General features: G+C 49.9%; 4 protein-coding genes and 1 long non-coding RNA gene across 8 annotated transcripts in view; 2 read left to right on the top strand and 3 right to left on the bottom strand.

Annotated features, from left to right (window-relative positions):
- Positions 1-23,356: 23,356 nt before the first annotated feature.
- LOC115401121 (protein HOMOLOG OF MAMMALIAN LYST-INTERACTING PROTEIN 5) lies at positions 23,357-33,035 on the bottom strand. 2 transcript variants are annotated; one of them, XM_030109301.1, is made up of 7 exons: positions 32,938-33,035; positions 30,399-30,643; positions 27,121-27,215; positions 26,865-27,021; positions 25,216-25,389; positions 25,003-25,041; positions 23,357-24,779 (listed from the first exon to the last, which is right to left on the bottom strand). In XM_030109301.1, the coding sequence occupies exons 2-7, from the start codon at positions 30,577-30,579 to the stop codon at positions 24,046-24,048; spliced, it is 1,380 nt and encodes a 459-aa protein (XP_029965161.1). In that variant the 5' UTR covers positions 30,580-30,643; positions 32,938-33,035; the 3' UTR covers positions 23,357-24,045. The 2 variants fall into 2 exon arrangements, with proteins under 2 accessions (XP_029965161.1, XP_029965160.1); XM_030109300.1 differs by having other exon boundaries at positions 30,399-30,603; positions 32,938-33,021.
- A 1,019-nt stretch (positions 33,036-34,054) lies between these two features.
- LOC115400912 (synaptosomal-associated protein 25) lies at positions 34,055-44,909 on the bottom strand. 3 transcript variants are annotated; one of them, XM_030108976.1, is made up of 8 exons: positions 44,833-44,909; positions 42,712-42,846; positions 41,263-41,304; positions 40,571-40,619; positions 40,249-40,366; positions 36,439-36,585; positions 35,438-35,582; positions 34,055-34,849 (listed from the first exon to the last, which is right to left on the bottom strand). In XM_030108976.1, exons 2-8 carry the CDS (start codon positions 42,790-42,792, stop codon positions 34,784-34,786), a joined length of 648 nt encoding a protein of 215 aa, XP_029964836.1. In that variant the 5' UTR covers positions 42,793-42,846; positions 44,833-44,909; the 3' UTR covers positions 34,055-34,783. The 3 variants fall into 3 exon arrangements, with proteins under 3 accessions (XP_029964836.1, XP_029964834.1, XP_029964835.1); XM_030108974.1 differs by lacking the exon at positions 40,249-40,366 and adding an exon at positions 37,605-37,716; XM_030108975.1 differs by lacking the exons at positions 40,249-40,366; positions 44,833-44,909 and adding an exon at positions 37,605-37,711 and having other exon boundaries at positions 42,712-42,842.
- Positions 44,910-49,075: 4,166 nt separating this feature from the next.
- On the bottom strand, positions 49,076-54,248 carry capns1b (calpain, small subunit 1 b). The gene is made up of 10 exons (XM_030108973.1): positions 54,069-54,248; positions 53,200-53,257; positions 53,071-53,107; positions 52,582-52,674; positions 50,465-50,522; positions 50,144-50,208; positions 49,934-50,002; positions 49,551-49,746; positions 49,393-49,451; positions 49,076-49,279 (listed from the first exon to the last, which is right to left on the bottom strand). Exons 2-10 carry the CDS (start codon positions 53,247-53,249, stop codon positions 49,253-49,255), a joined length of 654 nt encoding a protein of 217 aa, XP_029964833.1. The 5' UTR covers positions 53,250-53,257; positions 54,069-54,248; the 3' UTR covers positions 49,076-49,252.
- A 1,593-nt stretch (positions 54,249-55,841) lies between these two features.
- Positions 55,842-57,301, top strand: LOC115400482 (uncharacterized). The gene is made up of 3 exons (XR_003932806.1): positions 55,842-56,005; positions 56,157-56,225; positions 56,792-57,301. It is a non-coding gene; the product is annotated as an uncharacterized LOC115400482 (long non-coding RNA).
- Positions 57,302-60,299: 2,998 nt separating this feature from the next.
- LOC115400470 (transmembrane protein 87A) overlaps positions 60,300-69,268 on the top strand; it is a 13,498-nt gene continuing 4,529 nt past the window's right edge. Inside the window, exons 1-14 of the mRNA XM_030108352.1 lie at positions 60,300-60,565; positions 61,090-61,165; positions 62,494-62,591; positions 63,207-63,329; positions 63,447-63,503; positions 66,487-66,549; positions 66,983-67,036; positions 67,160-67,277; positions 67,412-67,473; positions 67,633-67,816; positions 67,905-68,004; positions 68,398-68,491; positions 68,613-68,690; positions 69,202-69,268. The exon at positions 69,202-69,268 is cut by the window's right edge and continues 42 nt beyond it. Of these exons, the coding sequence (XP_029964212.1) occupies positions 60,410-60,565; positions 61,090-61,165; positions 62,494-62,591; positions 63,207-63,329; positions 63,447-63,503; positions 66,487-66,549; positions 66,983-67,036; positions 67,160-67,277; positions 67,412-67,473; positions 67,633-67,816; positions 67,905-68,004; positions 68,398-68,491; positions 68,613-68,690; positions 69,202-69,268 (1,330 nt within the window). The 5' untranslated portion in view covers positions 60,300-60,409. The remainder of the gene's footprint in view (positions 60,566-61,089; positions 61,166-62,493; positions 62,592-63,206; positions 63,330-63,446; positions 63,504-66,486; positions 66,550-66,982; positions 67,037-67,159; positions 67,278-67,411; positions 67,474-67,632; positions 67,817-67,904; positions 68,005-68,397; positions 68,492-68,612; positions 68,691-69,201) is intronic.

Genomic DNA, 69,268 nt, shown 5'->3' with positions numbered 1-69,268 from the left:
GGTTCCACCTTGATAATGGATGTATTAGAACAAGCAGTACGGTGCTTTCAATACTCCCATCAGGCACCGGCTCCTCTGGATCCGGCAGGTTGTCTTCGGCTCTTCTGGATGTTGCTGTGCTTCGAGATACCTCCCACTGTAATGAACAGAAGATCATTTGGTGTCTAAAATGCTGACATAAGCAACACGGGAATATGCAGAAACATACGAAGTAGTGACATTTGATCAGATCTTTCTGTTTACATATCAATCTTACACACCTTAGATTACTGGTGGTCAGTCATTTACATACCCTTTGACGATGGGCAGGGAAATTAAAAATGGACGGCACAACAGCGTCTCTGAGGAGGACAGTCTGCCCCATCCGGTCAAAATCCTTATAGATTAGATTAATAGATTAACACTGACCGGGTTAGCTAGAGAGCGCCAGCAGTCAGTAGGAAAATAATGCTGTTGATATCTGACCAGTGAAAGGTGATCCCACGTGCTCGTGTCTCCACGGTCCGCAGATTGAAGCATCCATACGCAACTCAGTAGTCTGGCATCCTCACCAAGTCACATTCCTGTAGTTATCATAATAATACGGTTCTAGCAAACTAACCGGAAGGTTAAAACGTGTAAGTACAGTTATGGTGAAAATGGAGACCAATTCTGCCTGTCCCTTTGCCTACATGTGGGCTAGGCTAGGCTAGTGCCTCTTTAGCCTACATGTAAGCTAGGCTAAAATGGTGGAATTTGAAGAGAAAGGGTGCGGTTTTAACATGTTCAGCCATCCAGGATTATAGCCACATTAACCACGTTTTTGAGAAACCAACCCTTTTGTAAATACGTCAACAGTTCAGCAAAATAGGAATATAAACGTCTGCACAGAACAGCCTCACCTTGTTCCACAGAAACTCTCTGAGCGTTCCCGTACCAAGATGGCCGACCTCTGCGGGCGTGGTGGAGTCTGCCGTGCGGCCTCTACTGTTCTATTTGATATCTGTGATGCGTTCTCCAGAGAACCTGTGCTGAGCAGGTGTGAGCAGCTTCAACACAGGAACACAGGATCTGTTTCACGTTCGTCTCCACCGCTCTCCTCCGCTCCGAACCTTCAGTTCCACATTTATGCTGATGAAACCTTCAACACTCGTTTCACCTCAGTGCCGACGGTGAAGTCTGTAAGAAACACAACGCTGATCGGAGCACTGCTTCGTCCGTCCAGAGAAAATTCCTCTCTCCATCCCTCACTCTCTCATCCCTCACTCTCCCATCCCTTTTCTTGCTCTTCTTTCTCATTTTCCTCACTCCTCTCTCATCCCTCTTTCCCTGTTGTCACACTCCTCCATTCCTCTTCCCTCACTCTGCTCTCGTCTCTCCCTCCGTCTCTCTAATATCACTCTCTTTTTTCATCCTCATCCTCCGTCTCTCCTCTGCTCTGTAATAAAACCCTGCAGTGTAAAAACACTCACTTTGTCTCTCTCTCTCTCTCGCTCTCTCTCTCTCACACACACACACACATTTTTTTTTTTTTATTTCTAGTTTCTTGTTGGAAATAATCTGAAGCTCTGTCGGCCTTCAGGCTGTTTGTTATGGCTTTAATATCCAGCACAGCAACAGCTGCTCCCCCTCCCCCTCCCTCCCTCCGTGTGTGTGTGTGTGTGTGTGTGTGTGTGTGTGTGTGTGTGTGTGTGTGTGTGTGTGTGTGTGTGTGTGTGTGTGTGTGTGTGTGTCACGATCCCTTGTCTCTCTTTAAAACTTTCTGAAGTCCTCCTCGGTGGACCGTCCTGGTCCTGTCCTCCTTCCTGCTGCAGTTCCCTCACAGAGCCACACTGCACCCTGCTGGACAGACTGCTGCACTTCACCACATAGAACCACATCCAGAGTCACAACTGGAGTCACAATGGAGGAGGAAGAGGAGGGATGGAGGATGAGGAGGGATGAAGGAGGAGGAGGGGTGGAGGAGGAGGAGGAAGAGGAGGGATGGAGGATGAGGAGGGATGAAGGAGGAGGAGGGATGGAGGAGGTGGAGGGGTGAAGGAGGAGGAAGAGGAGGGATGGAGGATGAGGAGGGATGAAGGAGGAGGAGGGATGGAGGAGGTGGAGGGGTGAAGGAGGAGGAAGAGGAGGGGTGGAGGAGGAGAGAGTTCAGAGGAGGAGGAAGAGGAGGGATGGAGGAAGAGGAGGGGTGGAGGAGGAGAGAGTTCAGAGGAGGAGGACGTGACGGACACTCCTGCAGCCTCCCTGCTGAGAGCTTCAGGATGGACGGTCGGACAGTCTGGAGGTGAAATGTGAGAATGGTGGAGGCCTGTGGAACTGCTTCAGCAGGAGGGCTGAAGCTTTTCCTCTGAAACCAAACACTCGTTTAATCTCCGGGGGGGCGGGGGGCAGATGGAGAGATCCTGCTTTTATAACTGCTGGAAGACAGAGAGACGGACAGAAGGGAGGATTATGGACTTACTGTCGTTTATTTAGTCTGAGACAGAGAGAAGCTGAAGAGGAACAGATGAGTCACTGAATCCTGAAAGGATGGAGGGATGAGGAGGAGGGGGGGACATAAAGCACAGTGTTTTCTCTTAAAGAGCGTTTTTCATCTGCTGTAAGACGTCTTCAGATTCTCTGCAGTCAGATCACTGTGAACGATAATCCCACCCAAACACACCATCACAAACACCCACCCTGCCCGCTCCACCCCGCCGTTTCCCCGTTAGCTGATGACCGGATGGTGAAAGCTGTAGCTGTCCTGGTGAACGCCGGTTTTCTGCAGCTACAGTGACGTTTGGGGCCTTTTGAGTCTCATTTTCACATCTAATACTGGCCTCCCCTGAAGTCAGTCACCAGGTAACAGGGGAACCAGTTCACCTGAAACACCGGTCACTGTGGGACAGTCCACCGACCGCCGTGCTCAACTCGCTCCACCCAGAGGTGAACTGCTCACGAGCTGTGGAGCGCTGCACCCCACCTGATGGGGGAGGTTGGTCTGGAAACGGCACAGATTGAGGGATTTTAGCTAAAAACATCGTCGTCAGCATTTAAACCTTCCTGAGAAGGTTTTAGAGAAGCTGCTGAAGACGACTGGACCGATTCAAAGTCTGGACTCTGATCTGGTTTTTATCTGGATTCTGATCTGGTTTTTATCTGGACTCTGATCTGGTTTTTATCTGGATTCTGATCTGGTTCCTCTCTCTCTTTTTCTTTCTCAGATTCTCATTCAGCTTCACAACGCTGGAAGAAGAAGAGGTGAGAGAAACAGGAGGTGGAGAAAGAGGGAAACAACTGAAGGGAGGGTGGAGGGAGGAGAGAGACGGGTGGAGGGGGGAGAGAGACGGGTGGAGGGAGGGAGGAGAGACGGGTGGAGGGGGGGAGAGAGACGGGTGGAGGAGTGGAGAGAGACGGGTGGAGGGGGGAGAGAGACGGGTGGAGGGGGGAGAGAGACGGGTGGAGGGAGGAGAGAGACGGGTGGAGGGGGGAGAGAGACGGGTGGAGGGGGGAGAGAGACGGGTGGAGGAGTGGAGAGAGACAGGTGGAGGGGGGAGAGAGACGGGTGGAGGGGGGAGAGAGACGGGTGGAGGGAGGAGAGAGACGGGTGGAGGGGGGAGAGAGATGGGTGGAGGGAGGAGAGAGACGGGTGGAGGAGTGGAGAGAGACGGGTGGAGGGAGGAGAGAGATGGGTGGAGGAGTGGAGAGAGACGGGTGGAGGGGGGAGAGAGACGGGTGGAGGGAGGAGAGAGACGGGTGGAGGGGGGGAGAGAGACGGGGGGGGGAGGAGAGAGACGGGTGGAGGATGGAGAGAGACGGGTGGAGGAGTGGAGAGAGACGGGTGGAGGAAGGAGAGAGACGGGTGGAGGATGGAGAGAGACGGGTGGAGGAGTGGAGCAGTAGAATAGTCTCCTTTTCCACTAAACAGTTTATTCTTCCTTATATAATGACGAGAAGCAAACTGCTGACATTCCTCTGTATCTCCTCCTCCTCCTCCGATGTGAGTCTGACTGTGTGATGTGGTTCTGTTCTCATGCAGGTTCCGTGGGGCTCCGTGGGGTTCCATGGGGTTCCATGGGGTTCCGTGGGGTTCCGCGGGGTTCCGTGGGGTTCCTGCTGGTGTGTCCGGTCCCGTCCTGTCAGCAGCTCCGTCTCACGCCGGCGGTGATTCGGGGCTCGAGCTCGGACTCTTCCGGACGTGCGCCCGGCGCTCCTCCCTCCCAGCATACAGTCACATGCCAAAGGATCTTCAGCAGCGTTCTCCGGCTCGGAGCAGAACCTGAACAGGAACCCGTTTGGTCTCAGCTGGTCCGGCCTGAGGCCGCCGGATCGGGAACCTGCATCTGTGGAATGACGGCAAAGCCACACCTCCTCTGTTTTTTATTTGACTTTTTCAGATCATTTTGACATTAATCTCTACACAGAAGCATGGAATCGAATCTGGGCTCTTCTCACTGTGACGGAGGAGTCCAAACCACTTCACCACAGAGAACGGACATTTGCTGGATCGTTCCACAAATGCATGTGGAGAGGTGATGAAGGCGAAGCAGAACGTCGTCAGCGTCTCGTGTCAAAACAGCGAGGAACCTTTCTGGCACTTTAACAGTCCGTCCTCCCTCTCTCTCCCTCTCTCTCTCCCTCTCTCTCTCTCTCTCCCTCTCTCTCCCTCTCTCATGAACATTTAGCGGTATACTCTCAGTATTACTCTCCCGGTGCTGGACATGGTGTTGAAATGTTCCGTGTGTTTGCGTCGGTTCTCTTCGTGTTGGCGTGTTGAAGTGTCGGTGTCTCGGGGACGGAACCCTGAGGAACTCCGGAGGACAGTGACTGACACGCCGGTGCAGTGGACCGCTCGTCCTCAGACGTGTTCGGGTGGATGTAAAACGACGGCCAGCAGAACTGATGCTGCCCCCCCTCCCCCCCTTCACCCCCCCTTCACCCCCCCCTTGCCGTTTGACAGTGTCTGTGTTTGTGTGTGACATACACCTTACAGTCCTCGGTGGTTTGATAACCGTGACTTCCTTTGAGCAAACCTGAGGAACAACAAGGAGAAAAAGAAAAACCTCGACGACTGAAGGAAACGGGGATTTTATGCTTTCATAGGTTCAATTATGTGGATTTATAATGAAATAAAAAGGTATTTTTCTTGGAAAAGCTGCTGTGTTGTCATTCCGAGGTTCCATTCCCGAAGCCCCTGCAGAACCCGCAGTGTTAACCTGGAACGTTTGGACATCAGAGGACGTCCAGTCAGGACGTGTCCCAGACCCCCATCGCTCCACAGCCTTTTTAAAACCTGGAGAGACGAGGGCAGAGACAGCTGGACTCCCCGAGTTCAGAGTGTGTCAGCGTCCACGCTGCAGACTCAGGACCAGGACGGCTTCTGACTGACTGAGAACCTGGATTCAGTCCAGGTCAGCTTGATTTGTACAGCAGTCACTTCCAGACACTCCTCAGAAAAACCCAACAGTCCTACCTGGACAGACTCGGCAGACCCAGACCTGTTGTGAGGGTCTGCTGGGACCGTCTGGTGGAACCCTCTGTCAGCAGGGTTTTCAACTCCCACCACCGGGAGAGCTCCTCCCATGTCCCGAGGGAGGCTGGGGACACCGAGTCCAGTGGACCATGTCCTCCATGGTCTCCAGGTCTCTGGTGCTGCTCTGGCGGGAACCCTGAACCTGGTGGTGGAGACAGGAAGTCAGGGCTGAAGCAGGAGTCCTGTAGAGTCCTGTTAGGTCATGGGACTCCAGAACCAGCTGACAGAAACCGGCAGACCAGGAGAACCTCAGCCTGAGTGGCTGTGGAGGAGGAACTGGGTCTGGGAGTTCAGGAGGCCTTGGAGGAGGACTACCGGTCAGTCTAGAACAGGGGTGCCCAACCAGTCAATCGCCGGTCACCAGGCAGTCCGCGAGGTGCAGGGCGGAAAAAAGTTTGTGCGGTAAAAACCCCACAGGCCTGGGGTTTGGACCGGCTGTGGTTTGGGGGGGTTGCTGCCTCTGGGGGGTGCATACCTGTCTGCAGCGGTGGGGTTTGGGGGTGGGGGCGGCGGTTGTGGGTGGCGGGGGGGCCTGGATGTGTGGTTCGGTGTTCCCTTGCCTTCCGGGGGGGTCTCCCACAGGACATGACGGTTGGATGACGTGGGAATGTGAGTGTGTTTCAAGTCAAGTCAAGTCAGCTTTATTTATAGAGCGCATTTACAAACGGCTTAGCTGCATCAAAGTGCTTCACATAGTGCAAGAAGACATTAAAAGTGCATAAAATTCAAAAAAAAAAAAAAAAAAAAAAAAAAAAAAACCAAACTAAGACCTAGTTGAAGGCCAGCGAAAAGAGGTGCGTCTTCAAGTGAGATTTGAAAATCCCTACGGACTCGGCTGCTCGGATGTGGGGGGGAAGGGAGTTCCAGAGTCGAGGGGCCGCTATAGAAAAAGCTCTGTCTCCCCTAGTTTTCAACCTCGACCTGGGGATGACAAGAAGGTGTTGGTCAGCCGACTGTAGCACTCTGGTCGGGGTGAAAGGGAGGAGAAGATCGGCCAGGTACGGTGGGGCAAGGTGGTGCAGAGATTTAAAGACTGTTAAGAGAATTTTAAAATCAATGCGGTAGCGGATGGGGAGCCAGTGGAGGGAAGCAAGAACCGGAGTAATGTGATCGTGTTTTCTTGTGCAGGTGAGGAGTCGAGCGGCCGCGTTCTGAACTAACTGCAGGCGGTGAAGTTGGGCTTTTCCTATGCCGGTGTATAGACTATTGCAGTAGTCCAGGTGGGATGTGACAAAGGCGTGGAGGGCCTGCTCTAACCCTGCCTGGGGAAGGTACGCCTTAATCTTTGCCAGGGTCCTCAGGTTAAAAAAGCTTCTTTTCACAACTGCACTAATCTGGTGCTCAAACTTAAAAGAACTGTCTAAGAACACACCCAGATTCTTAACCGCTGACTTAGAGTAACTGGCGAGAGAACCCAGGGTGTTGGTGTTTGGGGTAGGGTTGACTCTGTGTGTGTGTGTGTGTGTGTGTGTGTGTGTGTGTGTGTGTGTGTGTGTGTGTGTGTGTGCGCGCGCACGCATCGCTTCATGCATGAGAAGCAGCGGTGCAGCTGTGCCCTCCCCCCCCCCCCCCCATTACAGCGCTATAATTGCGCTTGTAATTGTAATTGCGCTATTACAGCTTCATCTACTGGGGCCTAAACCCTGCTGTAGACCCGTTCTCAAAAGAGAGTGAACTACTGCCCGTGCAATCCCCCTCTCACTCCATCCCTCACCCAGTATTGTTGCAAGTGAAAATATTTTTAGTCCCAACTTTTCCAAATTTATAAGCAGTGTTTTCCTCTGAGTTCGCTGGACATTTCATTATGACATGGCTCACTGACTCTGAGGATTCACAATGTTCACATGTCCCATCACGATGTTTCCCTACTACTGACTGTGTTCCGCTGCATTGTTTACTTTTGTTGTGCTCCTTCGCGCTGATGATGTCATCAATGTGGGACACCATCAGCGCGGGAAAACGCAGCGACGCAGCTCGCCAGCAGGGGGCGAGACCCGGGTCTGCAGGCGGAGGGAAAGGAGACTTTTAGCCGATCGTTAGTGGGTCAAAACATGGGTCAACCTGCTAGCTGCAGGGGGGAAGAGGTGTAGGTTCATTGGGGTTCCTGGTTCAGGCGTCTCATCTGGGAATTTCTTCAGCTTTTGCAGATTCATTTGGTTTTTTTTAAATGAAATGAAATGATTTATTTATTTATTTGTCAACGCAACAAGTTACAGAAGTTACAAGTTACAAGGAAATGAATGAGATTTAAAGACGCCCAGGCAGCCACTTGCAGGTGCTCCGTCTTGAAAAGGAAAACAGAGTTAAAGGAACTCAGACAGAAATTGTGGGGAGGGGAGGAAGGGTGGTGGTAAAAATTTTTTTACATCAATTCAGATCGCTGTTCCAAAGGGAGTCGTGATTAGAAGTGAGAAACCAAAAAAAAAAAGCCAACCTGCACACAAACACAGCAAAAACACATGAGACAAATTGCTATCGGACTAACAGATCAGCGGTCGCAGCCATCGTCAGTGCAACACTTCATCACCAGTCGTCAGCAGAAGAGAGGGGAGGAGACGTTGAGAGGAGGGGGGGGTGTATGCGAGTGTGTGCTCTTTCAGTTCGTCAGTCCATGTATGTGTGTGTGGTTGGCCCGTCCTCTCTGCGCTCCAGCTGGTGACCTCTGTTGCCATGGGGATGTCCTCCAAGGAAGCAGTCCAGAAAGGGAGGGTAGCATTAGGGAGTCAGCAGAGGGAGATGGAGAGCGACCTCGTGTCCTTTATCTTCTTCCGGGAGATTGTTTTGAATTCTAAGGGGCGCCAGATGCAATCAGAAGGTTTCTTGGTATCTTGTTTTGGTGGGAAGGAGCCGTTGAGACCTTCTAGTTATCGCTGGTTCTCAACTGTTTCAGACAGCAGCTGAGTTCAACCCTCTCGTGATCAAATCCATCTTGTGTCTCAGATCGTCCAAAATCCCAGGGAAATTGTCCATCTTTCCAAAGAGTTCGCACATTAGGTCAGCGCCAGCTTTTGCCCGTTGATTTGAAAAGACCGTCCACCCTTGGACGTCCTTTGTGGTGGCGGTCTTCTTAATCCTCCAGAGGATCAGACCTCAGCCCAGGCCAATCAGCAGCAGACCGATCATCATGAATCCGAAAATGTAGACATCTTCTGCATCCTCGACGCTCAACGATGTGAGACATATGACGGCTGTCCACTGACCGCGGGACTCCATCACATACCCAGCATGCCGAGTTCCGTCTGGGCAGACAGGCTCCCCCACTCCTGCACTTCTTTGTGAAAAAATCGTATCAATTGCATTGAGAGACCAGCTGATCAGTTCCATGGTTGATATGTTTTGATTCTTCGAAGAAAATCAAGTCAAGTGGTTGCTCCAGTCACTTCACTTCTGAAGGCATCGTTCATTTCTGAGGGCTCTGTGATTCACTTATTCATATATTGTCAACAGGCACGTGCCGTGAGCTCCAGGGTTAGGTAGGCAGACAATCGCAAATTGTGACGGACACACCAATGACAATTTACATGTGTAGGCAGGTAAGTGCCAGCTTACTCAAACAAAATCAAGATCGTATAACACCATTAAAAAAGCTTAAACAATGACTTAAAGGAATACTCCACCCAAAAAACGATTTGGCCTCATTTTCTACTCACCCTCATGCTGAGAAACACTCTGGAGCACTTTTTTGATGTTTCAAATGCAGTTGGAGATGTTTGGGGACTTTAGTTGTCAACAAACAGGGACCGACAGAGCCCGACAGAAAAAACGGTCCATAAAGTCCACAAAAACGTGCCCATTTTCCTTCATACTGCTCGTCCGCTGTAATCAAAGTGTCCTGAGCGCGTAACGTCCATAATTAATTCTTAACGAGGTAATTTAGTATATTTTAAGAGCTCAAACAGTGCGCTTTCATACTGCTCCAGTGTATGTCTGCACGCGCACCCTGAACTACGGAAGCCGCAGCAGACCAAGCAACACGCTTGCGCGCATTCAGCGACTGCTTTTCTAAATAACAAGCGTAGAAGAAGAAGTTCCGCTGTTTATATTCTGCTGTGACTGACCGAGCTGTGGACAATCACAAAAGTGATTGGCTACTGTTTTAAAGCTTTGAATTCGGTGTCCTGCTGAAAGGGCACAAGCATGTTGCTTGGTCTGCCGCGGCTTCCGTAGTTAAGGGTGCGCGCGCAGACATGCACCTGAGCTGTACGAGAGCTCACTGTTTACGCTCTTAAAATATACTAAATTACCTCGTTAAGAATTAATTATGGACGTTACGTGCTCAGGACACTTGGATTACAGCGGACGAGCAGTATGAAGGAAAATGGGCACGTTTTTGTGGACTTTATGGACCGTTTTTTCTGTCGGGCTCTGTCGGTCCCTGTTTGTTGACAACGAAAGTCCCCAAACATCTCCAACTGCATTTGAAACATCAAAAAAGTGCTCCAGAGTGTTTCTCAGCATGAGGGTGAGTAGAAAATGAGGCCAAATCGTTTTTTGGGTGGAGTATTCCTTTAATAGCAGTCCCAAGACTCTCCCAATTAATTTTATATCTCATGACCACACAGCGCATTCCTTGTTTGTGATCGAGACGCAAAATGAGTGAGAAAATGACAATTCGGAGCTGTCTGCAGTGCTGAAACGTCTCTCTCTCTCTGGGCCCACACCCCAACACACATTTAATGAAAGAACACCTGAAAGCAACAACCAAAAACAACACGATCAAAGCTCTACTGCACATATGTGCCGCTCCTCTTGCCCCTAATTCAGGCCATTCACACAGTTATCACAGTTAACGGTATAATACACGATTTTGATTTCCGGGTGGATCACCTAAATAATTGGCGGGTCTGTTTGTCAATCATTCTGATGAGCTGCTTTCATAAGGCGGAAAAAAAAAGCTTTATTTATGAGCGAGGCGGATCGCAGAAACTGTAAACAGAGCCGTGCACGCCGGAGAAGAGGAGATTGCGCTCGCACACTTCCGCGTTTCCTGGGAGAAGCAGGAGAGCCGGGCGGATGGTCTGGCGCATGCACGTTGTTCAAAAAGTGAGTAACAGACTTGGGGCTTTGTCTTTTCGAGAAAATCGTGTATTAGACCTTTAACAGATTTAGCAAGAAGTGATTCTCCACTGCCCTCCTCTGCTGACTGGATTTCACAAGTGAAGTTGGTTCGCAGCTGGGTGAAGCTAGTTCGCAGGTGCGCTAACCATTAGCGGCTAACGTGACTTCATTCAGACAGAAACCACATTTTCAGTAACATTGCTTTAAAACAAATAAACTCGCTTACTTGCCTTTATGAAAATGTTGAGAGCAAACAACCATGTTGGCAGATATGGAGTGGAAAGTGATGCTCTTTCATGTCACTGCTGCGACCCCCGCCGTCTGACGCCTCTTCCTTATTTCCTCAGTCTGCTCCCCGTCATTTCTTTTCCAGGTGGGAAACTGGAAAAAAACGGAGCCTGTCTTCTGTCCTGCTCCCGTTCCGTCGATGCGACTTATTAAGGCAGCCTATCACGCAACATGATCGTCCCATTTCTGAGAAATAATGCCGCACTCAAAGACGTGAATCACAGAGTGAGACCGTGGCCTGCGAAATGGCGATCCAATCCCACAATGCAACAGAGAGACGTCACCTGAAAAGGACCGATTCACTAATTCTCCGTGAACGTACGTAAAATCAAATCAAATCAAATCAAATTTTATTTGTATAGCCCTTTACACACAAAAAGTGACCAAAGTGTTTACAGTGAGATAAAAGCAATAAAATCATAACAACAAAAACAAACAAAACGGATGGTACAAATTGAAATTTTGTCCATGATCAATTAAAAGGAGCTATGAAAATAAAAACAGATAAAATACAATTAAACCAAAGTGCCACTGTGCTACTGAGAGTTAAATGCCAGCCTGAATAGATGAGTTTTAAGCCTGGATTTAAAAAGGCCCAGGTCAGTGATGGTTCGCATGTCGGGGGGCAGTTTGTTCCAGAGTCTGGGCCTAGCAACAGAAAACGCCTGATCTCCCCAATGTTTATATCGGGCTCTAGGGACTTCCAACAAGAGCTGGTTTGATGACCTCAAAGTCCTGTTTGAACTGCGAACTTTGAGAAGCTCTGTAAGGTATGGGGGAGCAAGGCCATTAAGTGCTTTAAAAACAAAAAGAGTTTAAAATCGACTCTGAAAGAAACTGGAAGCCAATGCAGTGATAGAAGAACCGGGGTAATGTGCTCACGGCGTGGCGTGTTTGTTAGGAAGCGAGCTGCAGCGTTTTGCACCAGTTGGAGGCAATTCAGGTGAGACTGGGACACTCCGATGTAAAGGGCGTTACAATAGTATACATAGAGCATTGGCATAGCAGAGTAACGTAAAAAAGGCAGCGAACCCACATCATTGCGACGATATGACAGATAAAGGCAGAGCAGCACTGTGCCTTCAGGAGAGGGCGTGGCCTTCACTGTAATACAGCGCGAGGGGAAGTTACTTGTGCAGCTTCTCTGCTTGGCCAGGAGGAGTCTGTGTTGAGTCATTTTTACTGGGCTGTGAAAAGCACTAAATGCTGCCACTTTCAAACCTAAAGGTACTATATATATTACTATATCGGAAATTAAAATTTGAAAAATTATATATTGAAAAATAATAATAAAGCATTGAAAAAAATAGAAAAACTAATTATTAAAATGGAATGATTTCATTTTTTCCTATCAGCCCAGGGTAGGCAGTGCCTACCCTGCCTACCCTGACTGCACGTCACTGATTGTCAATTGAGCTTTGGAGCGTGATGTCACAAAAAAGGGGCGGAGCCATTTTTAATGTTTATCCGCCATTTTGAAGGGGTACTACAAACGCACTGCAGTGCAAACCCATTAGAAGTTGGAAAAGTAATGACAAAAATGGTTCAAAACTGCTGTGTTGCTGGTTGTAAGGCTCACTGGCCTGACCGGAAGGGCAAAAAAATAGATAATGGGCTGTCTGTTTTTGGTGTTCCTGCTTGGAAGCACCGTATCATGTTACTAAAAGGCAGCGGCTTGCCTGGACTGCTGCTGTTAGACGTGTGGACATAAAGTTCGATTTCATCCCAAGATATCTCTTGATATGTTCCACACATTTTCATTCTGGTAAGTTCTTGATATTGGTAATGAATAAATTACTCTGTCATAAATTACTCTGTCAGTTAAACAAGCTACTAAGACTAGCACATGGCTAATTAATTATTCTAAACAAAGCCCTCCTGCTGCCACTCCCCATCCTCACAGTAGGACTGACATTTTAGTGAGTTTTTCATAATCATAGCATCACCTTTCAGGTGGAGGTAAATCAGGAGGAGCTCTTTGGAAGAATAAAAACGGGAATTAATGGAGAATAGGAAAACGCTGTCTGGAGGAAGCTTGCAGCAGCGATGAACAGCATCGTCTGGACGAATGGACCCGGCTGAGGTCTGAACAGATTATAGATCCGTTAATTTAACCCTGATATAACAAATAAAGACGCTGACTCATGTTACACAGGTCAGAGTTTTATTGTTTCGTTTAATTATGTCTCAGAGCCAGACAGCAGCACCGTGGCCAGATCTGCTCCCCACAGCGGGACGGTCCCACCGAGACACACACACCCAGCACCGGAGAAAGAACAGAACCCCTTAAAGAACAGAAGTCTTAATAAAATGTTTGACTAAACGTCCTCTGTCTGTATTTTATCTCCCTTTAGCTGATACGTTATTTTCTGGGCTGCTGGCTTTGCACCACTGAGTAAATTAATAATTTGCTCCACTTTAGAGTTTATTTACATTTCATAGCGGTTCTTCAGGTCCTGTCTCCTCGGTCCAGCCTGTTCAGGCTCTGCTGGTTTCCACGTCGGCTCCTCTCGTGGCGCAGGCGCATCAAAAGTAACTCTATCAGCCAGTGCAATATTGTTTAAAACTGCCAAAATAAAGTCCCGTCTTTTCGGGGCTGAACAGCAGCGTTTCCCCCGCTGGGTCTGAAGCTGCTCCGCAGCAGCAGCGTGTGCGTCTTTGCGCACTGTTACAACAGCTGTGTCGTTTATTTGTCCGAATACCAACTGTTTATGATTTTGTTCGGACGAATTCGGCGAAATGTAAGCCAGCCGCGGTGAGCGGCTCCAGCACGGAGGTGTCAGAGAAGCAGAGAAGCAGGGAGAGAAGCAGAGCACACACAAACCCCGGACCCGCCACAGGGGCCCCCCCGCCCGGCACGGCGCTCGGCGCCGTGGCCGTGGCAGTCGGGTCCCCCGACCCGGCGGCCCAGCCTCCAGGCCCGGTCGGGCTTTGGTGGCGGGCGACCATGGATCACGCCACCGGCCGCCCCCGCCACTCCGACCGGCTCCCCGGCGACCCGCTCGGCAGCGGGACCGAGACGCGCGGTCTCACCCAGTGGTCCTATGGAGCGGGCCCGCCCCGGGCATCGCACCGAGTCGGTTCCGGAGGTCCGGTGGCGGACCCCCGGGCCCCCCGGTGCGGCGCACCACCCCAGCGGCGGGCCCGACGGCGAGCGCAGAGGGCCGGACCCAGATTGCGGGGCCAGCCCCCCGACCACACCCGCCGGCCGCCAGGTGGCGCAAGCTCTGTCTGGCGCAACCGCTGTCCGTCGCGTTGCATCTTGGGCAATTTCAGTATGAGTAGTGAACACACTATGTCTACTCAACATTTCTGGCGAATGCAGTATGCATCCGGGAACTTCTCGCATACTCAAAATCGCATACTGCCAGTGTAAACACACTGCATACTCAATAAGTTAGTATGAGTAGTAGGTAAGTATGCGGTTTCGAACACAGCCATTGTTTGTTTTGATTTCTCTACCCCTTCAAAATGGTGCCGTCATCCCATAATGCATTGCGCGGTGACGTCGGTTCCAAAGCTCAATCATATATTGTCCCGATATATTTTACTGATTCCCCATCTCGTAATCATTTCTGCTGAAAGTCTTTCCCCAGTTTGGTATCTTGTACCCCTTTCCCACTGCAGCTAGCGGGTCGACCCATGTTTTTGTGATCCCCTCACAAATGTGATTTATTTCATATTTTAAAAATAGGCAAATGCCTTAATACCTTTATTATTTGCACTTATTGTTGCCAGTGTTAATTGTTAAAAGGGTTAAAAACCAGAAGAATAACAGTGAGGGCCACTGTAGCATTTAAATTGAGGGTAGGAACCTTTGGGTGTGTTCGTTGTTTCTGGATGCTCCTCTTAAGGTGTGAGACCGCCCCTCCATCTTCAGATGGATTTTGCAGCAGAACAACACAGTTCAGTGTGCCTCATTTTCATGTACTTTTCACCTGTTTTTCAGGCATTGAATACAACAACTTAATCTTATTGCTGTGCGGTACCCAACCTAGCTTGGGGCCCATAACAAAAAGTGGGGGCTCGTCCGGGATCGGCGCCACCATCTGGTTGGAAGCTGATCCAGTGATACTAGGACCAAGGGACCAAGGTGACGAGACGTGACTGCGGACTAGAAGTCAGCAGGTGGGTGTCCAAGGGTGGGGACAAAGAAAAGGATCTCACCAGGGAGCTGCACTGCTGAATAGTGAGTCAAAGCACGTCAGTCGCTCAGTAGCCACACCACTGGTTCACCAAGACCAGCATTTTCCCCAACGAGACACCGCAGAAACACACACCATGTCACGAGCTCGGAAGGAACTTGTGTGGAGCATTAAAAGGAACCTGTTTAAGCTGTCGGGCGCTGACCTCTACCAGATTGCAAAGGACATTGGAGGTGACGGCATTGGACAGTTGAGCTCAACTGAAGAGGAGGAATGTATGGAGTACATCATTTCCTACATGCAGTCGAGCACCCTTCTAGAAAGTGAAGATGAAGGTACCGGCCCACTGCTGATGCTGAACGACCTGATTGGCAAGATTATAATGGATAGAATGCTGCCAGCTGATGTTACAGCCCATGCCATTCCCCCTGTCAGTACGGTCCCATCAGACCACGCACCAACATCACCTGAACCCCAGATCAGCAGCACCGCTGTGCGGCCTCATCCCCATTCCAGCCCCCTTGCTGACACGGCGAACCAGCCAATAGAGGAGCTGAGGAAAATGTATGAGGAGCTTGGCAAGAAACTGACACAATGTGAGTCTGCAGCTGCCTCCTCTGCCCCCACACACAACCGCCAGGGTGGATTAGTGTCATGGACCCTTGCTCAGAGCACGTCGGAGAGAATGGTGCCCCTAAAAGATCTTCCTTACCTTCCACGACGAGAGTTCAAAGTATATGGAGGCCAAGTTGGGGACCAGAACTCTGAGGTTAGTTACAATAGTATCAGTAAACAGCTTGATGAAGGAGCCAAAGAAGGTTTTCCAGATACTGAGGTGGTCCGGGGCATGCTGAGGATCATCAAACCAGGTACATTCAAGGACATGTTGTTAAGCAAAGAAGATTTGACTGTCGCGGAGCTCAAGATCTACCTCAGATCCCATCTTGGAGAGAAGGCCACGACAGAAGTGTTTCAGGAGCTCATGTGTGCTTGGCAAGCAGAACAAGAGTCGCCTCAGCAGTTCCTGTACCGCATGATTGGACTCAAGCAGCGACTCCTCTTCCAGTCCAAGCAGGCCGACACAGATATTTCCTATGGCTCGAAAACCATCCAAGAGGTCTTTCTCAATACGATCTACCAAGGCCTGGGAGCGAAGTATGCAGATCTGCGACAGCGACTGAGGCCCCTTGTCACAAACAGCCATGTCACAGATGAAGAAATCCTCGGCCAAATACAAAAATGATCAGCGATGAGAATGAGCACCAGCGCAGACTTGGTCAGCTCCCCCGCCAAAAGACAAACCACGCCCAAAGTGCCAAGGTGGAGACAGATGGACAGAAGGATGACAAATCTAGAGGATCCGCAACAGATAACAAGAACGTCCAGACCATTCAGCAACTCAGTGCGCAGGTGGAGACCCTGACACAAATGATGGCACGTTCATGGACTTTCAAGCGAACAGCAACCAGATGGCTCACCCCTTGTCCCTTCCAGGTCAGTTACCAGCCCAAATCACGTCCTATCCACCCTTCTACTCACCCCCCAGCCACACTTTCCCTCCACCATCGCCAGCCCGTCCTTCACCCCATCCCCAGTCACACTACCCCCTCCAGTCATCCCCCAATCAAGCCTTTCCCCCACCCAATCCCCAATCACACCACCAGGTCCAGCCACCATCCACCCCCCAGTCCTTCCAAGCGAGGCGTAGGACCGCTCGTTGTCCAAGGTGTACGGAAGAGAGCCTGCAGGATTGCAACCACTGCTTCGTGTGTGGAGAGACAGGACACCGGGCAGTGGGGTGCCTGAAGAGGACCAGGTTGCCGGGAAACGAGAGTCGGTCTCTGACGAGGGACAGCCAGGGATCGGTGCACCGCCTCAGTCCCAGTCAGTAGACCCCGCCCCCAAACATCCACCAAAACAGTCCAAAAACCCCAAATCACGCCCAACCCAAGCTGTTACTTGCCAGAGTGATCACAGATGCCAAGCGCCCCTGGTGGGAAAGAAAAGCCAGCTGAAATGCTTGATTAATGGACACCCTGCAACAGTCCTGTTTGACACTGGCTCCCAGGTGAGCATTATTGATAGAGAATGGGCTAAAAAGCACATCCCCAGCTACCCAGTAAGATCGCTGCAGGAACTTCTCGAAACAAACCTGGAAGTCTACGCAGCGAATGGCCAGCCCATCCCTATGATGGCTGGGTGGAGCTCACCATTAACCTCACCGGGAATGAAGACCCCAACCTCATTGTCCAGACCCCCTTCCTCGTCAGTCAGTCAACTCAATCCCAGCCACTGGTAGGAGCCAACGTACTGGAACAGGTGATCAAGAGACAAGAGTCCTCTGATGTTGCGGTTACCACGTTACTCAGCCTCCTGCGGAGTGCCTTCGGAATGGAGGAAGAACAGGTGGTGGCCATGGTCAACAACATCCAAGTCCCCCAAAAGACATTCTGTGACCCAGCCACTGTAAGAGTGGGCAGAGACAATGTTGTTATCCCAGCAGGAAGGGCAGTACATGTGTGCTGCAGGATTCCCCCCAACTTTGACACCACTGATCCCCTTGTCCTGTATGAGCCTGCAGGAGAGAACCCTGTTTTAGACCAGCTGAGTGTGGGAGAAGGCCTGCTATAAATCAACCACACACAGCGACCTCATGTTAAAGTGCCCATTTCTAACCACTCAAAGCATGATGTCACCCTACCGAAGAGAACGAATCTAGGTGTTATCCAGCATGTCAACAAGGTCCTCGAAGCAGACACCGAAGTGATCCACCAAGCTGGCGTCACCCTGGCTTCAGCAACGGTAGAGTTTAACCACACCGCCTCTCTCAGCACACCCCACACTGAGCCCTGGCTACCGCCTGTTGATATCAGCCACCTGGATCCAACACAACAGCAGGTGGTGGAGAGAGTGCTACGTGAGGAGTCTGGGGCCTTTTCGAGAGACAGCAGTGACATCGGCTGCATCCCCTCACTAAAGATGGAGATCAGACTCAAGGACGACATCCCAGTGCAGAAGGCCTACGCTTCGATTCCAAAACCACTCTAAAAAGAAGTGAAATAATACGTCCAAGAACTGCTGGTGAAGGGATGGATCGTAAAGTCCCAGTCCCCCTACGCAGCTCCTGTCATATGTGTGAGAAAGAAAGATGGGACCTTGCACCTGTGTATCGATTACCGGCTCTTAAACAGCAAGACAGTGCCAGACCGACATCCCCTCCCCCGGATCCAGGATCTCACTGACTCTCTGGGAGGTTACAGCTGGTTTTCGATCCTCGATCAGGGCAAAGCCTATCACCAAGGCTTTATAGCCGAGGGTTCAAGACACATGACAGCGTTCACGACCCCGTGGGGACTGTACGAGTGGGTCAGAATACCTTTCGGGTTATCCAGCGCCCCCGCAGCATTTCAAAGGAGCATGGAGGAAATGCTCGACACCCTCAGAGATGACTGCTGCATCCCCTATCTGGATGACGTCCTGTGCTTTTCAAAGGATTTTGACCAACATGTGCAGGTGCTACGCAGAGTCCTCCAAGCTCTCCAGCGCCATGGCGTGAAACTGAAGCCGGAGAAATGCGAGCTGTTCCGCAGAGAAGTCCGCTATGTCGGTCGGTTGGTGTCTGCAGACGGAGTGAGAGTGGATCCCAAGGATCTGGAGGCAGTGCGAGTGCTGAAACAAAGGGCACCAAAGACAGTCGGAGATGTGAGATAAGTACTGGGCTTCCTGAGCTACTACAGAAGCTTTGTACAAGATTTCTCACGCAAAGCTCAGCCCCTGTATGACCTGCTCAAAGTACCATCTGACAACTTCCAGTCCAAACCCAAACGAGGCAAGACGAAATCCCCCCAACTTCAGTCTCACACCCCGATTGAGTGGAAAGAAGAACACCAACAGGTCCTGGAACATCTGGTGGACATGCTGATGACACCCCCAGTGTTGGCGTACCCTGACTATAACCAGCCCTACACCCTCCATACAGATGCGTCCCAAAAAGGCCTGGGAGCAGTTCTTTATCAACACCAGGACGGAAAGTTAAGAGTGATCGCCTACGGCTCACGCACATTGACCCCAGCGGAACAGAACTACCACCTGCACAGTGGCAAGCTGGAGTTCCTGGCATTAAAGTGGGCGGTATGTGATAAATTCCGGGACTATTTGTTCTACGCGCCTCACTTTACTGTCTTCACCGACAATAATCCCCTCGTGTATGTCCTGAGTACTGCCAAGCTAAATGCAGTAGGTCACCGGTGGGTGGTACAGCTTGCCGATTTCCACTTTGACATCAGATATCGGCCGGGCAAGAGCAACATCGATGCCGACACCCTGTCCCGCTGCCCCCTTGACATGGAAGCCCTCATGACAGAGTGCTCGGAGGAGTTGACGGACGAGGCCGTGTGCACTGTGTGGGAAGGGACCCGAAGAGCCCAGCAGAGGGACGTTGCCTGGGTCGCCGCCCTCAGCTTAGCATCCAAAGACCAACCTCGCCTAGAACCATTGCGAGCCATCAGTCATGACAAGCTGGTAAATGAACAAAGAGCCGACCCTGCGATCAGGAAGATCATTGAGTTAAAGGAAAGCAACACCCCGCTGACTGAGTGCAACAGAGGGAACTACAACACAGACACCATGAGGCTCTTAAGAGAGTGGGGCAAACTGCACATAGAAGATGGCCTTCTGTACAGGAAAACCACAGGTCGACGACAGCTGGTCTTGCCTGCCATCTACAGACCGCTAGCTCTCACCTACCTGCATAACAACATGGGCCATGTTGGAGTCGAGAAAGTCCTGACTCTAGCAAGAGAGCGCTTCTATTGGCCATTCATGAAAAGGGAGATCGAAGAGTATGTCACGAGAAAGTGCTCATGCCTTAAGCAGAAAAAACCAGCTGTGCACAAGAGAGCGCCCATGGGCAGTATCACATCAAGCGCCCCTCTGGAATTGGTGTGTATAGACTTTCTCCACCTAGAGCCCTCCCGTGGTGGATGTGAGTACATACTCGTTGTAATCGATCATTTCACCCGGTTCGTACAAGCTTACCCCACCCGGAACAAAGCAGCAAAGACGGCGGCGGACAAGATATTCAACGACTTCATCCCTCGGTTTGGATACATGTCAAAGCTGCATCATGACCTTGGACGTGAGTTCGAGAACGACCTGTTTAAGTCCCTGAGAAAACTTGGCGGTGTAGGCCACTCAAGAACCACTGCTTACCACCCCCAAGGTAACCCTGCTGAGAAGCTAAATCGCACACTATTGCAGATGCTGAGGACCCTTGAAGAAAAGGAAAAAGAAAACTGGAAGGACCACCTGCCTCATGTTGTCCACGCATATAATTGCACGAAGCATGAAGCCACTGGATTTTCCCCCTACTACCTACTGTATGGCCACCACCCCTGTCTCCCCGTCAACCTTCTGTTTGGCCTCCTGACAGATGGAGAAGCAAATACCCACAGAGGATTTGCTGAGAAATGGGCAGCAAGAATGACTGAGGCCTACAGGATAGCCAATGAAAGCAGTCAACAGTCCAGTGCTACAGGCAAAAAGTACTATGACAAGAGGAGCAGAGGTGTGACTCTCCAGCCTGGGGACAGAGTCCTTGTGCGTAATCTCAGCGAGAGAGGTGGGCCTGGAAAACTCCGATCCTACTGGGAGAAGACCATCTATGTGGTGAAGGAGCAGGTGGGAGACAATCCTGTCTACAAAGTAGCTCCAGAGACAGGGAACCGCCCAACCCGTACCCTGCATAGAAATCTGCTGCTGCAGGTGAATGACTTGCCGATTGAAGCCCCCCCAGAAGGCACCAGTCACCAGCACACGTGAGTCACACAAGAAAGCCAAGACACCTCCAAAACCCCCAGAGCAAACGCAGAGCCAAGACAGTGACTCTGAAGAAGAGGATGGCGTGTACCACTACTGGCTGCGTGGTCCACCCCGCTCTGCCCCTGCCCCACCAGAAAGTGTGACCCGTTACTCACCAGAAGATGAGCCACAGAAGAACTTTGAGGAAGGACAAGTCCATCAGGGAGAGATAGCTGTTGCTGAACCTGAACAAGAGAGAGAACCCACCACAGAAGAGGAACCAGAAGTACACAGTGAGACTGGACCTGACACAGATCAGCCTCCAGCCAATGGTGACCAGGAAACACCTGAAGCAGTCGACGTGGAGGGAGACATCGAGGTGCCACAGCCTCAACGCCAAGCCTCGCTCAGACAGTCCACGAGGGTGAGACGTCCTGGCTATGTGTTCACCTACCCGTCTCTTGGCCAGCCAGCCTACCAGCCACGTCCCATGGTGAATGCAGTCGGAGTCCATCTGATGCAGTGGCCCCAGCTGTGCTACCCCCAGCCCCACAACCTTCCCTTTCCATCATCCATGCTCCCGCCCATCCCAATGTATCCTTTCTTAAACTCAACTTGTCCTATGCACTGTTTTTGAACTGAACTGAACTGAACTGAGACACTGCAAGTGCCAGAGACTTTGTGCACACCAAAGACATACCGACCTCAGGGCATGCTTGGCATGTCGTGTTCTTATTAGTATGCTCTGTTTGGAGTTAATGTTGAATTTCAGGGTTTTCTATTATTATTCTACTATTATTAACATCAAGTGTCAGGAGCCACTTCTTTTTGTTGGGGAGCCTGTGATCCCCTCACAAATGTGATTTATTTCATATTTTAAAAATAGGCAAATGCCTTAATACCTTTATTATTTGCACTTATTGTTGCCAGTGTTAATTGTTAAAAGGGTTAAAAACCAGAAGAATAACAGTGAGGGCCACTGTAGCATTTAAATTGAGGGTAGGAACCTTTGGGTGTGTTCGTTGTTTCTGGATGCTCCTCTTAAGGTGTGAGACCGCCCCTCCATCTTCAGATGGATTTTGCAGCAGAACAACACGGTTCAGTGTGCCTCATTTTCATGCACTTTTCACCTGTTTTTCAGGCATTGAATCCAACAACTTAATCTTATTGCTGTGCGGTACCCAACCTAGCTTGGGGCCCATAACATTTTCAACCCGTTAACGACCACCTTTGTCGTGTCCTTCCCCACCGCCTGCAGACCCGGGTCTAGCTGCCTGCTGGCGAGCCGCGTCGCTGCGTTTTCCCGTGCTGATGGTGTCCCACATTGATGCCATCATCAGCGCAACGGAGCACAACGAAAGTAAACAATGCAGTGGAAAACAGTCCCCATTACCTGTAGACGAATCTCCTCTTCCCCACGGATCAGGAGAAGCTCTCTGGTCTCGCTGTCCTGCCACTGCTGGGTCATGTTGACGAAGGAAATCTCACGCTGTGTCCAGAAACAACTAGTGCGCTAACGTAGCCACGCTGCGTCGACGTCATCATATAAGTTCCCGGATGTGTCCCTCCCACTAAAACTGGTTTTTTGGCCACTGGGAAAGGGGTATTGGTGTATTTTATTTGATGAAAATTAGAAAACAGTATTTTGGGGAATAATTCACTCATCTTCACCCCTTCAGTCTGAAGAATTGCTTTTCCTCCAACAACAAACAGAAATTATTGTGAAGGAAAACAAACAGATGCTTGAATTCTCATCCAACACAGTGAACGAACACACACACACACACACACAGTCTCGTATTTCTATCCTCGTGGGGACCGTCCATTGACTCCCATTCATGTCTAGCCCCTAACCCTGACCCTTACCCTAACCCTAACCCACACCACAACAAAGCCTAACCCTAAAGAAATGTTTTTGCACTTTTACTTTTTTCAGTAACAACAACATGGTCAAGAAAACACTGTTTCTCCTACTTAGGACCGGAAAAAGGTCCCCACAAGGCACGTCGTTCCACGTTTTGCTATCCTTGTGGGGACATTTGGCCCCAACAAGGATAGAAATACAAGAACACACACACACACACACACACACACACACACACACACACACACACACACACACACACACACACACACACACACACACACACACACACACACACACACACACCCCTCCTGACTTCCGGCTCCCTGACAGACCTTTACTGATTTATTCAACGTTTCATATTTTATCAAGAATTTCAACCACTGTTAGCATGCTAATGCTAATCACAGCTGCTGTGGACAGATGCTAAAGTTAATCAGAGGAATCGCTTCACTGGAAACAACTGTTGAGCTAATGCTAACAGCTCGCAGGGAGTTCAGCTAGCTGTGTCGGTTCTGCTAAAGTAAACAGGAGTTTGGCTAATGCTAAAGCTAATGCTAAAGCGGACACTGGGCCAAACGCTCCATCTTCCTAGTTCTCCACAGAACAGAGCAGAGGAGACCGGAGCTGAAGAATCCTCCCAGCGAGTCTGGAAAACGGCGTGAGGCCTCGAGACGCTGGAGTCCCTTTAACTAGAAGAACGAAGTGAAAGAACACAGACAAAAAACCTTTATTATCATTTCAACCGCCGCGTTCTGGACCCCAGAGTTCTGGACCTCACAGAGTTCTGGACCTCACAGAGTTGTGGACCCCACAGAGTTCTGGACCCTGCTACATTCCAGACTCCACTGTGTTCTGGAGCAAACTGTTGGTCCAGTTCAACAAAGCTCATAACGTGAAGCAGCAGCTCGGCAGGCTCCACTGTTCAGGGCGGTGGTCATGGCGTTGTTCACAGGGCGGTGTTGAGGGTGGTGTTGGTTTCAGGTCATCATTGCTCGTACAAGTTCAACATCTGAAAACTGTTCGAGTGTTCCAGGGTTCCACTGTGCAGCATGTTCTGGTACCGGTACGGAACGGTCTGGAACGGTACGGGAGGACCTGGCACAGAACGGAACGGCCATGCTGTCTGCTGATTGGTCAGGGACCTGTCAGACCCGCCATGTTTCAGCAGCCAGTGTTCCGTGCTGGACTCACGTTTAGCGTGACGTCATGATGTCATATTCCTGCGTCGTAACGCCGCCATCCGAAACCCCGCCTTCGTCCTATCGGTCCAGACTGCACAGTGGAGACCAGCTTCAGCGTAACGTCAGAGAGAACGCCTCGGTTTGAATCCAGTCTGTATTTCAACAGAACGGCATAAAGTCCTCAGCAGTCGGTGGGCGGGGCCGCGGGCCGGCCCTTCAGTGATGATGGTGGCGAGCCGCCAGCGGGCCGGCGCCGCCCTTGTCCCTCAGCATGGCGAGCGCGGTGCCGGAGAAGTCCCTCAGGATGTCCACCGTCTCGCGCTGCAGCAGCAGCGACTCCTGGACGAACTCCTGCTGGCTCTCCACCAGCAGCTGCACCGACTGCGCCAGCAGCTCCAGCGAGCGCGACACCGACGCCAGCAGCAGGCGGCCGGCGCGCTGCTGCTGCAGGCTCTGGCTCGCCATCTGAGCCGCGCGCTGCGCTGCCGCCGCCGCCGCCACCGGGGGCCCGTCCGCCGGGCTGGGGGACGAGGACGGGGAAGAGGCGGAGGAGGAGCAAGGGGCTGGAGGAGGCTGTGGATGGCTGGAGGGGGAGGGGGAGGGGGCGGGGCCAGCGGTCTGAGGAGGGGGGAAGGAGGAGGACGAGGAGGCGGCGGCAGCGGCTTCGCTAACAGGAGGCGGAGACTGTGAAGAAGGAGGGGCAGCAGCAGGAGGAGCAGGAGGGGCTGAGGAGGCGGCCTCGATAGGCTTGGAGGAGTTCTGGTTCTGGGTCTGGGTCTGGGTCTGGTTCTGGGTCTGGGTCTGGTTCTGGCCGCTCCGGGAGTAGGTGTGGACGGGGCGGACCCTCAGCAGGGCGTCGTCCGGCAGCGGGTCCAGAGAGGTGGAGGACGACGGCGGGACAGACGAGGAGAACAGCGAGTCGTCGTTGTCGTCGAAGTCCATGCCGTAGTCTGAGGAGGTGAAGCAGGTGTCAAATTACAGACTTGAATGACAGACTTCTGACAGAACATCAGTGTGACAGGAAGTGTCCTGGAGAACATGGCCGGGTTCTTCACATGAGAGACTAAAAGCTTCAAAACACTGCAGAACCTTCCAGCAGCTGATCAGACTGAAGTCACCAGACGACCTTCTCTGTCTCCAGGGAAACGTGACGAAGCAGCAGCAGCTTCTTACCTCCATCATCAGCCAGGTCCAAGTCAGGAGACGCTTCACCTGGAGGCAGACACAAGAACAGTAGAACAGCAGAACGCTAGAAGACGAGATGGCAGCATGGACCCGCTGAATGGTCGGAATGTTACTGAACTTTCAGCTCTGGTTCCTCCGCCGTGCTGCGGTGAGTCCAGGAAAACTGATCAAGCCCTGCTTGGACCCGAGGCCTGAACTTACTGGGGTCTTTCTCCGGCGAGGACATGGGGGAAAAGTCCAGGGCGGCCAGCTGCGGGGTGGGCAGGTTCTCCGTCAGGCTGAGGTAGGAGAACGACGAGGCGTCCGTGGGGACGTTCTTCCTCAGACGCTTCGGGACGTTGTCGTCGTCGCCAAAGTCCAGATCGCTGTCGGCGTCTGAGAACACAAACAACGCAACGGCGTAATGGAGGGACGGCAGGGCGGCGGGACGGCAGGGCGGCGGGCCGGATGGCAGCGTCAGCTAGCTTAAAGTTACATTAGTGTTAGTCCGGTTAAACTTATGTTAGCTAGCTTAAATTTATGTTAGCATTATCTAGCTTCAAGATATGTTAGCGTTAGCTATGTTAAAGTTACATTGGCATTAGTTAGCTTAAGGTGACATTAGTTCAAGTTCAAGTTCAAGTTTATTTATATAGCACATTTAAAAACAGAAACATACTGCCCCAAAGTGCTTTCCATGATTATTAAACCGCCATTATATAATAAAAGGTAAACTATAATAAATATTAAACACAAGACTAAAACAAAACCTGGTAACACAATAAAATTACAATACCAAAAGCCTTAAAATCAACTTGAATTGAAAGCCAGTGAAAAGAAGTGGGTTTTCAGCAATGATTTAAAAGACTCAACAGAGGAAGCATGTCTGATATTAATAGGAAGAGTATTCCAAAGTTCAGGGCCTGCAATAGCAAATGCCCGTTCCCCTCTAGTTCTTAGATTAGACCATGGGATGTCCAGAAGAAGTGGGTTGGAGGACCTCAAGGTTCTTTGTGGGGTACGCAGCGTAATCAGCTCAGTTAAATAAGAAGGTGCGAAATTGTGCAAAGATTTAAAAACCAGCAGCAACAATTTAAATTGGATTCTAAAACCAATAGGAAGCCAATGAAGGGAAGCTAAAACTGGAGTGATGTGCTCCCAGCATCTCATTCCTGTAAGCATCCGAGCTGCAGCATTTTGAACCAGCTGAAGCCTGCGGATAGAAGACTGGTCCAGGCCGTAATACAAAGAGTTGCAGTAGTCAATCCGTGATGAATTAGCTAGCTTAAGGTTGTGATAGCATTAGCTAGTTTAAAGTTATGTTAGCTAGCTTAAATTTATATTAGCGTTAGATAGCCAAAAGATATGTTAGCATTATCGGGCTTCAAGATGTTAGCATTAGCTATTTTAAAGTTATGTTAGCATTAGGTCGATTAAAGCTCGATAAAACGCATCTTGCTAATGCTAACATGCTAACTCACATGATAAGCTCTGATCCAATCAGTGTACAAATACATGAGGATACAACATCTCAGAACAGGACACACCCAAAGAGCAACAAGTGAAGGACGTACAGTGTGAAATAAACCATCAACACTGCCAACAGTCGTACTTCACAGTCAGAATGAGGCGGAGGGAAACATGGCCAACATACCACCGCTTCCAGCTCCAACTTTAAAGCAGTTCCAGAAGTACTGCTGTGCTCTTTCTGGAACCGTCAATTTAAAATCAACAGTGTTTTCAGAAGGTTTTGGTTCCCCAATTTCCATGGAGACAGGGTCAGGGTGCTGCCAGAGTTTAGGTTTTGGCTTGAAAACCTTGGCTTTAGTCCCCGGTCTCGCCCGGTCCTCCTGGCCCCGCCCGGTCCTCACCTCCCTGAGGAGTCATCATCAGGATCTTGTGGACCATCTTCTCCACCGGGCCCAGCGTCTTCTTGCGGATGTGTAGGCCGTTCGGACCTCGCAGGGCGGCGATGCGACGCTTCCCGTCACACTTCAGGTCGGCCCATTTCTTCATGATCTGACGCACCTGCAGGGGGAAACCGTTCAGGACCGGAACGGACCGGACCGGACCAGACCAGTTCAGTCCAGGACCGGGCTTCTGTCCACAGCCTGAACCGTCACCCACCTCTCGCTGGTTCTCCCCCAGAGCGTTGATCTGACGGGTGATGTCGGCCCAGGTCCGCTTCTTGGTCTCGGCCGACACGCCCTGGTTAAACTTCCCTGCAGACAGAAGAGGAAACGGGACAGCCGGATTCTGTCAATCAGCCTCAGCAGGAGATTCAGAATCGGAACCACTGGAGAAAAAGACCGGAAAACCAAACTGCTCTGAAGAACTTCAGGTAGTTCCCCGATTCAGGAACCCCAACAACTATAGCTACAGGCTTCATGCTACAGGCTACATGCTGCATGCTGCATGCTACATGCTACAGGCTACATGCTACAGGCTACATGCTACAGGCTACATGCTACAGGCTACATGCTGCATGCTAAATGCTACATGCTACAGGCTACATGCTGCAGGCTACATGCTGCAGGCTACATGTTACAGGCTACATGCTGCATGCTGCATGCTACATGCTACAGGCTACATGCTGCATGCTACATGCTACAGGTTACATGCTACAGGCTACATGCTGCATGCTACATGCTGCAGAGTACATGCTACATGCTACAGGCTACATGCTGCATGCTGCATGCTACATGCTACAGGCTACATGCTACAGGCTACATGCTGCATGCTACATGCTACAGGCTACATGCTGCATGCTACATGCTACAGGTTACATGCTACAGGCTACATGCTGCATGCTAGGGGTGTGCCATCTAAGGCACCTCACGATTCGATTCGATTACGATTCAGGGTGCTACGATTCGATTATTCAACGATTATCACGATATTAATGATAAAAACGATTATCATGATTTTTTTGTGCATTTTTTTCCCCCTCACTTAGTGCCCACTTCATACTTTGAAACAATGTACAGCTGTTTCTCGGTATACATAAATCAAAGTAATCAAACAAATTCAAAAAAAGTATTTTTTATTGATGTCAAGTGGTCCATCAGCAATCATGGCATAAACTTTGTGCCTGTAGCTGTGGCCTAAAGAGCCAATACAACAAAAGGCTGCCCCTGTTGACAAAAGATCAACAGTTACCTCCCTTAAGTGCAAACAATAGCAGATATGTCATATATGCAGATATATGTTCAATTTGAATTTACTACTTGGCGTGCAGCATATCTAGACACCTACATCTAGATATCTATGTCTATATGTCTAGGCGGTAGTGTGACGTCAGCGGGAGCTACGGGAGCTGCAGTGTTGTTGTGTGCGTGTTTTTTCGACTGCCGATGCTAACGCAAGTTTCTGATCCCTGCTCTTGGAATAAACATCGTCATGCTGCCAAACGCCTCTGGACTTCTTTCAGGCATATTACAGAGATAAATGTTTTGGTTGTTTTGTTTACCTCTGAACTGAAAGCTTTGTTTACGGCGCCGCGCCATGCGCAGTACGGCTCATTGTTTCCGGGGCGACATGAGGCTACACGGTGCTTTTTGTTCCAGTGTAGCATAAAATGGACGAATATCTATTGGATGAATATGTTGTGGACGAGAACTTTGAATGATTTTCTCTTCAGCAAAAGCAGTGTTGGCATTTGGCACTAGCTTTTAATCCAGAAGAATGAATCTCACACTCTGTTACTGTAGCTAAAGAGCTAGCTGTCGCCATATTAACCGGTCCGTCACTACAGATGTCCGGGTGGTGCGCAGGAGCAATACTTTGGTTCCGCAAGTGGCGTCCGTGCTCCTGGCGTCTAGTTATTATGAAAAATAATCGATTTTAAATATTTATGAATCGTAATCGAATCATTATGTGTCGCATCACGATTAATCTAATAATCGATGTATCAGCACACCTCTACTGCATGCTGCATGCTGCAGACTACATGCTACATGCTACATGCTACATGCTACATGCTACAGGTTACATGCTACAGGCTACATGCTGCATGCTACATGCTGCAGACTACATGCTACATGCTACAGGCTACATGCTGCAGGCTACATGCTGCATGCTACATGCTGCAGGCTACATGCTACATGCTGCAGACTACATGCTACATGCTACAGGCTACATGCTGCAGGCTACATGCTGCATGCTACATGCTGCAGGCTACATGCTACATGCTGCAGACTACATGCTTCTTGTGAGAATAAAAACCTGCAGGTACGTTGACTAGTGTAATGGCTGAGGTCATGTGGTTGTCGTCCTGCTGCTTGTCTCTACCTGCTCACCTCAGTCACCTGGTCTCTGAAGCTTCAGGCAGCAGCAGAACCAGAACTCCAGCAGGTTCTCACCGTGTTCTGAACTTTCAGTATTCAGATTTGATATCATGTGGAAAAAATGCAAGAGTTCTGCATACTAGGGCATTAACGACTTCAGTTTTTTTTCAAGTCGACTTATCCGTCAATAAAGTCGAGGTCGAGTTAACAAGTCGTGATGACGTCATCACATTGACGGGGGAACAACACGGACACACAGCTGTCCAGCAACGAGCAACTTGTATTAAAGTTCACTGCAACGTAGCCATGTACATTTTAACCTGAACAAAACAAAGGCTAACACCGTGAGTTTTCTTTTACATTTAAAGCAGCGGCAGCCAAGACGCACACCGTGCGTGTCTGCATCATGTTTTGAAAAAAAGAGTCGGTTGGCTGCCAAAATTATAATTCAATATTGGTCTTGCTTGCATGGTTCACAGAACATTGGTTAGACAACAGTTTTAACGTGAAATAAATGTAAATTATACTTCAGAACCACAAATAGGCACCAATCAGAAACCAACTTCAGCCTGCAACTTGTCTCAATGAAATAAAATAAGTAATCAAAACCCAGTGGTTGTCGGAATTATAATTCAATACTGGTCTGGCTTGCATGGTTCACAGAACACTACTTAGAAAACTGTTTTAAACGTGAAATAAATGGAAATTAAATACTTCAGATCTGCAAATAGGCATAATTGAGAAACTAACTTCATGTTGCAATAAAAATAAAGAAAATAGAACTCACCAGCCTCTAAAGATAAAGGGTAAAAAGAATCCTTATTGTTGTAATATCCTTAGATCACAATCAGTTTAGTAGTCCTACTCTGGGTCACCTTCCCTCACATTCTTGGGCTGCGCTTTATGTTTTCCTGGAGAAAGATGAGCGCATCCACGCGCTGGATGAAGGCTGCGCCCTGTCGGGTGATCAGGTGAGAGAAAGAATAACCTACGACTTTTCAACTTGTCCAAATTTACGCCGACTTGTGCAACGGAAGTCGACTTGTCGACGTTTCTGTTAATGCCCTACTGCAAACACTGATGTGACCAGCAGGGGGCGAGCATGACGTCCTCACTAACCGAGGACGATGTATCGGTTCTTCATCACCGACTGCAGCAGCATCTTGACCTCGGAGAAGGTGAACCTGGGTTTGGCCCTCAGCCCCGCCCGTCCTCCACCTCCTCCACCTCCTCCTCCACCCAGCCGGAAGTCCTCGTCGTCGTCCAGCCACTTCGCTTTGCTCCGGACTCTGCTCTCCATGGCAAACCGGCCAATCAGGACGCGCTGAGGGACAGAGGGGCAGGGTGAGGGACAGAAGGACACACTGAGGACAGAAGGACAGAGACACACTGAGGGACAACAAGTGAATGAAGAAACGACGTCCACGGCAGCATCCGCTCCGACGGCTCACATCCTGATAAACAACGAGACGACGACGTGACGGCGGGACGTTCTGCTCGTCATCTGACATGAAGTCGGAGTGGAACCAGCGGAGACGGCGGTCAGGCGTCTGCAACCTGCCGGTCCTCAGCTGGAACTGCCCCGCTTCTGAAAAGAATAATGTCACAACACCAAACCGGTGCTCCAGAAAACGAGTCCGATCAGAGCATGAAGCCCGTTTTACTGAAACCTCCTGAAGAATCCACTGAAAGGTCCTGAAGCGCCACTAGCTGCTGCATTGTGGGTAATATTCCAAACTCCCCTGACAGCACGGCTTTGAGGCGAGCTTGATAAGAGCTACCTAGTTTGGTAGCGGGTATTAGCTTCATGTTAGCATCGCTGAGCTCTCAGCTCAGCTTGTTTGCTGCTATGAAGGAATGTGAACAGTTTGATTTTGGCCCACGAGCCTCATGTTTAACATCCCTGAGTCCAAAAAAGTTCCTCTCATACGACGTGAACATTTGAGCACATCTTTCAGAATGTATTGGTCAATTTTGAATTTCTCACTGACATATTCTCATTTATTCTTATTTATTTATCATTATCATTTTACTTAATTGTCATTTTTATATTTTCATTCCTTTAAATCACAAAACATGAATCTAAAATAAATTACTGAGCGAAACAGATGGAAGATTTTTTTTTTTTTTTTTTGTAATTATTCTTCATGATGTGGCTCGATACAGGAAGAGACTTTCCACACTGCAGGTCCTCATGTCCTCCACCTGGTGGCAGACTGGCACATTTTCACAGTCCCGCAGATTCCCAGCATGCAGCTGGACGTGGCTGAAAGCAGCCTCTCACTGCCTCCATGTTCACATTCATCCACCTCAGGCTGCACTTCCTGTTTGGTTTGTTTTTCATCTTCTGCTGAAACTCCTGAACACAGGAGGCTTTCAGGGACTGTCCAGCACCACGGACATCTGCACGTCACTCACAATGGATGATGAGCGGGTTAAAGCGAACACTTCTCCTGCAGATCCATCAGATCAGTCGGTCACTTTCTTATTGAGCAGGTGAAATCCAGTTCACTAAACACACTACTGGGCACTGCTGAGGAGGAAAACTGATCTAATCTCCTCAAGAATTATGAGATACAACACACGCACGTACGCACACATTACAGTTTTAACTCTTATAAGAATGTATTTAATGTCACGTAAACGTCTGATTACGGATTTTTCCTGGTACAGTGGTCTTTGCTCACTTAATATTCATTGTTTGTATTCTCTTTTTGGTACTGTGGACATCCTGAGGGACTTCTCCGGCACAGCTACTGTAACGATGGAAATTTTGCCACGAAAACATGTTAATCATAAAACTTGTTCAATATTTCAGTCTGCTGTAAATCGCTGGAACTTTTTTTGCTATTAACGTTTTAACTTTTTTGTTTACGTTAATTGGGTGTCCTGAAATTCTCTGAAAAATGTATTATTTATTGTCGTATTCATTTAATGTCGCCTTTTGTGTCAGTGGGCAGTTTTTCCCCTCAGGCCTGTTTTTAATCACTGCTAGTTTACATTTTAAAATTCACTTTTTTCCTCAGTTCTAATCCATAATGTCTGTTTTTCTCTAATCACAGTCACTCTTTAGAAGTTCTCCATGAATCTGTTTACTTCAACATTCACTCAGTTTTTAACTCACTAAAATTGATTAAATCGCGTGAGAACCATAAAGTGTGAACCTGTTAGCGAACATGTTATTCTAGAACTTCCTTCGTGACGTCACGTTTGGAGTCAGTGCGCGCCGCGTGCTCACGTGGCCCGCCTCAGCCAATCAGCGGCGTCCTCCTCCCGTCTTTGTTGAGCCCGTGCCTGCCCGTCCTCACGCGCGGCTCTGCCCGCGGAGTCCGCCATCTCTCCCGCGAGCGGCGGTGGCGGAACGTCCGGAAGAGGAGAGGCGCAGAGCGGCGGGGAGCGGCGAGGCGGCCGCGAGCGCCGCGCGGGGCTCTCTCTCTCGCGCGCGCGCTAACCGCGCTATCCGCACACGGCCGGATATCGTCGCTCCCGGAGCCGCGGCGCGTCCGCTGCTCGCTCCGCTCGGTCATCCTCCCCGTGTCCGTATCTCGGTGCGCGCGTACCCCACGCACGGCCGCCGCCTCGCGCGGTGCTCCGTTGCGGGGGTTTTGCCGCCCCGCGCGGCGCACGAACGACGCGCCAGACGGGTGGAAATACTCACGAATAAAAATGGCGCTGCGCTGCGCGGCGCTGCCTCCTTCCTCCGCGGCGCTCCCGAAACTTCGGAGTGACGAGAAAAGGCGAAGTGCGCAGACTCCGCTTTTTTTCTTTCACTGCTTCAACGCGCAACATTCGCAGCTGACTGCGCCCCCCTCCCCCACGTCCCTCCCCCGCCCCCCCCACTGTGCACCAAGGTGGCCCGAAATCCCGCAAATTCCCCTCAGTGTCAACATTGTAAATAAAGTTGAGTGGGGTCAGTGAGAGAGGGTTCCTCAGCACCTCAGTCAGCCCGCTTCCATCCCAAAAGCCCACATTTCACCACCAAAGCAGCCACCGGCATCTTTCCGAGCCGCCGGTTCTGGAGAAGGCCCGTCGGGTCACCGGAGGTCACCGGAGGTCATCGCTCCCACATGCACACATTTCTGATCATCGAGTGCTAATTTAATTTCTAATAACGAATGTCAGTCCAGCGACGACGCGTGAAGCGCGGCAGGAAACAGGAAGCGCCGTCACTCCACCTCTGCAGGAACCGAGGCGGCGCCTGGCCCGGTTCTGTGCAGGACCCGGGAGGAAATGGGCAGAGGGAACCATTCCACCTCCATTTCCTGAGAACCCGAGGAGCAGAGAAGATGGAGTGTTGTGCAGGAACATTCCCCCCGCTGTCCGCTGGGGGGCGCCACACATCCGTCTCAGGGAGCAAATGCGTGTTTCCTGGTGGAGGACAGGACTGAGGTCGGCCTGCAGAGGGCGCCATCACGCACGAGTCCCAGCATGCAGGAGTGGAGAAGCAGGATGTGAGGCTGTTCACAGCTGAGCTGCTTCTGGGCCCGGCGGGCGGAGAACCAGCATCCACCCGGAGCGGGTGGCTGCGGCTCGGCGCTGACGGAGCGCCTGCACTGACCCGCTCCCCACAGGGATCATTCAATCTTCCGATGAGCCGAATCTTTGCCAGGGGTCAGAGGTCAGCAGTAGAAAGGCGGTGCTCAGACCGTAGATCAGGGGTGTTCAACCTGTGGCTCTGGAGCCACACGTGGCCCTTCAGCCGCTCTGCAGCGGCTCCACGAAGCTTCCACAACACGAAACATGAAAGAACATTGAACTTTTTTTATTCTAGCTACACACCACAGTGCTGTTCCAAACGATCCGTCACTCTCGGTTCAAAAGAGACTCAAATAAAGGTTCAAGAAAGATTAGAAAAAAACCAGCTAAAACCGCAAGAAAGGGGGAAAAAGTGATAGAAAGTCTTAAAAAAATGTGAAACGTCTAGGATTTCTAAAAGCGCATAAATATGTTCGGAAAAAAGCATGAGAACTGCTTAAAAGGAGGTAAAAAATACTAAATTTCCATAATTGTCAATGAAAAATGCTTGAAAATAGGAACAAAACCGTTAAAATCAAGTAGAAAAAAAGGTTAAATATAATAAAATGTTCTCTAATCTGAACCCTAACTTCTTAAATGCATCATACGATAAAGTTTTTGTTTGTGCATCAAAACCATATAAGAAGCTTCCTGAGCTGCCGTCGCCTCGTTTTGAAGGTTAAATGTGGTTTGAACAACTTGACTTGACTGAAAGTCTCAAAAATGTTTGTTTTTGGTCATGAAGGCTGCAGAACAGCCGGGCTCTGCAAACAAATCAAACAGCGAACACGACACCACAATCATGGGGAAACCACAGAAATCTACATTTCATCAGTGTGACATGAAAACGGGGGAGCGGGGCGGTGGCGGAGCGGGGCGGAGCGGGGTGGTGGCGGGGCGGTGGCGGGATCAGGGCGGGAGCGGGGCGGTGGCGGGAGCGGGGCGGTGGTGGCGGTGGTGGCGGTGGTGGCCGTGGCGGCGGCGGCGGCCTATCGCTTCATCAGGTTGTTGGCTTTCTGGTTGGCGGCGTCGATGCGGGACATGTTGTGCATCGCCTGCAACACAAGAGAACGGTTCAGGTTCCAGAAGGTTCCGTCTGGAACAGGCTCCAGGTGGCGTCTTATCAAAGAGGAAGTGAGGAACTTCCTCCTTCGTGACTCTGAAGCGTTTGTGCTGCTCAGCGGCTTCTGCCTTTCCAGAAGATTCAAACTCAGGAGGAGGAATTCAACCCGCACCCCGTTCAGGTCTGCAGCAGAAATCACAGCTCTCCAATATTCTACCATTTCAAATCCTTCTTTAGCATCAAAGGTCAAAGGTCTTTATTTGGTATTCCTTTGTAGCGCGGAGGAAAGGAAACTGTTCAGTTAAAGGCAACATAGAACAATCAGGGAAGAGAGAAGAGCCAGGTGAACCAATCAGGAGAAACAATGACTCGGAATAAAGAGTCGGACCAGAACCGAAAAGACACTGAGCAGGAACCCAGTGGGCCTGGTTCTGCTGGGTTCTACAGGGTTCTACAGGGTTCTCCTCCTCTGAGCCTGGTTCTACAGGGTTCTGCAGGGAGCTTTTCCTGTCAGCCTGCTCTTGCTGCTCATGTGGAGTGTGTTGACGGTTGTGTAAATAGAACTGTGCTGATCAGGAACCTTGAGCCGGATCCGGTCCGCCTGCTGGTTCTGGGCGTCGATCTCGCTGCTCATGTCCAGCGCCATGCTCTTCAGGTTCCCCACCAGGCCGCCCACCTGAGCCAGGTTCTCCTCCATCTCGTCCTCACGGGCGTCGTGGGTCACCCTGGAACACACTGCGGTCAGACAGCCCGGTGTGTGTGTGTGTGTGTGTGTGTGTGTGTGTGTTTAACCAGCTGCCTGTTCAGCAACATGTAAAGAAGAACAAACAGACTGGAACAGCTGCCGACTCTCAACACAATGACTGGAACACTACCTCCACCCTGTTCTTTACCTCCACCCTCTGTTCTCTACCTCCACCCTGTTCTCTACCTCCACCCTCTGTTCTCTACCTCCACCCTGTTCTCTACCTCCACCCTCTGTTCTCTACCTCCACCCTGTTCTTTACCTCCACCCTGTTCTCTACCTCCACCCTCTGTTCTCTACCTCCACCCTGTTCTCTACCTCCACCCTCTGTTCTTTACCTCCACCCTCTGTTCTCTACATCCACCCTGTTCTTTACCTCCACCCTCTGTTCTCTACCTCCACCCTGTTCTCTACCTCCACCCTCTGTTCTCTACCTCCACCCTGTTCTCTACCTCCAACCTCTGTTCTTTACCTCCACCCTGTTCTCTACCTCCACCCTCTGTTCTCTACCTCCACCCTGTTCTCTACCTCCACCTTCTGTTCTCTACCTCCACCCTGTTCTCTACCTCCACCCTCTGTTCTCTACCTCCACCCTGTTCTCTACCTCCACCCTCTGTTCTCTACCTCCACCCTGTTCTCTACCTCCACCCTCTGTTCTCTACCTCCACCCTGTTCTCTACCTCCACCCTCTGTTCTTTACCTCCACATTTTGTTCTTTACCTCCACCCTCTGTTCTCTACCTCCACCCTGTTCTTTACCTCCACCCTCTGTTCTCTACCTCCACTGTCTGTTCTCTACCTCCACCCTCTGTTCTCTACCTCCACCCTGTTCTCTACCTCCGTATGTATCCTCCGCTCATCATCATCTGCTCTCTCTCATCCACCACTCGAGACGACGGAGGCTGATTGGACAAGACGCCGTCCTGGTTGGAGGCTCCGCCCCAAATAGCTTTGTACGCACCGCTCTGCTCAAACGCCTTCAGCCTGAGAGACAGAGACAGAGACAGAGACAGAGACAGAGACAGAGACAGAGACAGAGACAGAGGGACAGACGAGGAGGGAAAGTCCCTCTGTTGTGTAGCATCTCGGCCCACTGTTGTAGAACTCGTCATTAGAACCTGTTCCTAGAACCATGGACGGATTCAAACACCACAGACTCTGGACTCAAAGGAGTTACACACTCATCTAGTTAGCTAGGCTCACACTCAGCTAACAGTTAGCCCAGGACCTGGACCAGGACCAGGACCAGGACCAGGACCACAACTGGGACCGGGACCAGGGGCAGAGTTTTGTCAGTATACATTGAGGATGCAGTCACTAAAAACACCAAAAGAGGTGTCTTTACTGCAGTGACAGTTTTTGAGAACGTGGTGCTGATATTGTGATCGCAGACCCCCCTCCCAAAACACACACACGCACGCACACACACACACACACACACACACACACACACACACACACACACACACAAACACACACACTAGAGATGCCCGGATGACTCATTTTTCCATCCGCCCGCACAAACGATTTTTTATCAATTTTCAAAACCGAACCCGCCCGCCATCCGCAGAACAGTTTTTAGGTGTATTGAAGAAGCCTCGGCTATTAAAATGTTGCTTTTTTTTTTATTTGAGTGCTTCAACCGCAACCCGCCCGAATGTAATTAAAATCTTAATTTTTTGACACATCATCCGCCAGATCCACGGTTATCCGCGGGCTCCGCGGGTGCAACCGCAATCCGCGCATCTCTAACACACACACACACACACACACACACACACACACACACACACACACACACACTCACTGCCCCACCCCCACCTGAGCCTGTGTCCTTCGGTCTGTACTGTAATCCGTCCATGTGACTGAACTACATCAAGCAGCAGCACAACAAGCAGGCAACAAAGACTCAAACAGCAAAACGTATTTTAACATTTAGACACACACACACACACACACACACACACACACACACACACAAACACACACACACACACACCTACTTATCACAGGAGCAGAGACCACAGCACTTTGCCAGGTCGGTCAGGTTTTTCTCTGCCTCCTTCATATCAGAGTCGATCTGATCCAAACCCTCCTCTATTCGCTCCAGCTGCTCTGTGGCGGGAGGAGCAGGAGGTGGAGGAAGAGGGAGGAAGGTGAAGCAAAAAAACAAACAAAAAAAAAAAGAAAACAATGAAAACCAAACCACCACCTTCAACCCCAGACAAAACTGCACACATTCCAAACCACCAGGCCGAATGAAAAACTGAAAAGAAACCTAAAACTACAACTCGCAAATGATAAGAGCGCTGCTGCGACATGAGAGCCTTCATCTAGTCCTGTTGGTGCCCGGTTCCATCTGCCTCAGGGTCAAAGGTCAGGGAGCACTGGACGGCTTGTGGTGTGGTCTGAAGTCAATATCAGAAGACCAGAGACTTCGTAGGAAGTAGAGCAGAGGGAGCAGGGAAGGAGCTCAGGGAGGAGATCCTCAGCCTGCCTTAAAGGTTCCGTACTGAACAAAGTTCCTGTTCTCATGGTGTTCTAATGGCAGTCTGATGAAGACCAGAAAGGTCTGTCGTCTCCTTCACTTCCTCCACTCGCTAATGTGAGCTCAAACCGGCCAATCACAGGTTCTCCCTTCATGACATCAAGAGGGGAATCAACCCCTCCCTCTGGAGGTGGAGCGCTGCCTTCCTGATCCACTGAATAAAATCAAAAGAAGAAGAAAAACTCTCAGAGTTCCCCTGACAGTTAGCAGGAGCTAGCATTAGCTTCCTTCTAGGAACTGGAACAACAAGTAACCAAACTAAGCAACACATTCAGACTCCCAATATTCTAACTCTCATCTTCAGGAGCCGCTCCTTCTGGGTCACATTCTGCCTCCAGCTGGCTGAACGACGGCGTTTCTACGACCCGCAGCCGTAAATCCACTGTAAACATGAACACATGGTACCGAAAAGCTGCATCTTCTCCAGGGTTCACAGACCTGACTCCCTGTTTCCTGCTCAAACACAACATGTTACCAGGTCACCTCAATAAAAACCAGCTGAACCTCAACAAAAACCAGCTGAACCTCAATAAAAACCAGCTGAACCTCAACAAAAACCAGCTGAACCTCGACAAAACCAGCTGAACCTCAATAAAAACCAGCTGAACCTCAACAAAAACCAGCTGAACCTCAACAAAAACCAGCTGAACCTCGACAAAACCAGCTGAACCTCAACAAAAACCAGCTGAACCTCGACAAAACCAGCTGAACCTCAATAAAAACCAGCTGAACCTCGACAAAACCAGCTGAACCTCAATAAAAACCAGCTGAACCTCAACAAAAACCAGCTGAACCTCGACAAAACCAGCTGAACCTCAACAAAAACCAGCTGAACCTCGACAAAACCAGCTGAACCTCAATAAAAACCAGCTGAACCTCGACAAAACCAGCTGAACCTCAATAAAAACCAGCTGAACCTCAACAAAAACCAGCTGAACCTCGACAAAACCAGCTGAACCTCAACAAAAACCAGCTGAACCTCGACAAAACCAGCTGAACCTCAATAAAAACCAGCTGAACCTCGACAAAAACCAGCTGAACCTCAACAAAAACCAGCTGACCCTCGACAAAAACCAGCTGAACCTCAACAAAAACCAGCTGAACCTCAACAAAAACCAGCTGAACCTCAATAAAAACCAGCTGAACCTCGATAAAAACCAGATGAACCTCAATAAAAACCAGCTGAACCTCAACAAAAACCAGCTGAACCTCGATAAAAACCAGCTGAACCTCGACAAAACCAGCTGAACCTCAATAAAAACCAGCTGAACCTCAACAAAAACCAGCTGAACCTCAACAAAAACCAGCTGAACCTCGACAAAACCAGCTGAACCTCAACAAAAACCAGCTGAACCTCGACAAAACCAGCTGAACCTCAATAAAAACCAGCTGAACCTCGACAAAACCAGCTGAACCTCAATAAAAACCAGCTGAACCTCAACAAAAACCAGCTGAACCTCGACAAAACCAGCTGAACCTCAACAAAAACCAGCTGAACCTCGACAAAACCAGCTGAACCTCAATAAAAACCAGCTGAACCTCGACAAAACCAGCTGAACCTCAATAAAAACCAGCTGAACCTCAACAAAAACCAGCTGAACCTCGACAAAACCAGCTGAACCTCAACAAAAACCAGCTGAACCTCGACAAAACCAGCTGAACCTCAATAAAAACCAGCTGAACCTCGACAAAAACCAGCTGAACCTCAACAAAAACCAGCTGACCCTCGACAAAAACCAGCTGAACCTCAACAAAAACCAGCTGAACCTCAACAAAAACCAGCTGAACCTCAATAAAAACCAGCTGAACCTCGATAAAAACCAGATGAACCTCAATAAAAACCAGCTGAACCTCAACAAAAACCAGCTGAACCTCGATAAAAACCAGATGAACCTCAGCAAAACCCAGCTGAACCTCAACAAAAACCAGCTGAACCTCAATTAAAATCAGCTGAATCTCACTAGAAGATGTGGTCAGATAAATGAGACCACGTGAACATCTGGAAATCCTGTCATATGAGACTTCTGAAGCTGCTCTTCACCACCCGGAGCTCCGTTTGGCGGATGGAACCGGCCGTTGCCGAGGCGCCGCAGACCTACTTCCTGATTGGCCAGACGCACAGGCCGCAGCACTGCGCCATGTCTGTCAGGTTCTTCTCCGCCTCCCTCATGTCCCTGTCGATGGAGTCCATGCCCTCCTCGATGCGCTCCAGCTGCTCTGTGAGGACGACGGACGCTGGTTCAGCTGCTTTAACAGGACTAATCTGATTGGTCGAACCAGGAGACGTGCGACATCTGAGCTCTGCTGGCTGAAGAGTCACGGAGACCCGGAACCTTCCAGACTGTTCAGACCGCCACACGACCGGCTGACAAACCCACCGTTTGACCTGGGAGCGGCTGGGTGGTGCAGTGGAGTGTTTACCTCCTTGTTCGTCCAGCATGACCACCGTCCTGATCCCCAGGTCTTTGCTCTGGAGGGGACAGAGACACCGGTCACAGGAAGCAGCGGGAGAAGGAAATCTCCAGACAGCTCCAGACCCGCAGGCTGGTTCTGCTGGGCGCCAAGAGAACCCAGGCCACTTCCTGCCAGCGGCTGCTGCTTCCTCTCCTCCCTCACCAGTCTGTCCAGCGTCTCCACCTCACTCTCATCCATCGTCCTTTAAGTCTCCTGGACTGTCTGCCGTCTCATTTCCTCTTCCAACAGCGAAAACAGTGATGATGATGATGATGATGACGATGATGACGATGATGATGATGATGACAATGAGGAGGAGGAGGAGGAGGAGGAGGAGGATAATGAACCCTGATTCTCTTTCAACCTAACAGATGGTCTCCTCTCAGCCTGGTTCTGGACTGGAGGACTGGAGGAGGACTGGAGGACTGACTGTTCAGTTCCTGGAGCTTCTTAAATGAAGCTGAATTGAACTGAACGATGATAAAGTCTCAGAACTTTCTTCAGGCTCACTGGAACATAAAACACGTGTGTGTGTGTGTGTGTGTGTGTGTGTGTGTGTGTGTGTGTGTGTGTGTGTGTGTGTGTGTGTGTGTGTGTGTGTGTGTGTGTGTGTGTCTGTGTGTGTGTGTGTGTGTGTGTGTGTGTGTGTGTGTGTTTACCTCCTCCACCATCTGGACCATCCTCTGTGTGCTCTCCAGGGACTGAAAAAAAAAATAGACAAAAAAAGATTTCAAAAAGCAATTTAACTTTGACGCCTTTTAAATTCTAAAGTTCCAACTCTAAACACAAACTAGGGGAACGAAACAGAGTCCCAGCTCTGAGGAACCAACAGACAGGGAACATCAGTCTGATGGTTCCAGGAGGTTGAAGGTTCTTGGTTCTGCATAACAAGACAAGACGAACAAATCCAGACAAATGAACTTTATTCTCTAGCAAAACATCAAAGAGGTTCCAAAGAGGTTTGAGTTTATCATCACTGTTCTGCTTTTACCAAGGAGTTTAACACCCAGCAAGTGTGTTTCACCGAGTGTGTGTTTCACTAAGTGAGTGTGTGTTGAGTAGGTAGTGAGAAATGATTTTGACCTGCTGTAGCGTGAAAACCCCAGGGACTGCTTATATGTGTGTGTGTGTGTGTGTGTGTGTGTGTGTGTGTGTGTGTGTGTGTGTGTGTGTGTGTGTGTGTGAGTGTGCTCATCTGTGTCCCTGCAGGCGGTTGCCGTGGGAGACGGGCCTCCTCCGTAGCCACCAGGTGAGCCAGGTGTTAAAGGGACGGAGCACTAATGAGACTGAGCTCCTGGTCTGGGTGATTCCAGGGCGATTGGGATTCGAACCGTGCTCCCAGGAACCGAGTGGAACTCCTCTGAGACTGACACCTGTTTAAGATATTTTAGCTTTTCTGACACAAAAGTCTTCCTGCTTTTTCAGGATGGCAGCAGCTCCTGAAGAACATCCAGACAGAACATCAGTCTGACTGAGCGTCACAAAGTGATTATTCAGAACCCTTTTGAACCTGAGTTTGAACCTTCGTTTTCTCCGTCCATCCATCTCATTCAGGGATTTCCAGGCGTTCCCAGACCAGCCCAGAGACACAGTCTCTCCAGAGTGTCCTGGGTCTTCCTCGGGGTCTCCTCCCGGTGGGACATGCCCGGAACTCCTCCCCAGGAGGCGTCCAGGAGGTTCCATCCTAAAGAGGAGCTGAGCCTCCTCAAGACGCCTCAACCTCTGGATGTGGAGGAGTAGCGGCTCTACTCCGAGCTCCTCCCTGGTGACTGAGCTCCTCCCCCTGTCTCTAAGGGAGCACAGTCCCCCTACGGAGGAAGCTCATTTCAGCCGCTTGTATCCAGGATCCAGAATCCTTTCGGTCCTGACCCAGACTCAGGACCATAGGTGAGGGTGGGAATGTAGACTGACCCGTAATTTGGGAGCTTCTCCTTTCGGCTCAGCTCCTTCTTCACCACAACGGACCGATACAACGACTGATCACTGCAGCCGCTCAGTTAATAGCAGGATGAGAACTGTTCAACAGAGGATCTGGAACCGCAGAACCAGGTGAGGCTCTGGAGCTGCAGGCTGAAGGACCCTGGACCAGAACCACGTCTTTGACGTACCTCATCGATGATCCGATTGGCTCCTCTCTGAAGCTCCTCCTGCTCCGTCAAGACGAGCGTGCTGGATCGCGGGTTCGCCATGTGTTTGTATGTGTGTGTGTGTGTGTGCTCAGAGACAGCCGGTGACAATAAAACCTGCAGAAAAAGAGACAAGTTCTCATGTTAGTGTGTGCATCAGTCCAGTCCATATGCTCTCTGTTGTAACTCTCTGTTCCAGTTGGTAAATGGTAAATGTTCTACACTTATATAGTGCTTTTTCATCTGAATTAGCAGAGACCAAAGAGGTTTACACTGCAGGATCACATTCAACCATTCACACCATACTGGGTGGTGGTAAGCTACTACTGTAACAGTACCAGTGCCAGTTGGTCCCTGTTCCTGCTGGTCTCTGTTCCTGCTGGTCTCTGTTCCAGCTGGTCCCTGTTCCTGCTGGTCTCTGTTCCTGCTGGTCTCTGTTCCTGCTGGTCCCTGTTCCTGCTGATCTCTGTTCCTGCTGGTCCCTGTTCTTGCTGGTCTCTGTTCCTGCTGGTCCCTGTTCCAGCTGGTCTCTGTTCCTGCTGGTCTCTGTTCCTGCTGGTCCCGGTTCCTGCTGGTCTCTGTTCCTGCTGGTCCCTGTTCCTGCTGGTCCCTGTTCCTGCTGGTCTCTGTTCCTGCTGGTCTCTGTTCCAGCTGGTCTCTGTTCCTGCTGGTCCCTGTTCCTGCTGGTCCCTGTTCCTGCTGGTCTCTGTTCCTGCTGGTCTCTGTTCCAGCTGGTCCCTGTTCCAGCTGGTCCCTGTTCCTGCTGGTCTCTGTTCCTGCTGGTCTCTGTTCCTGCTGGTCCCTGTTCCTGCTGGTCTCTGTTCCTGCTGGTCTCTGTTCCAGCTGGTCCCTGTTCCTGCTGATCTCTGTTCCTGCTGGTCCCTGTTCCTGCTGGTCTCTGTTCCTGCTGGTCCCTGTTCTTGCTGGTCTCTGTTCCTGCTGGTCCCTGTTCCAGCTGGTCTCTGTTCCTGCTGGTCTCTGTTCCTGCTGGTCCCTGTTCCAGCTGGTCTCTGTTCCTGCTGGTCCCTGTTCCAGCTGGTCTCTGTTCCTGCTGGTCCCTGTTCCTGCTGGTCTCTGTTCCTGCTGGTCCCTGTTCCAGCTTGTCCCTGTTTCTGCTGGTCTCTGTTCCTGCTGGTCACTGTTCCTGCTGGTCCCTGTTCCTGCTGGTCCCTGTTCCAGCTGGTCCCTGTTCCTGCTGGTCTCTGTTCCTGCTGGTCTCTGTTCCTGCTGGTCTCTGTTCCTGCTGGTCCCTGTTCCAGCTGGTCCCTGTTCCAGCTGGTCTCTGTTCCTGCTGGTCTCTGTTCCAGCTGGTCCCTGTTCCTGCTGGTCTCTGTTCCTGCTGGTCCCTGTTCCTGCTGGTCCCTGTTCCTGCTGGTCCCTGTTCCTGCTGGTCCGTGTTCCAGTCGATCAGCTGTCCGATGTCGTCACATGCAGAAGGGTTGGTTTTATTTGGAGGGTTAAGGATAACATCAGGGGAACGTCTTCAGCAGATATGTTGGAGAACGCTCTGGAACGTTCTCACAGAGCAGAGAAACACTGAGGAACGCTTCAAAAGACTGAAGCACGAGGTGCTGCTGAAGATAGAGCATCTTACTCTAACAGTCAGATTACAGAGCATCTTTTTCCTGTAACACCAGATTACAGAGCATCTTCCTCCGCTGACACCAGATTCTTCAGCAGCTAGATTGGGGTTCTAGTAAAGATAAGTCACTTTCTTCTGGTTCTGATTTCATGTTTGTCTTTAAAAGCAGAAGAAGGTTCTTCAGTTTCTCTTCATGCGGCTGTAATCTAATAACACTGAAATCTAATATAGCGGTTTACACACACACACACACACACACACACACACACAAACACACGTGCGCGCAGGACTCTTTAAACACACTAATAAATCAGATTTCTCTGCAGATTGTTCCTGCTGAAGAGGAACTGAATTAAACTTTATCGTTTATCGTTGAAATACTTGTTTGATATAAAACTCCTTTAAATTCATGCACAGCGCCTCCCTGCGGCCGTCTTCCTGCCTGCCGCAGCAGTCTTCAGTGTGTTCGTTTTAATGGGCTGCTGCAGATTGGAGGGTCAGGAGATGATCTGAGTCTTTACCTCTCGTCAGTTGGAAGCCCCCCTGCAGCTTCTCCTGCTCGGATCCTCCGCGGTGCTCTGCTCCAACCTGTTGTTCCTCCTCAGCACCGCTCTCCGCTCTGGCACCGCCCCTCCGGCACCGCCCCTCCGCTGCACCAGGCGCACCCAGCCTCATCCACCGAGGTGGAGCAGCAGCAGCAGTTATTCACTGAATTTTCGGGTGAATCATCGCATTATTCATTCTGATACATATTGAGCTTTCAGATATTTTATTTACTCTGTTTAGGGTTTTTTTTTTAGATAATTTTAAAAATTGCAGGCTTTGTTTTTCCCAGAGTTATTCTCTGATGCTGGACGCCACAACAAAACAAAGAAAACATCATCAATAAACCAGTATTTTATAGTTTTAGTAGTTTAAAGTAGTTTGTAGATGTGCAGATGGTTTTAATTAGACAGATGTTGCATCCGAGTCTTCCCTGTTTTATGGTATTTATCATGCTGAAACTCAGTATGAATCAAAATAAAATATAATGTGCTCTGATAATAATGAATACTTATGGAAACAATAATACTGTAATGATTAAAAGATAGGCATAGCAATAATAATAATAGTTATAACATTTAAATATAACAATATTAATTATAATGATAGACATAACATTGCGATATAATAATGATGATTAGAATCATACAATCCTAATATCAATAACAACCAACAATATACATCCTGAAACCAATTCTCTCAATAAAAAAATCTCAATCAATCTGAACAGTCTATGAGTTCATGTCGGTCTGTTCATGTCTGTGTGTCCTCCATGTCTGATGTTTATGATAACCTAGAATAGAAGCTGAACACTGATGGGTTTATGACTTCCGTGGTGAAACAATCCTCAATGCGCTGTGGCAGCGAGGTCCCCCTCCAAGATGGCCGCCAGCAGGCACGTCGGCTCCCGCTCACAGCGGCGGGAACGAGGCGTCTCCGCTTCCAGACCGTAGATCGTTAACATAGTGGATAGAACTTTCGTGACGTCACCCATAGCGTTCCCAACCGCCGTTCTGAAGACTACAGCGAGTCCAGCAGGACGTCTCCATACTGAACATTTGGAACCGGATGTAAATGTGATTGGTCCAGCCTGTCATGTGATCGCATCACATGGACAGAGGAGGCGCTGTGATAGGGCGATTTATGCAAAACTTTAACTCGTAATATAAAATCAACAGATGATTTATGTGAAAATCAGAGTCTGGTGAAGACAGCACGGTTATAGACACTAGTGATAGAGACCAAAACATGTTCTGAAACCGGGCGCTTTATATGTTTATTTTCACTCTGAAAATCGGCATTTTTGAACGGGTTTCAATGAGACCAGGGCTCTTTTTGAAACCAGCATCATCGCCCCCTGCTGGAATTTCCCCGGAATTACAGCTTTTTTGCACTTCCGCATTATCTTCATGTTTTATGAGCGGAGGCTGGTGCTTGTTCCAGACACGTCTCAAGTCAAGCAGGAAGACGTGACCGTGGGCGGAAGAGAATCTCTCCCTCTGTGACACGCAGCAGCGCCCCCTGGCGGCCGCACCGCAGAATGACCGCTTCTGTCTGGACAACTCAAACACAGCAAAAACCCACCAAACAGCGGTGGCCCAGAGGAAAGAAACACACAGCAAAGCTAGCCAAACGCAACAACACTAACAAGCAAAAAACAAGGAAAGGAAGCCAGTAGCAAAAACAACGCACACATCAGCTCACACTCAAAGAAAATGAACAAAAACAATACGAACAAATCAAGAAAAGACAGTCAACACTGTAAACAAACAAGCAAGCAACACACAAACAAAACAAACACACAGCGAGAAGTGATTCCCTGTCTTTTAATTCAGAGTTATTTTATTCTGAATTCAGTAATCCAGAGTTAAGCGGTCCTCCTCTGAAGGCTGAAGCGTTGTGATTGGACGGGAGGCGGACGCCACTCCTGTCTCATGGAGTCTTCCTCTCTGTGTTTCTCCATTAGAGCTGATGTTGCAGCTTCAAAGCTTCTCTCTTTTCATCACATCCATCTCCTCTCAACTCTGTCAAAGAACCCGTCTCCAGACCAGTCCCACTCTCGCTGTGGGCCGCCGCCATCTTGGAATACCGTGTCATGGTGAGGGAACGAGCAGAACCACCGGAAGCAGTCTCATTTACACAGAATCTCTCTTAGAATGAGGATAAACCGGATGCTTTGTTCACAGTGAAGATTTCACTCAGAGTGAGGTGTTTCGATGGTCGTTTCAAAGTAACTCAGCTGCAGACTGAAACCACGAAGCGGAGCTCCCAGTTCGGCCGCAAAGACTTCACAGGAAACAGAAATACTTCACATATATGATAGAAGTTCAGAATAACCCTCAAGATAACGATATTACCGCTGAGCCAGTCCAGACACAGCGGACCATGGGTCAACCAGACAGCAGAGACCCGCAGCAGGGGGTCAGAGGTCAGGAGGTCAGGGGGTTGGGAGGTCAATTGCCGTAAGACTGGTTTGAATGGGCAGGGCATTGTCAAGAGACCTGATTGGTCAGGAGGCGGAGCCTTATGATGCGGAACAGAACCAGGTCCAGGTCCAGATCCAGATCCGGGTCCAGAGCCGATCTCTGATCCAGGCTGTACCTCTGTTGGTGCGTTCACACCGGAGCAAGCGTCACGGGCGTCACTGACGCCTCAAAGTTGACGCGTGTAAAGTGTGGAATTCGACGCGTGTTCATCTACACACGACGCGCGGCAGCTCATTGGCGGGAGTGGGAGGAGCTTCTGTGTCATGTCTTCATGTTGACAATGGCGGATCCCATCGAGACACTGGCTCGTCTTTATTTAATAAAGAAAGCCAGAAAACGGCATCGTCAGGCGCCTGTGCGACGTTTTTGGCTTCATCCCATCCTGCAGCGGCGTTCGCAATTTGCCGAATTTCACCATTTGCTCCAGCAGCTGCGTGAGGATGAGGTTCGCTTTCAGCGGTACTTCCGCCTCTCCTGGGCCCGGTTTGAAGACCTTCTGGCCCGCATCGGAGCTCTAGAGATGCGCGGGTTGCGGTTGCACCGGCGGAGCCCGCGGATAACCGCAGATGACACGTCGAAAAATTAAGATTTAAATTACAATCGGGCGGGCTGCGGTTGAAGCACTCAAATAAAAAAAAGCAACTTCAATACACATAAACACTATTCTGGGGATGTCGGGCGGGCTTGGTTTTGAAAATTGATTAAAAAAAATCGTTCATATGGGCAGATAGCGGGCGGATGGAGATTTTAAGAAGCGGTTGCGGATGGAAAAATGAGCCATCCGCACATCCCTACAGCGCTCAGAGTGCTCGTCTGTGATTGGATGGCGCTCCGCGTTGACGCTTCCAAAGTTCAATTTTCCCAACTTCAGGCGTTGACGCCTGCGACGCGCATCGCCAACGCTGGAAAAGTGATGCTCAAAAAGCGCCTGATGCGCGTCAGGTCGGTTGAAGCTCGTCCACCAGAGACTTTGAATGTTAAAGCAACGCTCGCAACGCGCCCGGTGTGAACGCACCATTACAGATCTGGGAGTGCCAGCAGGGTCGGGTCTGGGGCCTGATGCACAAAAGTAGGATTCAGACATCCAAGATCAATGATTGATCCAGGCTTATCCAATCCAGAACCAGAGGGTTCAGGATTAACTAATCCAGGATCAATGATTGATCCAGGATGGTCCCATCCAGAACCAGAGGGTTTCCTCTGTTATTCAAAGTCATCTATACTTTCCAGTATGTGATATTTCAACAATAATCCTCCCTGTTTTACGACCGTCAGTCAGTGAAGCAGTCAGCAGATAAAAGTGGGGGTTCAAAGGTCACTGTATGACCTTCACCTATTGGCTTAATGAACCAGTCTGGTTATCAGACATTAACACAGAGGAAAAAATAAAAAAAATAACCTTTTTTGTTTTTCATATATAGATCTTGGTAAATCATCATTCTTGGAGGATCTTGGGCTCCCAGTAACAGCAGGAAGTCTGGGTCTCACGGCTCAGAGCACTGCAGAGAGTCTGCGTGGCCAGAACAGCCTGATATAGAAGCACCGCAGCGTCATTCACACAACCTGCTGTGGAGCGGGTGAGAAGAACCAGACACAGGACAACCGGGGAACCCTGAAGTCAGCTGCTGAAGAGAACCCGGTCAGTCCTGAATTCACTCAGTCTGGATCTTTTCTTTGCGGGTAGATTTAGTAAAAAGTCAGTGAAAACTAAAGCATGAAGCTGAGACAGCCGAGGGTCGGATGAGGAATTTTATTGGAAGGTGAATTTCCAGAGAGGCTCTGTGGCTGGCAGAGCGGAGCCGTGGCTGCGGTCCACCGTCAGCGCTCACTCAGCTCCGTGCTGCCGTCTTGGTCCCATTACCATTTCAATGACACGAACAAAGAGAACGCTCCTGTGTCCTGCTGCCGCCGCTCAGGAGTACATGGTCAGCTGGAGCCACTGGAACACAAGAGACCCAGGTAAAGACCACCGTTAGAACCCCATCACACCGCAGAGCAGAAACACTCGGTTCTCAGCTGCCTCAGTAAAACCAGGAAGACAAGCAGCCTCACCTCCTTGATGTCCAGCTCGATGCTGTTGCTGTTGTTCTTGTCCAGAGTCTTAAAGGCTCCTGGAAACACACACACACACACACACACACACACCAGGATGGGAAACCAGGACACACACACACACACACACACACTCACACACTCTGCCAGAGACTCACTGCACATGGCGTCCAGCCGCACCAGGCAGCCGATGTAGTTGTCGAAGTCCATGTCTCCGTGCTCGTCGCAGTAGCGGCGGATGATCAGCTTGTAGAGCTCGTCCTGCAGGGGAAACCCCGCCTCCTGGAAGGCTCCGCCCAGCTCGCGCTTGCTGATGACCCCTGACCTGTCCCGGTCGTGCTTCAGATAGACGCCCTGCAGGGGGGACGTCGCACAGGAGGCCTGAGCCACAGCGCCTCCACCGGGCCAGCAGGGGCACTGCAGCCCCCCCTCACAGTGACCGCAAACAGCAAACAGCCTGGACCTGCAGGTCCTGAACCCTGAACCCACCTGCAGGTCCTGAACCCTGAACCCACCTGCAGGTCCTGAACCCTGAACCCACCTGCCATCTCTTGATGTTGTTCCACAGGTACTTGAACTCGTGGAAGCCCAGCTTGCCTGTGCTGTCACTCTGCAGGGGGCGGAGTCAAAGAAGCAGGCGGCGTTCCAGAGTCACATGACAAACACATCAAACGGGGTCCTGACCTCTGGGACCTGAACCGAGCACACAGAGCGGCGTGTGGAGAACATGTGGAGAACATGTGAAGGATACGTCCATGACGGCCACCATGCTCCTGCAGGACTCGATGCTGAAGCCGTCCGTCTTCAGACCCCCGTCTGAAACACACAGCAGCAGGAACCTGAAGGAACCTGGAGGAACCTGGAGGAACCTGAAGGAACCTGGAGGAACCTGGAGGAACCTGGAGGAACCTGAAGGAACCTGGAGGAACCTGGAGGAACCTGGAGGAACCTGAAGGAACCTGGAGGAACCTGGAGGAACCTGGAGGAACCTGGAGGAACCTGGAGGAACCTGAAGGAACCTGGAGGAACCTGCTCCAGGAGGAACTTCCAGAACGTCTCTACTGTGACTCACGTTTGGAGATGACCTTGTTGAGGATGTTCATCAGCTCGTTGGGGCTCACCTCCATGTCCTGAGGAGACACACACACACACACACACACACACACACACACACACACACACACACACACACACACAAGAAAAGCAGGTTAAACCATTTGACGCTTCACAAACAGAATGAACTATTGTGTGACATGCTGAGGTTTGAAGCCTCCGCCCCCGGGAGGGTGGAAGAGGAGGAAGAGGAGGAGGAGGAGGAGGAGGAGGAGGAGGAGCCGGCCCGCCCCCCTCGGCCCCAGTGGATCTGGGGTAACCAGAGCCGGTCCTGGGTTCTGGTCTGACCGGTGGACGCGCCCTGCTGATGAGTCAGAGGAAACACGCCCTGCAGGACGCTCTGCCAGACAGCGGCAGGAATGTTCTGAGGAGAGGCGGGGTGGGTGTGTGTGTGTGTGTGTGTGTGTGTGTGTGTGTGTGTGTGTGTGTGTGTGTGTGTGTGTGTTCCTCTTACAGCAGCTCTTCACTGGGAACAGAACAGCTGATGGAGGAGTTTCAGTAAAAGATTTCATTTTAAAACTACAAACAGACAAGGCATGTCTGATCAAGAACAGGAACAAACATGGAGGAGAGAGAGAGAGAGAGAGAGAGAGAGAGAGAGAGAGAGAGAGAGGGGTGGAGGACAGACAGGTGAACCGAGAACAGAGACCACAAAAGGACAGAAACGGGAGGAGTGGAGGTGGTTCCTCGTCTTCTGACAGATGACAGACTTCACCAGTTTGACCTGAAGTCCTGAGACTGAAGGACGGACGATGGACTGAGGGACAGACGGGACGATCCAGACCTGACTACTGACGGAACGGAGATGATTCTGTCTGAAGTGGTCCCACACCCCTCTGAACCCGCTAAGCCCGCTAAGCCCTAGCCTGACCAGCCAGGTTTCTTCCACGTCCGTCACATGCTGCTTGGATGCTGAGGGGACCGGACCCGGAGCATTAGCCAATAATTTACCGTCCCGTTTTGCGGCGGACCAATCACAGCACGGCCTCTCTCATGAGTCACACTGAGCAGACGGAACTCCCCAGCTCATCACGTTCAACATGGCGGACTACGGCGATCGTGTTTTTGCTTCTGCTCTTTCTACAGTTTTGAACAATTTAAGTTTAATTAAGTTAATTTAGTTTAAATCCCAAAATGCTGCGTGCAGCGCCGCGCCGCGTGACTACAGCGCCTCTCGTTTGTTGACATACCCGGGTCCGTCACATGTTACTGCACGGGGGCTCGCATTGGCCGCCGCTCAGCCAATGAGCTGCCTTCATGCACAAATAAAAAACTGTGAGAAACTGAGAATAGGCGCTGTGACCCCAGACCAAACGTGTCTTTGTAAAGTATTGGAGAAGCGCGTTTTGGTCATGGCTGGTCGGACTAGCTAAACCTGGCTCCTCATGGCGGTGGGAACAGGTTTAATCGGCATTTCGAACCGGGTCGACACGGTGATTTATGCCATGATGTTGCCGTAGCCCGTTACGTTAGCATGGCTACGCTAGCGTGGCTGCGTTAGCATGGCTACATTAGCGTGGCTGCGTTAGCGTGGCTGCGTTAGCGTGGCTATGTGAGCGTGGCTACGTTAGCGCGCTAGTTGCTGTTTCGGGACACAGCGGGACGTTTCCTTCAAGACGAGCCAGCACTGGCAGGATGGAGACCCAAGAGCGTCTCTGGACCCGTGGGGAAGAGGAGATTCGTCCAGAGGTAATGGGGACTGAGCTCCGTCGCGCTGATGATGTCATCAACGTGGGACACCATCAGCGAGGGAGAACGCAGCCCCGCAGCTCGCCTGCAGGCGGTGAAACCCGGTCTGCAGGCGGGGAGGAAGGAGGCCGCTCTGATTGTTAGCTCCAGTGGGAAAGACGAGCTGATCCAGATTCCAGGTGACAGGAGATCAGAATCTGGTGAGATGTGGAGCAAAGATGGACAAGAGGACCCAGGAAGAACCTGCAGGGACCAGGAGGAACCAGGAGGAACCAGGAGGAACCTGCAGGGACCAGGAGGAACCAGGAGGAACCAGGAGGAACCTGCAGGGACCAGGAGGAACCAGGAGGAACCTGCAGGGACCAGGAGGAACCAGGTTAAACTCACGTCTCCGGCCAGCTGCTTGAAGACCCTCCGGAACTGTTTCTCCTCCTCGTTCTCATGAGCCTCCTCGAACTGATGGGGCCTGCGAGCAGGAGGCTGCACGCACGCACACACACACACACACACACACACACACACACACACACACACACACACACACACACACAGTGAGGTACATTGAAAATATCCTGGAAACTGGTCACTAATAGGAGGTGTGTGTGTGTGTGTGTGTGTGTGCGTGTGTGTGTGTGTGTGTGTGTGAGACAGCGAGTGCTTGGTGAGTCGTCAGACGGACTCGTCAGGCAGTGGAGAGGACCAAGCATGACTTCTCTTCAGGGTCAAAGGTCATGCTAGCTCTGAGGCTCGCTGAGGAAAGGCCTTTGCTGCGACTGCAGCTGAAAACATCCTTTGAATGCGAATCTGACTGGAACTGAGAGGTTCACACAAACACCAACACAAAACACACACAGCAGCACAACACACACTGCTTACAGGAGGCGAGGGGATGAACATGGCCGGATCCACGTTGCTGTGGAGGACAGGAGAACAGTTAGCTGAGCCCCAATACGGCGGGTGTGTGCGTGTGTGTGTGTGTGTGTGTGTGTGTGTGTGTGTGCTGACCTTGCGGCCTTAATAAGGACCGAAATAAAACTCCCGATTCCAAACGGCATCTTGACGTCTGTCAGAGAGAACAGAAGGAAGAGTCGTGAAGTCAGAGGAACCCGGAGAACCCTCCGCTGTGGCCTGGTTTCCATGGTAACAGCAGGACCCCGCCTGTCCTCCAAACTGACTTTCAGCCTTTTGATTTCTAATGCTTAGCTTTGCTGAGTATTATTGATCCCAGTGATCAGAGAGGAGCTGATCACCAGCAGAACAAACACCACACTGTCTGTGTGTGTGTGTGTGTGTGTGTGTGTGTGTGTGTGTGTGTGTGTGTGTGTGTGTGTGTGTGTGTGTGTACTGTTCCATGCTGTGGAAGAGGCCAAAACATTGACTGTAGCCGTGGAAGCGTCCAGCCTGATTCACAGGAGGAACACATGTGGAACACCTGGACTGAGGGGAGCGGTGTGGTCCTGCCATCCTGCCACCGGCAGCACAGAGGCTCCTGCCCAACTTTATGCGACTTTTAAAGAATTTCCAGACTTTTTTTCCCCCGAATTCCGAGATGTTTTCTTTCCAAAGCGCTCGTTTTATTGTGGGAGGAACAGATGAGCTCCGGTCAGGAAGCAGTGGAGCTGCCGGCCGTTTCCTGACCGATCCAGGTACGGAGGACAGGTGAGGACAGGCTCAGCTGGCTGAAGCTCTGACGCTCGGGTCTGTGTTCGGACTCAGCTGAGCCAGATCCTCGGTCTGGACGAGGAGGAAACTTTACGCAAAAAAAAAAAAAACAAAAAAAAAAAAACGACGCCGTGCGTAAACGGAGCCGGAGTGGCGCAGATCGCCTCCGACTGCGCCTTGAAGACGGTTAAAAGAAAGTTTTCCTCACTTACTGTTTGGTGCGGGGAGACGAGGAACCGAGAAGAACTGGGCAGAACCGGGAGGAACCGAGAGAAGCCGAGGAGCTGAGGACTGGAGGACCGGAGCGCAGCGCAGCGGCGGGGCAGACAGACAGACGCTGGACTTCAACTGGGAGCGGAACGCACCGGGCCGCTCCCTGCTAACACACACACACACACACACACACACACACACACACACACACACACACACACACACACACACACACACACACACACACACACACACTCGTGCGCCCAGGCGGGCAGGTCCTAAAGCCCTCCGGCTCTGTGTGCCGCCATGTCTCTGGACGGTGTTGACTTGCCACTGTGTGTGTGTGGGTGTGTGTGTGTGTTGGTGGGTGTGTGTGTTTGTTGGAGTGAGCTCGGAGTGTTTCCTCCTCCGAGCAGGACTCCCTCCTGCCTGCTGTGTACTGGGGGTTCGTGTCTGCCTCACGCCCCGGGACGGTTTCTCGGTTTCTGCTGACTGAAGAGACAGAACTGGTTCCACTGCAGTGAAATTCCAGAGGTCCTCCAAGACACACCAGGACATTGAGAGAATGTGTGTGTGAGCGCTGATCCGGGCGTGTCTCTGAAACACACTCTCATATTCCAGCAGTGTGTCATGGTGGAGCCAGTGGAACACACCAGGGACTCCCTAAACTCACCCCAGTGTTTACCTGCAAACACCTGGAGAGGCGCCTCGTTTCTTCACCCCAGGACCTCTGACCCCTGGCGGCCGGAAGACGAACTGCAGGTTCCAGAAGGAACTTCGGGCCTCGGGATGCAGAGAGAGACCGCCTCTCCAGGTCCTGGTTCCACTCCTGCAGTCTGACAGACCTGAGCAGACCAGCAGCCCAGAACCATCCCCGAGTCCCGGGTCAGTGGGGGAACCGCAGGGCCCAGAGCAGGTGGAGGACGGACCGATTCCTACAGAAAACCACCATCACCCCGTGGTCTTTACAGAACCACACACTCTGTTTTTCTAGAACCATCTGCTGAAACCTGTTAGAACTTCCTCCTAGTTCAGCCCCACCTGAAGAGACCCGGTCTGGACCCGGCCGTTCTGGATCACTTCAGGCCCGCCTTCCTCAGAGAACCACCTGGACCTGAACCCACCATGTGTGTCTGATGGGGTTCCACAGGGCTCAGTCCTCATGCCTCTTTGGTTTACTGTGGTTCCACCGTTAGGGAGGACGACCGGGGAACACCGAGTCCTCTGTCCTCTGTCCTCCGGTCCAGTGTCTCCATGGAGCCCAACTTCAAAGTTTAATGAGAAACAAACAGACGTGGCCCCGCCCCCAGAGACTCAGCGACCCGGGTCCAGAGGAGCTCTTTCTGTTTTGGCCCCTGTTGTGGAACCAGCTGCTGATCGCTCAGCTTTGTGACTTTTAACTCAGCCTGGGACTCGACTCCTGTTCTCACTGTTACGGTGGCCGACAGGTGCAAACGCGCTGCAAACAGAAAACACATGCAAGAAAGAAACGCTGCAAGAAAAAAAATGCTGCAAGAGAAAAAAACGCCGCAAACACAGAAAACACCTGCAAGAGAAAAATGCTGCAATCACAGAAAACACATGCAAGAAAAAAAAAACACATGCAAGAAAAAAAAACGCTGCAAGAGAAAAAACCGCTGCAAACACAGAAAACACTTGCAAGAGAAAAATGCTGCAAATTCAATCCACAACGGAAGTGCGCCAGGTCGCTCCAAGAAGAAGAAGAAGAAAAAAGTACGGAAGCCCTACAAGGACATGGTTAAATACTTTTTTTTTTTATTTCCTCCGCTTTGCCGTGATAACGAGTTAATTTCAGTGGTTTATCGAGAAGTCGACTTATTTTTCCACGTTGTCTCGACAAAACAACAATCCGGTGAACCGGGAATCCCAGTCTTTCACCAGACAGGACGCTCCGCTCCACGGACCACAGACAGAGGTGAGTTCAGCCTGTTTATGAGTTTTTTGTACTGTTACTCATTTCTGAATAACTTATATGATGCACGCAAATCAAACAACTGTCTGTCCAGCATTTGCACAGTGGAACTGAGATATTCAGCCTCCTGATGCAGGACCTGTGTGTTTTCTAGAGTCTGACCCAGACTGTGTCTGTTCTGGAGCAGCTCAGAGAACTGCAACAACCTCATCAAATTCACCAGGTCAGCTTTTCCATGCTGCTTCATGCAGACAGACATGTGACTTGTAAGAAAAATAGTCGAGCAGTGAGTTAAAAGTGGATGGCGACAAAATCAAAGACAGCAAGCAGACTGCTGGAGAAACCTGTTGCAGGAGTTCTAATCAGTGTAAAACTTAAGTGGGTTGATAAGGGTCTCATTCAGTTCTGCTTTGTTTCATTTTTTCCCACAATACTTTTATTGATTTTCAAGTTTAATAGTGAAAGATAAACAAAAGATAGCATGAGAACAGCTCAAAACACAAACACACCCATTCACACCTGGTAGACCTGCACCAAATGACTCATATATGCACATACATGTACACACACACACACACACACACACACACACACACACACACAAAACCAAGTGGCATGCACAGAACACTGATAATGGCGAGAAAGAAAATAGTAGTAGTTTGAATGTCATGTCCAGTTCTGCTGTAACGTCTCCTTTCATTCACTCACTCACATGCTCACTAACTCACTTTCATTTACTCACTTATTCACTTTTACTGACCGATGTCTTGTGTCTTTTTTATTTTACAGAAGGAGCTGGACATCGTGATGACAATGTGGAACACCGGGATCCAGCCAGGCACTAAAAGATACGATCCATTCCATGGAAAACCTTTCCTCTGTATCATGAACCAGAACTTTACCGAGCACAGGACGACCACCAGCCAGTGGACAGAGGGGACATTGTCTTGGAAGAGGACATCTGTCTTTGGAAAACTGACTTTGTATGTGATCCAGATCTTCACCAGCTCTGCCTTGTGGTCATAAATAAACTGAATCTTGAGGCAGGTCATGATGCTGCTGAGGCAACCAGACTGTACAGACAGCTGAAGACTTAATGAGAACACAGCTGTCAGTCAGATTAACCCCCACCGACCAAAACTGTTGCCACAACAGCCAATATTAAAAACTTTAGCCTACCGCTTTGAGCACACTTCCATTTCCAGTGTTTTATACACACCTGTTTTCTGATTTTTTTTCTTTTTTCACAGTGTTAGTTTGTATGAAACGTATCATGGATGCACTGAAACAAATAAATGTGTCCAGTTTTAATGTGGGATGTTTGCATGTCCTCTAAGTCCAACTATGCTTCACAAATATCCATTTTCTTAAAGAAAAACTCCATTGTATATGCTTAACTTACACTGCTGGGATCAGCTGTGGCGTTCTTTAATACTGAAGTAACACTCGAGATCCATGTGTGCTTGTTTATTTTGAAAGGTCAAACCATCATTAGGTCATGTTAAATAATTAAATTTTATAGGACAGTCTCAAAAAATGCTTGAATGTTTATCATTTTTGTAGATATTTTTATTTATACATCAAAGCAACCAAGATGTCGACATGTAGCCTGATAAAGGTTGATGTCAGCTGGTTGATCTGAATCTTACACCTGTGTGACAACAGTGTGATGGAACAAATGGTTCACTTCAAACCTAAAACCAGGCATTTCAGTTTATGGTACAGCCAAATCTACACCACAGCCACATTTCAGTTAAGATCTATAAATTTGTGTGAATTGAATCTCTTGTTTTGACTGATTTGTTGAGTCAGTCAGTTTTTATGAAGAGTATTTCTTTATAAAGATGAAACTGTCCAGAAAAGACTGTTTAATTGTTCTTATATATATGCATTTATACCCTCAAATGGAGGCTGATGTACTCAAATATTTTTGACAATGTCCTCATGCATGACACTCATGTGGGCTCAGGAGCACAGCTGTGATTCATAAAATCATAGATAGGAACCAAAACAATTTGACTGGAAGACATTACAAAAAACTGGATTGAATTTCAAACAGTTTAATACAAAAATAGAATCTTTGTTGACAATGATATTCTACAATAAAATTATACAGGATCTGACAAGATTTTGTCATGAAAATAAAACAGCATGAAACTGAGCAAGAGCAGGAAGTGAAGCCGGCCTCCACACAGCTCCAGGAGGAGGAAGAGACTTTGACAGGGCTTCCTCATCCTTCATCCCACCAGCATCTTTGTCCACCTGCCACAGTAAAAACAAAAACTGAAGTTACAAAAGAAAAAAACATATAATCAGGAAGCCTTCTTGGCTGCATTACTTGTCATCAATAGGATAACGCCTGTAACAAAGCAGAACCTTCCTGCACTCAGCATCCAGTGCAATACGTTTTTTTTCCCCAATTCAGGAAACACTTAAATTTCACTCTGGTTCATTTCAAGTCCCAATTTCTAATTTACTGTTCCATAACTGATTCATTTTAATTTCATTTTGTGAAAAAACAAACAAAAAAAGTTTGCCGTTTTTGCTTCACTATGAATTCAGACAAAACATTAGTAAATATATTCTATTTTATTTGGATGTTTGAGACTTCCAAATACATCTAAAGTTTATCAAGCAGGTTACAGCCACCTTGCTCTTGTAACTCAACATTACCTGTGACTGATTATTCTGTCAACATCGACTCATTTGAAACGACTTTTTTTCTGTAATGAACATACGGCTATAGCCAAATTGACTATTCTGCTATATGTATATAACTGAAAAAAACACCAAAACAGTACGGTTGTCAGGATGGGAAGCAGGGAAACAGCAGTTTTTGATTATTACATAAGTACAGAAAGCTGACCTGGTGAATTTGATGAGGTTGTTGCAGTTCTCTGAGCTGCTCCAGAACAGACAGTCTGGGTCAGACTCTAGAAAACACACAGGTCCTGCATCAGGAGGCTGAATATCTCAGTTCCACTGTGCAAATGCTGGACAGACAGTTGTTTGATTTGCGTGCATCATATAAGTTATTCAGAAATGAGTAACAGTACAAAAAACTCATAAACAGGCTGAACTCACCTCTGTCTGTGGTCCGTGGAGCGGAGCGTCCTGTCTGGTGAAAGACTGGGATTCCCGGTTCACCGGATTGTTGTTTTGTCGAGACAACGTGGAAAAATAAGTCGACTTCTCGATAAACCACTGAAATTAACTCGTTATCACGGCAAAGCGGAGGAAATAAAAAAAAAAAGTATTTAACCATGTCCTTGTAGGGCTTCCGTACTTTTTTCTTCTTCTTCTTCTTGGAGCGACCTGGCGCACTTCCGTTGTGGATTGAATTTGCAGCATTTTTCTCTTGCAAGTGTTTTCTGTGTTTGCAGCGGTTTTTTCTCTTGCAGCGTTTTTTTTTTCTTGCAAGTGTTTTTTTTTCTTGCATGTGTTTTTTTTTTCTTGCATGTGTTTTCTGTGATTGCAGCATTTTTCTCTTGCAAGTGTTTTCTGTGTTTGCGGCGTTTTTTTCTCTTGCAGCATTTTTTTCTTGCAGCGTTTCTTTCTTGCATGTGTTTCTGTTTGCAGCGCGTTTGCACCTGTCGGCCACCGTACACTGTTCTATTGAACGTCTTTTATTGTTCTGATGGAGTTTTATCCTCCACCCTGTTTTCATGACTGGGCAGCACTGTGCTCCAGCTGGAGATATGAGGTGCTCTAAGCACCTACACACACACACACACACACACACACACACACACACACACACTAATCTAAAGTAACAACAATTAAGATAGCAGGAGATAGATGACAGGCAGACGGTCTGCACGTTGGAGCACAGCAGTGTTAACTGAAATAAAGAGAACGGCTCTGGTGAAAACATACATCATTTACTAATGAACATTAAGACATGAAGAGAACAGAATGATTACTGTGACTGCTGTTGTAATCTTGGGGTCTATGTAAACCTGGAAATCCTCATCACACTGATCATGTAACTGTGTTTTCTCTCTTGATTCCTTCTATTCATGGTTCATACTTTTCAGTTAATAGTTTTTCTATCTTTGCACCACCAAAACAACTTCCGGGTATAACCTGCTGCTGTACGTGTCAATAAACCTGATTCTGGTTCTGAATAAAGCAGCAGAACCGGAACAGAACCCGAGAGACAACACTGGTACCGGGTCCCGGTAGAACCACGAACCAGTGAGAACCTGGTCAGAACACGAGAGCCTCGAGGCGGACGTGATCGACGGGAGGAGGAAGGACGCTGAAACGTCGGACGGTGCGTCATGACGTCACGGGCGTGCGCGCGAGGCTACCCGGAAGCAGGAAGTGCAGGTGTTGTTGTGAGCTGTCTGCGCGCTGCTGTCGGCTCTTCTTCCTCCTCTTCATCCTCCTCCTCCTCTGCCTCTCATGGACCCCCCCGCGGCTCCGGCTTTCCGGTCCGGGTCCCGGTCCGGGTCCCGGTCCCGGTGCCCGATACTCTCGCTGCTGCTGCTGCTGCTGACGGCCTGCGGGACGGTTCAGTCCGTGTCCGAACCCGGAAAGTGGACCGTGGACATCAAGAGTGTGAGTGAGAGGGGGTGGAGAGAGGGAGAGAGACAGAGAGAGAGAGGGAGAGAGACAGAGAGAGAGAGAGAGGGAGGGAGGGAGAGAGGGGTGAAGAGAGAGGGAGAGACTGAGGGAAAGAGGTGGCGGTGAAGAGAGGGGAGATGGAGATAGAGGGGGGAGGGGGGCTGGACCGTGTCCTGTTTGAAAACCACGTTGAGAAAATCAATGTAACTCTCAAGATGCTCTATCAGTTGCTGAAAGTCAGACTCATAATGTAATTAACTGTCTTTTAATTTTTATTTTAAAATTTTCTGTGATTTTTTTTTCCAGTTTTAAAGTCTTAAATTATTTCTGAACATGTCAACAGTGAGAACAAAACTCAGTAAGTCTTTAAAATGCCTGTGAGAGTGGAACAACACTTTCCTGCAGATGAATATGAAGGACTGCTGACACACACACACACACACACACACACACACACACACACACACACACACACACACAGCACTGTGTAAAAACCTTTCTTTCTTCTTCTTTTTCAGGAAAATCTGAAGCAGAATGCTTTCTTTTTCACCATCACCAAAACGCTTTTCAACAACACCTTGATCCGCCTCAAAGGTGATATTACACTGCCATCACACATCTCTTCCTCTACCACACACACACACACACACACACACACACACACACACACACACACACAGACACAGACATACACACACAGACACACACACACACACACACACTCCGGCAGCATGCTGAGGCTCACTTCCTGTCAGGGGTTCAGACGAAAACATATTTTATTAGTTACCTCTGTTAAAAAAATGTAGAGTTACTCAGTTTGCCTGAATTTATGTCAGAGGAGGAAGAAGCTCTATAGTCTGATGTCATAGAAGGAAGATGCTCTATAATCTGATGTCAGAGGAGGAAGATGCTCTATAATCTGATGTCAGAGGAGGAAGATGCTCTATAATCTGATGTCAGAGGAGGAAGATGCTCTATAATCTGGTGTCAGAGGAGGAAGATGCTCTATAATCTGATGTCAGAGGAGGAAGATGCTCTATAATCTGATGTCAGAGGAGGAAGATGCTCTATAATCTGATGTCAGAGGAGGAAGATGCTCTATAGTCTGATGTCAGAGGAGGAAGGTGCTCTATAATCTGGTGTCAGAGGAGGAAGATGCTCTATAATTTGATGTCAGAGGAGGAAGATGCTCTATAATCTGATGTCAAAGGAGGAAGATGCTCTATAATCTGATGTCAGAGGAGGAAGATGCTCTATAATCTGATGTCAGAGGAGGAAGATGCTCTATAATCTGATGTCAGAGGAGGAAGATGCTCTATAGTCTGATGTCAGAGGAGGAAGGTGCTCTATAATCTGGTGTCAGAGGAGGAAGATGCTCTATAATTTGATGTCAGAGGAGGAAGATGCTCTATAATCTGATGTCAAAGGAGGAAGATGCTCTATAATCTGATGTCAGAGGAGGAAGATGCTCTATAATCTGATGTCAGAGGAGGAAGATGCTCTATAATCTGATGTCATAGAAGGAAGATGCTCTATAATCTGATATCAGAGGAGGAAGATGCTCTATAATCTGATGTTAGAGGAGGAAGATGCTCTATAATCTGGTATTAGAGGAGGAAGATGCTCTATATGTTAGCTTGTCTTTAAAGAAGAGTTCCTGACGATTGAGATAAACTGCAGACGACACTCAGAAAGTCAAGCTAACTGCTAATGCTAATTGCTGCTCCTCTGGATACAGAGTATTGCTAATCCTACATGCAGTAGGTGGGCTTCTCCCTGTGGGTGGCTTCTCCCTGTGGGTGGCTTCTCCCTGTGGGTGGCTTCTCCCTGTGGGTGGCTTCTCCCTGTGGGTGGGTTCTCCCTGTGGGTGGGTTCTCCCTGAGGTTCCTGCTGGGACCAACGTGTGGCGCTGTGTCTTCCAGTGCTGCAGGAGACGTGTCCCTCCAACAGCCCGTTGCAGCTGGACGTGTCCTGGTACCTGAGGAACTCCCACTGCTACGACGAGGTCTACAGGCTGAAGGTGGGACACATTTGGACACATCTGGACCGTACTTCATAGGATGGATTCATAGGAAACCCAGAGAAGCTCTGTGTGTGTGTGTGTGTGTGTGTGTGTGTGTGGTGTGTGTGTGTGTGTGTGTGTGTGTGTGTGTGTGTGTGTGTGTGTGTGTGTGTGTGTGTGTGTGTGTGTGTGCGTTCTCGTATTTCTATCCTTGTTGGGGCCAAATGTCCCCACAAGGATAGCAAAACGTGGAACGACGTGCCTTGTGGGGACCTTTTTCCGGTCCTAAGTAGGAGAAACAGTGTTTTCTTGACCATGTTGTTGTTACTGAAAAAAGTAAAAGTGCAAAAACATTTCTTTAGGGTTAGGCTTTGTTGTGGTGTGGGTTAGGGTTAGGGTAAGGGTCAGGGTTAGGGGCTAGACATGAATGGGAGTCAATGGACGGTCCCCACAAGGATAGAAATACAAGACTGAGCGTGTGTGTGTGTGTGTGTGAGACATGGATGCAGACTGTTGATTTTAAGCATTTCAGCCATCTGACTTAATTTCCTGTTATGTCAGATTCTTTTTCAAGGAGTGTAGAATGGCAGTGATTGGTTTTTTTGGTTGATTTGTTTGTTTGTTTGCTTCCAGTACGAAGACGGCCACCTGCTGTACTGGAACTCAACGCAGGTCCATTCAGGCGGAGGAAGCGGATACTACGTCATCCACTCATATCCTCCAGTCACCTGCCAGAGTGTCTTGATCCCCACCACGGTAACACACACACACACACACACACACACACACACACACACACACACACACAGTAAATATAACACAGTGCAAAGCATTGACACACTATTGTTTAAATGTGTGTTTTTCCACCCTCAGTTCGACGTGGTGAACTTTGACCCTAAGACCCGTCTGATCAAACCCTCGCCGCCTCAGGTGAGTCATTGTCCCTCCTGTCCGTCTGCATGTCTGAGTGCGCCGGCCGTCGAGCTGCTGGGCCGACGCTGCAGCTGATTCAGAGAGGAGGGTCCAGCTGCAGACCGCAGGCCCTACAAAACACGCCGCGACAAAACACGCCAATGGCGGCAAGTATAGCAGAAGTGAAGACATGAAGAAATCATGTCGTCATCCCTAATAGTTAGGCAGCTTACGTCGATTTTTTGACCGGATGGGGACAGATATGACAGAAGTGTGAAATAGTAAGTGGCAAGTTGGAACTCTCAAAAATTGACATAAGCTGCCTCGCTATCTGGTGGTAGATTTATGATGCACAATGGTTATTGTACATTTCTGTATTGAAACAGTGACTCTGAGGATACTCCACAGAGACAAGATGATGATGATGGAAGCCCTTCCTCCCACACAGGGAGCATTATTACAGCATTCAAACCGGGCCGTCTACCAGGCAAGCATTTGGACCACTGCTGACCAGCCCCAGCAGCAGCACCATCCCCAGAGGGACGGGCTGGACTCTGGACAAGGACAGCCATTCTTGGCTCCCTTTTTGGACGACACTGCCAATTGGGGCGACAGTAGCTCCGATGGCAGAGCGGGTCGGCTCATAACCGGAAGGTTGGCGGTTTGATCCCCGCTCCCGCAGGCGTAAAACTGTCGTTGTGTCCGTTGTGTCCTTGGGCAAGACACTTCACCCCCCTTGCCTAAGTATGAAAGTAGTGTGAGAGTGAATGGTTGGTGGTGGTCGGAGGGGCCGATGTTGTAGGAAAGCTGGATGGCAATGCACAAGACGGTGCAAGTGTAGCTGTGACAAATAGATCAATGGATATCCACATACTCGTACCAGCTCCGGTTGCCAATGTACATGCCAGAATTGCTTTAAACACGTTTTCCTAAATGTTGAAAACTTTAAGGGGCTGAATAAGCAGTTATAAACACTAATATTTCTGAAACAAATTAAAGGGGACGTTGATCAGCGGACCTCTTTTTTAAACCTGTAAACACTATTAAATAGTCTGATTCCAATGTGAAACGACACCAAAGTGTCAAGTAATGCGGTTCATGTCTTTGCCCGCAATCCCTGAAAAACGTTCTGCCTGGCTGTGAAGGCTCTGTTTCACTGAGGGTTTTCAAGCCGGACCGTTGAGACGTAGATGTGATCCGGCTTCCTTATATGGTCATGCTGAGACTCGGCCCTGGCTCCTCTGTACCTGGTGTGGTGTGTGTTGGTGTTAGATCCAGAGAACATGGCTCCCAGAAAATGTTCATTTGGATATCCTGGAAAGGCAGTTTTATTTGGCTTTCCTGAAGACGAAGTCGCCAGGCAGCAGTGGAAATTATTTCTTTTTCCGGGTCAGAAGAAGACAAATACTCCAGTCTTTGTCTGCCAGCGGCATTTTGCACGGCACTGTTTTTCAAGCGGTAAGTTAGAACTTTTCAGTGTCCTGTGTTTATTTTGTGTTAGCTATAAAAGTTATTTCAGATGGTAAGGTTGGGTGCTCCACGAAATCATCAGCTGATCGGAGAATAGCGCAACAAAGTTAGAATTACCACCAACGTCCGAAATTAACAGCCGCCAACGGCAGATGAATTTTCTGTGTGGTGAGTAAATAGCGGGGTTATCTGCCACACGGGGCAAGCGGCTGAATGTTTTCTGTAGTAATCTCTGTTACCATCTTGTGATGAATCCGTGGTGCAGGAACGGCAGGGATGACATCAGGTTGAGTTTTCAATTTCTTTTACTGAGCATTCAAGCATCCCTAGCAACATGCTAACAACAACGACCGAACCAGTTACGTCACAGCCGCCTCTCTAGGAGGTATCACTCTGCCTCCTAGGTGGGCACTATTTTAACTGCGTATACATGCATAGCACTATGTACTACATTTTCTACCATAATAATAATAATAGTAAGCGTTTTGGGACGCAAAGGGTGGGATCACTACAAGTTGAAACGAAAACACAGTGCAGCATGTCTGTGGTGCATCGGAGTTATCCTAGCATAACAGCACATCGTGTGCTACACCAAGACGTAGCATGTTTATTACCAGAGCAGCGTCACTGCAGCAGGTCAGTGAAAATACAACCGTCCCATAAGGGTTTCTGCCAGACCTTTTCAGTCCGGGCGCCCGGCCCGCACTAAATTCTGCAGCGCCCGGACAAAGGACAGGGAAAAAAAAAAAAATAGCGCCGCGTTTGCAGCTAATTAGCAGTTGCGCACCGCGGAGCAGCAGCGGCGGCCGCTTGGACACTCCGTGTGAGCAGCGCACTGCTCCGCATCGCTCCAACATGATTTTTTGGCCTTATTTTCAAATTTTGTCAAACCATAAACAAATATCTCGCAAAATATGGATGTTTATTGATTAAAAAATGATTTGAAATGTATCCTTTTCTGATTTTATCCATTGAATTGATCATATTGCCTTTAAATTTTTAAAACATCTTCCTTAGACATGTATATGCAGTATTTTCCTCTATTAATGCTATGGAAAAATTGATGGCGTCACGTGACTGGGCCCCTTTTGTAGGGTCTGTGGTCTGCGGTCTGCAGCTGGACATACTTGGATTCAAAGCCTCGTCTCGGTGTGAGGTGACATGTAGAGGTCGGAGGTCAAGCAGATGACTCCTCCTCTGCTAATCATGACACACACTCCAACCCTGACTTTAAAGTGTGGTGAGTGTTTGTGTCCACGACTCACCTTCAGTCTGGACACTGGAGGACCTGACGAATCCCGAGTCCCTCCGGAGGGGGCTGTGATTAGCATTAGCATTAGCATGTTGAAATGGCAGGCAAGGCTGCTGTGGTGAAGCGGCACCCCCTGCTGGAGGCTGCTGTGGTGAAGCGGCGCCCCCTGCTGGAGGCTGCTGTGCTGAAGCGGCGCCCCCTGCTGGAGGCTGCTGTGGTGAAGCGGCGCCCCCTGCTGGAGGCTGCTGACTGTCCCCCTGTCTCTGGTCTGTCCTCCAGCCGTCCACCCAGAAGCCTGCAGCGGTGAAGACCAGGAGAGACGTGAAGCCTCCCAATCCCAAGGTGGGGTCACGACCTTCTGTCCACGCCACACACGTCTCTGACTGTAGCTTTCAGCCGTCGTCATGGTAACAGCAGGACGTGTTCTGACCCTCAGCTCAGCAGGACACGGGTCTCTGGCTCTGTTACTTCAGGCACATCGTTCCACTTTCTAACTGCATTTTTTTCTTTTGAATCACTTTGTTTTATTGATTGTTCCTCTCTTTGGTGACATTTATTGATTTCTGGCTGTAATTTTATTGTCTGGTATGAAATATATTGGGACTTTTTTTAAATCCAAATATTTTTGTGGCTGTAAAACAGATTTTTAAAATACCTCAAAAGATGAAACGTTTGTGTGTGTGTGTGTGTGTGTGTGTGTGTGTGTGTGTGTGTGTGTGTGTGTGTGTGTGTGTGTGTGTGTGTGTGTGTGTGTGTGTGTGTGTGTGTGTCTCAGCCAGCTGCGATGGACAATAACACTGCCTCAGATAAAGGCGCCTCTGGTCAGAAGGTGAGCCGCTTCATTTCTCTTAATGTATCAACTGTGTCTCCGAAACCTGTGAATCCCAGCCTGCACACAACTCTGTGTGTGTGTGTGCGCGTGCGCTCACCTGTCCTCTGATTGGCTGCTCAGCCGGCGGGCGTGGCTCACATGGACGCCGCGGCGGAGACGTGGGAGGACGGACCGTACATGTTCATCCTCCGCATCGAGGAGAGAGAGGCGAACCCGGCACTGCCCTGGAGTCTGAAGCGTCAGTACACACACACACACACACACACACACACACACACACACACACACACACACATACACACATACACACGAACACGCACACGCCTTTACGGCGGTGCAGTGGAAGGATCCTAACCGGTTGTGTGTTTCCAGTGGAGGTGAGCATGAGTGGACCGCACGGCTACATCTCAGCCTCAGAGTGGCCCCTGATGGTGGTGAGGACACACACACACACACACACACCCACACACACACACACACACACGACACCTTCAAACTGCTCTTTTTTTAACAACACTGAAAGACTTACCTGCCTCTCCGCCTCCGTGTGTCCCCCGCCCCGCCCCCGCCCCTCCCCCGCCCCGCCCTGTCAGTTCTACATGGTGATGTGCATCGTGTACGTGCTGCTGGCCGTGCTGTGGCTGGCCCTGTCGGCCTGCTACTGGAGGGACCTGCTGCGGATCCAGTTCTGGATCGGAGGGGTGATCTTCCTGGGCATGCTGGAGAAGGCCGTGTACTACGCCGAGTTCCAGAGCATCCGCTACGACGGGCTGTCAGGTGGGGGCGGGGGCGGGGCCGGGGGCAGGGCCTGTCCACGGTGGGCGGACCGAACTTCACCCGCCTGCTGTGCCGTGTCCTCCTGCAGTCCAGGGGGCGGTGGTGTTCGCTGAGGTGCTGTCTGCCGTCAAGAGGACCCTGGCCCGGGTGCTGGTCATCATCGCCAGTCTGGGATACGGCATCGTCAAGTCAGTAGCACCAGCTCTGATAGATAGAGCATCTTCCTCCTCTAACACCAGATTATAGAGCATCTTCTTCCTCTGACACCAGATTATAGAGCATCTTCCTCCTCTAACATCAGATTATAGAGCATCTTCCTCCTCTGACATCAGATTATAGAGCATCTTCCTCCTCTGACATCAGATTATAGAGCATCTTCCTCCTCTAACACCAGATTATAGAGCACCTTCCCAGATTATAGAGCACCTTCCTCCTCTGACATCAGATTCTAGAGCATCTCATCGTTGTAACCAGGTTCTCACACTCAGCCTGGGTTCTTTTGGTTCCGTCATGCCGGTCCGGCTCCACCAGCCTCCGGTCTTCCGTGTTTCTGACTGAATCTTTTCCTCTCTGTTCTCCAGGCCGCGACTCGGAGCGCTGCTGCACAGGGTGGTGGCCGTGGGGCTGCTGTACCTCATCTTCTCCGTGGTGGAGGGGGTCCTGAGGGTCAACGCTGTGAGTCAGAGAGTGTGTGTGTGTGTGTGTGTGTGTGTGTGTGTGTGTGTGTGTGTGTGTGTGTGTGTGTGTGTGTGTGTGTGTGTGTGTGTGTGTGTGTCTGACCTGTCTCCCCCTGCAGGACCGTGGGGATAACGCCAGCAGTCTGGTTCTGTGTGACATAGTTCTGGCCTTCACTGACTCGTGTGTGGTGTGGTGGATATCCTTCCTGCTGTGAGCCTCACAGTCTGAGCCTCCTGGGATTACAATCCCACACACTGAGTATTAGTATAGTGTGTGTGTGAGTGTGTTCCTGCTTCAACCAAACAATCAACAGCCTGCTGAGTGTCACTGTCTGCTTCACCCTCCTCCCCCCCTCCAGGCTGAAGATGATGTAGTTCTCCTGGCTGCTATCCCTCTGGCTGTGCTCGACTCCTCCCTCTGCTGGTGGATATCCGTTACTGCACCTCCCTCCCACCTTTCTTTTTCTTTTAATTAAGTGCCGTTGAAATCTTTCTTCCAAAACTTCCTTCTTTTCTGCTTCAGCTGTTGTATTCTGGCTGTTGCTGGAAGCGCCGTACTGTAAATGTAGCGTCTAGCAGCTGTGTCAAGATGTGTCTGGGTGTGTTGAGTTGTGTCCAGATGAGTCTAGATGTGTGTGTCCGGTGTGTCCGGTGTGTCCGGTGTGTCCGGGGGTCAGAGTTCAGAGTGCTCCTTGACCCTGGGGTCACATCTTCGTGAGCCTGGCTCAGACCATGAAGCTGCTGCGGCTGCGGAGGAACGTGGTGAAGCTGTCGC

Source organism: Salarias fasciatus, chromosome 14, assembly GCF_902148845.1.
Source record: "Salarias fasciatus chromosome 14, fSalaFa1.1, whole genome shotgun sequence".
NCBI classification, from domain to species: domain Eukaryota; kingdom Metazoa; phylum Chordata; class Actinopteri; order Blenniiformes; family Blenniidae; genus Salarias; species Salarias fasciatus.
This window is presented reverse-complemented; position numbering and strand designations above follow the sequence as displayed.

Coding starts and splice junctions, on each gene's coding strand:
- LOC115401121 (XM_030109301.1), bottom strand. CDS start 30,579: ATGGAGAGCAGAGTCCGGAGCAAAGCGAAGTGGCTGGACGACGACGAG. Junction 27,216..30,398: donor GAACCGATACATCGTCCTCG/GTTAGTGAGGAC, acceptor TTCTGTCTGCAG/GGAAGTTTAACCAGGGCGTG. Junction 25,042..25,215: donor CTCGCCGGAGAAAGACCCCA/GTAAGTTCAGGC, acceptor GTCTGCCTCCAG/GTGAAGCGTCTCCTGACTTG.
- LOC115400912 (XM_030108976.1), bottom strand. CDS start 42,792: ATGGCGAACCCGCGATCCAGCACGCTCGTCTTGACGGAGCAGGAGGAG. Junction 40,620..41,262: donor TGGTCCAGATGGTGGAGGAG/GTAAACACACAC, acceptor TGTCCCCTCCAG/AGCAAAGACCTGGGGATCAG. Junction 40,367..40,570: donor CATGCTGGACGAACAAGGAG/GTAAACACTCCA, acceptor TCGTCCTCACAG/AGCAGCTGGAGCGCATCGAG.
- capns1b (XM_030108973.1), bottom strand. CDS start 53,249: ATGCCGTTTGGAATCGGGAGTTTTATTTCGGTCCTTATTAAGGCCGCA. Junction 50,523..52,581: donor TCAAGCAGCTGGCCGGAGAC/GTGAGTTTAACC, acceptor GTGTCTCCTCAG/GACATGGAGGTGAGCCCCAA. Junction 50,003..50,143: donor GCATGGTGGCCGTCATGGAC/GTATCCTTCACA, acceptor CGCCCCCTGCAG/AGTGACAGCACAGGCAAGCT.